At 32.5% G+C, this 72,089-nt stretch overlaps 4 protein-coding genes and 1 pseudogene across 4 annotated transcripts in view; 2 read left to right on the top strand and 3 right to left on the bottom strand.

The window, feature by feature from the left end:
- Window positions 1-2,272: 2,272 nt before the first annotated feature.
- Window positions 2,273-24,040, bottom strand: LOC139492965 (uncharacterized; annotated as a pseudogene).
- Window positions 24,041-28,327: 4,287 nt separating this feature from the next.
- LOC139492966 (uncharacterized) lies at window positions 28,328-28,768 on the bottom strand. The gene has a single exon (XM_071281113.1). It carries the CDS (start codon window positions 28,766-28,768, stop codon window positions 28,328-28,330), a length of 441 nt encoding a protein of 146 aa, XP_071137214.1.
- Window positions 28,769-29,289: 521 nt separating this feature from the next.
- LOC139492967 (KRAB-A domain-containing protein 2-like) lies at window positions 29,290-30,599 on the bottom strand. The gene is made up of 2 exons (XM_071281114.1): window positions 30,415-30,599; window positions 29,290-29,899 (listed from the first exon to the last, which is right to left on the bottom strand). The coding sequence occupies exons 1-2, from the start codon at window positions 30,597-30,599 to the stop codon at window positions 29,290-29,292; spliced, it is 795 nt and encodes a 264-aa protein (XP_071137215.1).
- Window positions 30,600-48,209: 17,610 nt separating this feature from the next.
- LOC139491882 (IgGFc-binding protein-like) lies at window positions 48,210-56,310 on the top strand. The gene is made up of 4 exons (XM_071279797.1): window positions 48,210-48,519; window positions 49,562-49,669; window positions 50,770-50,874; window positions 54,672-56,310. Exons 1-4 carry the CDS (start codon window positions 48,306-48,308, stop codon window positions 55,898-55,900), a joined length of 1,656 nt encoding a protein of 551 aa, XP_071135898.1. The 5' UTR covers window positions 48,210-48,305; the 3' UTR covers window positions 55,901-56,310.
- A 9,220-nt stretch (window positions 56,311-65,530) lies between these two features.
- Window positions 65,531-72,089, top strand: part of LOC139491884 (IgGFc-binding protein-like) — an 8,131-nt gene continuing 1,572 nt past the window's right edge. Inside the window, exons 1-3 of the mRNA XM_071279799.1 lie at window positions 65,531-65,813; window positions 66,406-66,513; window positions 67,324-67,428. Coding sequence (XP_071135900.1) covers window positions 65,600-65,813; window positions 66,406-66,513; window positions 67,324-67,428 — 427 coding nt within the window. The 5' untranslated portion in view covers window positions 65,531-65,599. The remainder of the gene's footprint in view (window positions 65,814-66,405; window positions 66,514-67,323; window positions 67,429-72,089) is intronic.

Genomic DNA, 72,089 nt, shown 5'->3' on the forward strand with positions numbered 1-72,089 from the left:
TAAATACTAGAATTTAATCAATATAAATATAAATGTGAACCGTGTGGATCTAACCATTTCCAGCTATTAAAGAATAAAAAAGACAAAATACGAAATTATTTTCATGAAATTTCGTTGATTCATCGTAGATCATGAAACAGATAGTCGTTTTACTAGAAGTGTCGTTTGTTTATGTAATATATACGTGTTTCTCGATTCTCGTTTTGTTTATATAGATTAGACCGTTGGTTTTCCCGTTTGAATGGTTTTACACTAGTAATTTTGGGGCCCTTTATAGCTTGTTGTTCGGTGTGAGCTAAGGCTCCGTGTTGAAGGCCGTACTTTAACCTATAATGGTTTACTTTTTAAATTGTTATTTGTATGGAGAGTTGTCTCATTGGCACTCACACCACATCTTCCTATATCTATAAGCTAGAGAATTGATAAGAAGTAGTGGATTCGAAAACGATAATCAACTCGCGACTACAGTCGCTCGTTGATTATCGTTTACGAATCCACTACTTCTTATCAATTCTCTACTACAGAATCTACCATGGATTTCAGTGGCCTACAAAACTTTGACCCTAGAAGTGTTGATCAGAGGGCAAATTACAACATGTAAAGAATTCAAGCTATAGCAAGATACCTTAAAAAGGTATACATGTTACTATGTTCTTTCGAATTTGGTATTAATGTGAACAAGACAAAATTACACACCTAAAAGCCTCACATGAAACATGCACACAGGAAGTGAATAAGATTGATTTAAACTGTGATAACTTGAAAGTACATTGAAGAGTAATTGACCAATTGAACAACAATGATGACAAAGGTTTTTATTGTAGATACACTACAATACAGTTCTGGTGATATTGATTTGATAGAAATATACACACGTGGACAATCAAATAATGATTTGTGGTTTGCAATGAGAAAAGGTATTATTACCACATCAAATTTTGAGAAAGTTTTAAATGCTGTTCAAAAGACCGCTGCCCCTTCACTTTTGAAACTGTTAATGGGGGAATACAGTAATGCTACTTCTAAAAAAGAAGATGTGGTATGATTGCCAATGAGACAACTATCCGCAAAAGACCAAAATGACGCAAACATTAACAATTATAGGTCACCGTACGGCCTTCAACAACGAGCAAAGCCCATACCGCATATAGTCAGCTATAAAAGGCCCCGATAAGACAATGTAAAACAATTCAAACGAGAAAACTAACGGCCTTATTTATGTAAAAAAATTCAGCTTCTTGAGAATGGGGTCGAAAAAAGGAAGAAACAGCTTTACACTTGTATACGAAAGTAAACAAAAAAGCACATCAAAAAGCTTGTATGCACAGAAAGGGATTACTGCTGTATGAGAACATGTCATACATTGGTTGTTCTGTAGATGACATAATCATATGCAAATGTAACACTTCAAAAGTTATTGAAGTGTAATGTCCGTATTCAGCACGCGTTGACAACCCAAAGGATGTGGCAGAAGATAAACTTTATAAGAATGATTATTACCATCAAATACAAGGACAAATTGGCATTTATGGACTTGACAAATATGATCTAGTGATTCACACTTCAAAAGGAATATGCGTGACAACTATAGACTTTTACCCGATTATTTTCAATAACATGTTCACAAAACTGGATAAATTTAATAGAGAACACTTGTTTATTCTTTAGTTTTCTATGTTGTGTCATGTTTACTATTGTTTTTCTGTTTGTCTTTTTCATTTTTAGCCATGGCGTTGTCAGTTTGTTTTAGATTTATGAGTTTGACTGTCCCTTTGGTATCTTTCGTCCCTTTTTTACTTCCAATGCTATCAGTATTTGGAGAACATGTGTCAACGAATAAATACAAAAACCCATCGCATTAGTCAAACCTGTACAATTGTTTTTATTAATTTATGTAGACTTACTCCTTATATAGTGATCAACTAGTGTTACACTGACTGTCTGTCCCACATTTTCCTTTCATTGCATTTTATGTCTTGGCAAGTCCAACATAGAACACAGCATGATTAATGATTTTGGATAACAGTATAACAAGAAGCCAATTAATGAACTCAAGTTATATTGAAGGATAAAGAGTTTTTTCTTCTAAAGACAACAGACTACATACATAAATGTATGTTGTTTACTTTTTTGTTGGGTTCTGTATCATTAGTATTGAAAAAAGTAGAAGTAGGTGATAAGACATAAAAATGTACTTCTTAGATAGTTGTCCCATTAGCAATCATACCATTTCTTTCTTTTATATAAAAAAGAAATCATTTAGATTAAACAATTAACATGATTGATTTATGCATTTGACAAGCTGTTCATCCAAGTTGCATAACATTGCACATACTTTTACTACCTCACTGTAGATGGGCTTCATATGTAAAGGAATTGTTCCTTGCAAAATTGCAAAATTTTTAACCTTCCAATGGCTCTCTCAACATGAATTCTTGCCCTTACTATTCTATGTGGTCTTAGTTGTTGTATTACTGCACATCTGTTCACCAAAAGAGAAAGGTGGTATATTTAGTGTTGCACCTCTTAAAGATAATTTACCCCTGATTAAGATACCTCTGTCTGTCATAATATCATCGCCAAATTGAATGTTATCTAAAATCCTGAATATTGAACATTTTTTTTGTCAGAAATACTGCCAGTAAAGAAATCTGATAGGAAACTAAAAGTACCACTTGGATTTATTCCAATCAGGCACATGAATGTGTTGTGATGCTTGTATTGTGAATAGGTTATTCGTTGTGCTGAAGGAAAGATTGGTCGTTGTGTAAATCTGTCAATGATACATCTGATTTTAGGGAAATACTTTTGGGAAGTTTATGTCTTATTTGCTCCATTGATGGCCATCTTATAAGAAAATTTAACTAATGGCTCACTTAGTTGATCCAGGTGTTAAATATTCTACTGACACTACTTTCTGACGTGCCAAAAATATTTCCAAGTGCCTTGGTATCGAAACCCCTTCGTAAACGTATAAGTGTGATTGCCAGTTCCTCTTTGATAGACAATATTCCGTTTGGTCCAGGCTTCGGTGTCTACAGAAATGCACAAAATATGTCACTATATATATATATTATGTATATATACTTACATCTTATAATATATGAAACGTGCAAAATCAATAAAATAAATCATGTCAGTTTGCTGTCTGTACAAATTTGATGATGACAAACAGAGTATGTTACAGTGACCTCAGTACGTTACTTTAACATTTTTTTCCTTAGATGACACGGCAAGCAAATAAGTGAACAGCAGCTTAACATGAAATACGTTGTATTCAGCATATCTCTCAAGATGATTGCAAAATCCTGGTTATAAGAAAAATAATTAAATGTCATGACTATTTTCCTTCAACTTGAACTAATTATAAAAACATTGAAAGATACGGTATCATAGATTAAAAGAGTATGGTGTCAATTAAAATATTTTTTAAAATACAATATAGATAAGTTACGATTCTCTATTCAATGAGACAACTCTGTCAGGAGACCAAATGAAGTATAGATTGGCTTAGCCTTATGTCAGTTACATGGCAATGTACGTAGAGCTGCAAAGTTGAAATAATATGACAGTTTTCATTGCATCTATAATACTTAAACAACGAGGTCCAATTTGTCAGCCGTCATTGGGTGAAAACGGCAAATCAAAGAATTCAACTTTATATATAGCTAATATAGGACAATGGTGTAGATTAAAAATTACACCACTCCAGACACTTTTGTTTTCCACCTAATTAATATTGCCAATAATTAACAAGTTCCGGATAAAAAATCTGGATTTAAAATGAGACATATAGGTACATGACGTAAAACAGTGAATCAAAGAATTCAACTTTATTTATAGCTAATATAGGACAATGCTGTTGATTTAAAAATACTCCATTTCAAGACCTTTTGTTTTCCAAATAATTAATATAACCAATAACTGATAAGTTCCAGGTCGACGGGTTCAAACAGAAAGTTTTGAAAGCAGAGAAAACTGTGTATCTTATAATCGTCATGAGTTTATCAGATGACAATACCAATACTAAAATAAGGCTTACGCATAGTTATATACTTTAATTCAGTCACGGACCCGCGAAATCACGGGTGTGTTCTAGTAAATGTATATTTGTGTGCATCTTTTTCCCTTCCTGTCCCATTTAGCATATTAAATGATGAATTTTAGTTAGAAGACCACACTTTTCCATGTACCTCTTTATATCATTCTCTTTCAAAATAAATTAATGCTTATTTTGAAGCATAGATATTGACCGTTCTTCTTTCCCTTTCATTTGTATTACCACTGTTCCAGTAAACCATTTTTCTAGCTGTGTCCTTTTGAAAACTATTTAACCATGTGAATATGGCTAATGACAATCCTGTAAAAAAATAAATGTGACGTAGGGGAAAAAAAACTTCTTTTGTAACTACCAGATTGTAAATGAATGTCTTGTTACAGCTGATTTTGTTTTATTACATTGATGAAAAATCTAAAACTTACTACCTTTGGTCTCTAGTGGATAGGGTTTACATCCATTTAAAAATATAAAAATATAGGTAATATGACTTATATTAACTGTTTCGTCCCTGCCAAGGGTACTCTTCAGGTGGTTTTATATATAAATGTACAAATAATTGGACATGCATATATGTTGGCTGCCACGACAGTTACCAATATTCACATTAAAATGTAATCCCATTCGGAATTCTGTTCTAAACTCATAATCCCAAAAGGGATTAATTTAGATGTTCTAGAAATTCATAGTACAGCGGTACACTAAACATCAATTAAAAGTGTGTTACAACTGCTGAAATAAACTTACACTCTGTCAATATCTAATGTCTATTATTTTTGTTCTAAACGTTTATTGTCATGAAAGATCAAGACTTAGTCAGTACTAGTAACTGTCAAGCAAGCTAAGTACGTCCAAACAATTGTACCTGTATAAAATTTGCACGTGTTGTCACTTTTGAATGTATCCTCCATGATGGAATGCCTCCTCAATTCTCCGCTTTCTTTAAAACAACCATCACTGTAAGGTGACATATCATCAAATGCGATCTCTGTCTGCACTGACACGCTGTTTGTCTGTATTTAACCTCTTTGTTCCACAGGCGTTGTAAAACTATGCACCTGCTGGAAATGAAGGGGAATAACATTCTTGAGTAGTTTTATATATTTCATATGTTTTACGTATCGTACATATTCTGTTTACTCACTTAGCTGTACTCGTGTCAGCGTACAATGTTGTTATAAGGAATATGAACACAAGGAATTGCACACACACACACATATATATATATATATATATATATATATATATATAAGAAGATGTGGTATAATTGCCAATACGTTTATTTTATTGTATACGATCACACAACTGTTCCACGGTAGAGGAGGCAGAGACATTTATCATAGATATGTTTGTCTAAAGCTAACAGCCTGCTATTCAGTGTTCATCAATGGTTGCTTTCGATCATTTAGTTTATGTATGTAAAAAGAAAAATGTTTTACATTTTGTTAAGTTTGAGCTACATGTTTATAGTTGATCTTAGCTTCTTGCATGCATGGTATTTTCTCCATAATTGTTGAAGGCCGTACGTTTACATATCCATAGTTGCGTATGTCTAGTATAATATTTGGTCTCCACTGGAAAGTTATCCGATAGGAATCAGAAATTTATTAGCATATATGTAAGACTCAGTTCGACGTCCGGTCTCTAATCGACGTCCGTTCCTCAAATCGACGTCCAAATCTGATGTCACAATAAAATATCCTTCCAAATTGATGATCTATTTTTTTGCTTCTTTAATCGGCGTCCAATTTTTAGCTTCTCTAATCAATGTCCGTTTTGGACACAGAATACAAAATTAACCAGAACCGACAGTAGCCGAAATCTTTAGACCTTAAAACAAATTATGTGTGATAGATAGGATTTTTAAAGATTTATAACATGCTAAACTAAATATGTAGACAGGTTGTGATATCATTTTTTTCTAATTTTAGAGATTACATGAAAAGGAGATGTGATATGACATGAATAATGTATAAAATCTACAATCTCATTTATTAAAAAAAAATCCGAAAAAACAAATATGACAGACATAAACCATCGAAAACCACTGCACTATAGGCCCATACAGAATATAACGGGGTTAAACATGTGTGTAAGCACTCAACCTACAACAGTTGTGTAACAGCACAACATAAAACTGTGCAAAATTCTTGCGTATATGTTTCACTCCAGGTGTATAACTCAGAAATTTGTTGTTAACTATTTTACAGAGTCCATATTATAATAATCTTAAAACAATATTGGACGTCAATTTGAGAATGTGACGTCAGATTTGGACGTCGATTTGAGAAACGGCCGTCGATTTGAGGAACGGACGTCGATTAGAGGCTGGACGTCAATCTGAGTCTAACATATATATCAGGAATACATAAAGAATACAGCAACTGAACGAAACTAAAAAATCAACATGTACAATACGTCACAAGCACTAGAATTTTTATCAATAATAATAAAACATGGGCAATGATGAAAATAGTGTCAATGTATTTAAAAAAGATATACATAGCCACAATTTTCCGACCATAGCCCATATTTTATTATTATTAATAGAACGTCCAGTGTTTTAGTTCGAGATTAGTCTGACGTCCAACGGCTGTTTTGTCAGACAAGCTGGATCGACCAGTGCCTGTGGTACGGTAATGAAATCTTTAAATATTAATGGTGTCGTATCATGTGTGTGTACATTTATGATAATTAACAGATTTTACTACTAAATAATGCAAGCATTGAAACATATTCACGCAGAACAGCTCAAATTGAATAAAAAGGAGTATGGATAATATTGTATATAAATAATAGTTATGTACTATCAGATACTTCAAAGTGTTCAGCTTCTATAGATTATAACTGCACATCACTGGTATGTAGTGAAGGAGATGTATTCTTGCTAGATATTACTACGAACTTTGTTGATATGGGTACCAATGGAAAAGAAAGAGGTATATGTGCTGGGACAGTAGCTCTTGACACGGGCTTAGATCTGGGGGTGTTGTTTGCGAAAAAGTGCTCTTCTGTTTGTGGGTTTCCTGCATGGTTTTACAGTACTGAAAGAACTTGTCGACAAGGCAGATACAGGTTATGGTTAGCCTGATGTTGGTCTTCCTTCTACAAAATGCTTACTGCACACTTACGAGTGTTCGTTGACGTCTTTCCGACAAAAGATATGATTTCAGCTTTCCAATTGTGAACTTTCCATTTCTAAGTAGAAACATTCCAGCAGCACCTGCATACGGGGTATATATCTCCCAAATGATACGATATTTCCGTGCTTGCATTTCCTATCATGATTTTCTTGATAGAGGGTTGCTGCTCACAAGGAAGCTATTAAACCAAGAGTTCCAAATGGTGAAGTTGAAATCATCTCTTCGTAAATTTTACGGACGCCATCACGAGTTGGTTGACCGTTATGGAATAACCGTTTCATAAATGATATCGTATATGTTCCTTACGTCGTAACTACAATCCCCTTCCCTTTCATGAATGTAACCTACGAATTAGACTATTTAACGGATTTGTTATCACATAAGCAACACGACAGGTGCCACATGTGGAGCAGGATCTGCTTACCCTTCCGGAGCACCTGAGATCACCCCTAGTTTTTTGGGGGGTTCGTGTTGTTTATTTCTTTTATTTTCTATGTTGTGTCATGTGTGCTGTTTTTTGTTTGTCTTTTACATTTTTAGCCATGGCGTTGTCAGTTTGTTTAAGATTTATGAGTTTGACTGTCCCTTTAATGTCTTTCGTCCCTCTTTAATGGCGAAGTCCTTCTTGGGAATGTGTCAAAGAAACAACAACCCGAACATGTAGCAAAAAACAGCACAAGACCACGTCTCATCATTACTTCTCAGATTGGACAAACTCATACACATACATACACCCGCTTATTTCAAAAACTCATAATGACCGTATAGAGAAGCTTGTAAGGGCACAATTGAGCAATATGAACACTATTAAAACTCATGTTACGGTAGAGGGAACGGACATTGGCAGACCAGTTACAATCTTGATAAAATTCTTTGATAAATCATATCATGACAAAACTGTAACCGAGCTATAACCGTCCAAAAAAAAAGAAAGTCCGCAGACGTTGTAAGGTAGATAATCCGTAGGGTAATTTTTTTTTTATAATATTCTTATTATGAAATGGATACTATTGAACGGATATGTTTTTTTTATCAATCTAATGGATAATTACTTAGTAGAACTTACAAATAAACGTGCAATGTACCGTTGTTGGTATGATTTTTTTTAAAGCTTAGGTATTCCATTTGACAATGTACAAACATCTATCTATAATTTAGAAAAAAAACCTTTAAGACAATGTACCTACATATATCTATGATTAAGTGAATAAAATTACAAAGTACAAACATATATCTATAATTTAGAAGAAAAAAAATAGATCATCATAGATACCAGGATTAAAATTTTATGTTTACGCCAGACGCGCGTTTCGTCTACAAAAAGACTCATCAGTGAAGCTCGAATCAAAAATGTTAAAAAGGTCGAACAAAGCACGAAGTTGAGTAGCATTGAGGGCAAATAATTCCTGATATTTTGGCCAAATACAGCTAAGGTAATCAATTCCTGAGGTAGAAAAGCCTTAGTATTTTAAAAAATTCAAGGTTTTGTTAAAAGATATATTATAATTATGAACATACCAATGATAACTCAAGTCAACACAGTAGTGCTGAATACTGGTCTGGTGATACCCTCGGGGAAGTGAAACTCCACCAGAAGTGGCATCGACCCAGTGGTGGTAAATAAACGCATCATAAACACCAGGATTGAAATTTTATGTTTACGCCAGATATCTATGATTTATTAAAAACATTACAGACAATGTACTGACCATGCTAACATTTATCTTACCTCCTATACATTTCTAGGAATGTGATTGGTTAAAAGCGTCCTCGTGGAAACCGTGTATATTTAATATTAGGTTAGTTTGGAGGCGGGGCTTATTTCATACACAGTAAATGGTGGAGTTACGTCCCTTAATATTCCATATAAGGTAATAAGGAGGCGGGGTTTATTTCATACACGGTTAGTAGAGGTGTTACGTCCCTTTAGAAAGACAAAACAGTACTGAGAAAACATCTTAAAGGTTTCAAGTGATGATAAGTGAAATAGATTAAAAAAACGCATTTAAATCTAACAAGTTGTCAGTGTTGGCATCTGTTTTTGTAGGATCAAAGGAAGTCGTTTCTTAATCATGTTAATGCTAACTGTATTGAAGACTTGCTCATATTGATATTTTCAAATTTTACACGTTAAGACAGTCGGTAAGATAAATTCATTACATAGTGTGATAGTGACGTAATACGGATTATATGTTTCCAGTAAATTCCATATGGGGATTCGAGCTTCGCTCTCACCCCATATGGAATTTACTGACCCTATATATACCGTTTTAGGTCACTAGCACACACACAATGTAACTAATAATATCTATGATTTAGTAAAAAACATTATAAACAATGTACTAACATATGTCTATGACTTAGTAAAAAACATTATAGACAATGTACTAACATATATATCTATAATTAAGTACTTAATATTACAGAGAACGTACAAACACATTTACAAATTGGTAAATACCAATACAGAGAATGTGCAAACATGTATCTACATATTGGTAAATAAAAATACAGAGAATATATAAACATATTTCTCTCATTTCCGATTTATCCATCTCCAAACGTGTTTGTAAATATAATTTTATTTAATAAACTTGAAGTTCGTTTGATCTCAGTTCTTCGTTAATCAAAATTTGATTATGACTTCAAACTTTCTTGGTTTCTTCTGAATTTCATACTGTGACGTCATGAAAAAAGGTGACCAAGCCTGATGACATCACATAGAAACAATACATCTTTTTGCAGGTGGTTCGAAAAGAATATCTAGAATTAAATGTGTCTGTATATTGTCTATAAATTATTAGAGAATCAGATTTCACCACTAAATATCATGCAATACGATATCTCTCCATTCTCTACAGTTGAAAAACATTAAAAATGGTCGGTGAGCCTCTCGTTTTAAATTTGAAAATTTTCAACGTGTGGTTGCCGATAATCCAAGAAAATGATTTTTGGTCTAACTATAGGAATATCTTTCTGATATCATATGCATTTACCAGATATATGCTTATGCTAATTCAAAATAAATGCTCTGCTAAGAGCGTATTTTTTTTTCTTATTTTATGTCTTAAGAAATTTAATCTGAAAAGCAAAAAGTTTTAGTAAAATTTTGTAATTTGAACATAAATTTATTTTATCTTGAATCAGACAAGCTGTTTTAGAGGCCAAATACAGGATTTATTATCAACACCAAATAAGTATCATTTGATTCAACAAATTCATTGTATTTTAACAGAAATATTTTCCACTAAAACAAATAGGAGCTAATATAAGGAGAAATATCGTAAATGTTGGAGATATCATATTGTAGGGGAATACACAGTGTGCTATATAGAAACTATTGCCATGTTTAAAAGATCGTGGCAATGATGCAATCAAACAATGCGAAACAGATTGTTTGAAATTTCAACTGGTGCAGAAATAATTCTCTTTGATATCTGAACTTTCACAATGCTAAAACAATTGTAAAAAAAACTTGAACTTTGATACTTACTAAATTCAAAAAACAAATAAACCTTTTACGTCTTGTTGTAATATCTCACAAAGTCTATTGAAATCAGTTTTGCAAAGAATTCCGCTCAAGCCAGTGCTGGGAGCCGTCTTAAACTTGCAGTGCAGACGGAGATGCGTGCTCTGTGTTGAAATCCTCACTGTCACTTTGAAATGAAAACAGCAATGAAAGCGCAGTTCCTTTGCTTTTTTGTGTTTATGTTTTGTTTAGCAAGTATTAATTTTGTTTCATTGATAAATAACCCATATTTTATCTATTCTTATCTATAGCAATCATACGATGGTACTTATAAACGCAGATGGCGTAAGTATATTTCTGTATGAATGATTATATTGAAATCAACAGTAATCTATAAAATTAAGGTATTGATTACAAATGATTTAGCGTAGACTAGACTTCTAACAAGTTTGCATTTGATGTTGTTGTAACCACAATATGTATGACTGACTGCGATAATAGAAATGAATTATGTTCTCTGTTTTGTGCCTCCGTCTATTTGTCGATCCCGGATCAGGTGTAAGTTTTGGTTGGTCGTAGTCAATAGAAAATGCATTCTAAATTTTGAAACTGATATTACTTGAAAAACAAACAGTATTATTTATTTACTCACATGAAACAAACCGGGATGCGGTATTCAGTACGTAGGTGAAACTGGGCGATATTTATCTAAACGCACGCAAGAACACCTGTATCGTTTTAAAAGACCCAATAAATTCAAAAGTATCATTTATCAACATCTTAAGAAGCACAGTCATCCTATTAAATATTTAACAGTTCAACCTTTAGAAGTAGTAAATAAGCAGCCTGGTGAATCTCAATCCAAGTTTGTACGATCTCGAAAAATAAATGAATTAAATTGGATTAAAAAATTACAGACAGTCTACCCTCTCGGTCTTAATGATAATATCATGGGAATTGGCAATATATCAAGAACCGATTCTGTTAACATTTTGGATATAGTTTCTAAAACTGTTCGTAAAAATCGTTCTCATGGACGCAGAAAAAATCGCAATCAAAGAAAATTTCGGACCAACCATACAAATATTTCGGACCTAATTTCCATTTCAAAAAACAACGGCAGACATTATCTGTTAACCAAGCTTTGTTCTTTACCTATAAATAAATTAAATAAAATTTTAGAGGATTGCAACACAATTTCATATTACAGTCCTAAGTATGAAATTGTCCAAATTATAATGGCATATTGTTATTCTAAACTGTTTCCAAAAATTGATCGCCCTGAAGATCATAAAAAACATTTTATTAAAATAAAGTATGTCAATAAAGGTTTTGATTTTGTAAATATTGCCGGTATTTTTAACGACCATTCTGTTAAAGACCAAATTCCTGGATATTTTGATAATACTGAACTCCCTCTCATTTGTTATATTTACAAGAAATCTACCCGAAAATATGTGTTTAATTATAGCCAATTGTGTAAAGATGTAAATATCACTGAAAATACACCTATGTCGTGTAATTGCAGTAATTCAGAATACACCTATGGACCAATTTCCCATGTTATAACAGGAGACCTTAACATCGTTCGCGACCGAGAGTTAAAATCATTCCTCAGTAAAGGACCTAAATATCGTCCCCCGTCAACTATTAACTGGAATGAGTGTCGTAATATCATCAACGACTCACTCCGCGCCTACTGTTTGAAATGGGTAAAACGGGAAAAAGCTGACAAAAAATCTTTGGACTCTTTTATTAATTCAATAATGAAGATAGTTGATATTCGAATACAACATTTTAAAGAACATTTTACCCTCAACAAAAACTATAAAAACCCTATTTCGCGTATCAAAAATAAACTAACAGAACTAGCCAAGGAATTTGTTTTTGTCCCGGCTGATAAAGCTGCTAATAATATCATTATTGTTTGACGTAAATTTTATATAGAGGTTCTGCAAAAGGAAATCACGAATTCACCAACATTCCAACTGACTTCATTTTCAGAAAACGACATCTGTAACAAACATAAACTTTTAGCTACTTCTTTACAAGCAGAACCAAACACAATGAAAGTCCCAACTATGTACTGGCTTCCGAAGCTGCACAAAAAACCTTACAAATATAGATTTATTTCATCTTCCAGCCATTGTTCAACTACTAAATTGTCTGTTTTACTTACTAGTACACTTGGTACAATAAAAAACCTGATAATAAATTGTTCAAATAAGGCCTTTGAAAATAGTGGAATTAATTACTTTTGGAGTGTCAAAAACTCGTTGGAAGTACTTGATAAATTGCATGCATATATTGGTGATTTTGAATCTGTTCAAAGTTTTGATTTTTCTACCCTATATACCACTTTGCCTCATATTCTTATTAAGAAAAAATTCACATCCCTAATTAACTGGGCATTTAAAAAGTCGGAATGCGAGTACATATGTTCAAACTCTTTTAGATCATTTTTTAGTAGCAATAAACAAAAGAACTATGTCAATTGGACATGCTTTGATACTATTTATGCACTTGAATTTTTACTTGATAACATTTTTGTTCGCTTTGGAGATTCCGTATATCGTCAAGTTATTGGAATTCCAATGGGGACTAACTGTGCACCACTTATTGCGGACCTGTTTTTGTATTGTTATGAGTTACAATTTATGACTAAAATTAGCAAAGACCCATCAAAACAACATTTGATACAAAAATTTAACAATACTTTTAGATATTTGGATGATATATTGGCTCTAAATAATGACGACTTCAGTATGTATACTAAAGAAATTTATCCTGTAGAACTTACTTTAAATAAAGCTAATGATAACAATGACCACTGCCCTTTCCTCGATCTTGATATCTATATCATAAACGGGAAGCTTAATACAAAAAATTATGATAAAAGAGATGATTTTTCATTTCCTATTGTTAATTATCCATTTTTAGATGGTGACGTTCCCTTGTCACCATCTTATGGTGTTTATATATCTCAACTTGTACGATTCGCTCGTGTATGTAACAATGTATTAGATTTTAGCGAGAGAAATTTATGTATTACTGAAAAATTATTACACCAGGGTTTTCGATATCACAAACTGGTCAAAACATTTACTAAATGTTATCACCGGTATAAGGAAATAATTCGTAAATATAACTCAACCTGCAGACATCTTATACGTTCAGGTATTTCACATCCAAAATTTTATGGAAATATTCTTTATAAAGCACAAAAATGTCAGTATTCTCCTCAGAAACTAACAAAACCTTTAAATAGACTTATTAAAAGGGGATATAGTTACGATACTGTTGTCAGGTCATTAAAGATTGCATATTTTGGATTTAACATTGATTCACTGATAGGGTCTTTGCATCGGAACTAAACACATTTATTTCTAAAAAAACAGTTGTTGGCATGACACGGGTTATGTTCTTCTCATATATTTTATGATAGTATGATACTAAACCCCTAACGGGAGGGATTGTACCTGATATTCATATGATGAAGACATAATCTTTCAATCAGTTTAATTGAGGTCTGGAGCTGGCATGTCAGTTAACTGCTAGTAGTCTGTTGTTATTTATGTATTATTGTCATTTTATTTATTTTCTTTTGTTACATCTTTTGACATCAGACTCGGACTTCTCTTGAACTGAATTTTAATGTGCGTATTGTTATTCTTTTACTTTTCTACATTGGCTAGAGGTATAGGGGGAGGGTTGAGATCTCATAAACATGTTTAACCCCGCCGCAATTTTGCGCCTGTCCCAAGTCAGGAGCCTCTGGCCTTTGTTAGTCTTGTATGATTTTAAATTTTAGTTTCTTGTGTATAATTCGGAGTTAAGTATGACGTCCATTATCACTGTACTATTATGCATATTTTAGGGGCCAGCTGAAGGACACCTACGGGTGCGGGAATTCTCGCTACATTGAAGACCCATTGGTTGCCTTCGGCTGTTGTTTGCTCTATGGTCGGGTGGTTGTCGCTTTGACATATTCACCATTTCCTTTCTCAATTTTATTGTAGAATTATTGTTTATAATGTAACATATTGTTGCATCCAGATTCCAGTTACACAGCTCACTTAGCATCAAACTGCCAAAGTTTTAAATGAAAACGTTCTTATGTTAGTGATTTTCGTTTTGATATTTTACAAAGAAATTTGGTCAAAACAATTTGAAACTAAGTACAAAATGTTAAGTGTTATGTAAAAGATTACAAATATTCAACAAATTTCAATGTTGACACTTAGTTCACGGTTCACTGAACATATCATAATGTCATGGGCTATTGTGTCTTAATGAACATATTCTAGTAGTTCTGTACAAATCTTAATTTGCCTGTAGATTTTTCTTTTTTGTTTGACCATTACTCTTGAAAATAATTGTGAATTTGAAATCGGACTTAGAAATATCAATTTTATCCGCATTTTACTTGCATTTTAAACTTATAATTTCGTGAGAAAGAAGAAGGATATATACAAACTTTACAGTAACTAAATGACACAAATAACTAAATGACATCTAGAGTGCAGCATACAGTCGGCTATATTCTAGACAATTGTCTATTGAATATTTCAAGTTTTACATTTCATTGAAACAAGAAAATTGTAAACAGGCACAATAAAGGATTAGCCGTCAACAGCAAACGGTCACACTGTCTATTTAAACAACGACAAGGATTTGTATGATAAAGATAAATTGGTTAAAGGGAAATACACATTGTGCGATACAGTGATTGACATCATGTTTTAAAGATCGTGTCAACTAACGCTATCAATCAACGGAAAACAGATTATTGAAATTATAATTGTTGCGGAAATAAATGTATTTGATTTCTGAACATTCACAATGTTAAATCAATTGTAGACGACAACATTTGAACTGATGAGTCTTTTGTAGATGAAACGCGCGTCTGGCGTCTATGATGAGTTTATTTAATACCTAATTAGTTCAAATACCCAATTGAAATCACATGATGGTCTAACAACATGATGGTACGAACATGTATACAAGGAAATACTTGAACTTTTATACGTGTTTACTTCAAATAACAAAAAATCACTCGACAAACAATCAATGTAACTTGATGGTACTAATAATATGATGGTTCTAACAACATGATGGTACTAATATGTATAAACGAATATATTATAGGCATATTTTTTTAAGAGTGACTAAAATGAAATACAACTATGATACAGAAAAGTAAGGTATTGAGTACAAATGTATTAAATTAAACTTCAAACCAAGTAAAAACCAAAATGTGTACTTGTTCTTTGGAATAACCAGGTGGTTGATATTGTTGTAACATCATTATATATATATATGTATATATATAATAATTATTTTCTGTGACTGTATCTTACATTAATTTGTAGGATCCTTTACTATAGATAATTTAGCTGATCTGTAACAATAACATCTTCATGCCTTATATATCATGTACTGTAGTACGCCGCTAGATTAAAACTGACGTGGAAAGGAAACACATGCCCACCGAAAGCTCTTTTATTTGAGAGCCCAGGTGGTCGTGTGGTCTAGCGGGACGGCTGCAGTGCAGGCGATTTGGTGTCACGATATCACAGTAGCATGGGTTCGAATCCCGGCGAGGGAAGAACCAAAAATTTGCGAAAGCAAATTTACAGATCTAACATTGTTGGGTTGATGTTTAGACGAGTTGTATATACATTATGTACACAGCCATGTATCACCATCATTGATGGCGATCCGATGGATACATCTGTTGTAGGGTTGTCACTGACTCAGACGTACTTATTAATATAATTATTTTCTGTGACTGTATCTTACATTAATTTGTAGGATCCTTTACTATAGATAATTTAGCTGATCTGTAACAATAACATCTTCATGCCTTATATATCATGTACTGTAGTACGCCGCTAGATTAAAACTGACGTGGAAAGGTAACACATGCCCACCGAAAGCTCTTTTATTTGAGAGCCCAGGTGGTCGTGTGGTCTAGCGGGACGGCTGCAGTGCAGGCGATTTGGTGTCACGATATCACAGTAGCATGGGTTCGAATCCCGGCGAGGGAAGAACCAAAAATTTGCGAAAGCAAATTTACAGATCTAACATTGTTGGGTTGATGTTTAGACGAGTTGTATATACATTATGTACACAGCCATGTATCACCATCATTGATGGCGATCCGATGGATACATCTGTTGTAGGGTTGTCACTGACTCAGACGTACTTATTAATATAATTATTTTCTGTGACTGTATCTTACATTAATTTGTAGGATCCTTTACTATAGATAATTTAGCTGATCTGTAACAATAACATCTTCATGCCTTATATATCATGTACTGTAGTACGCCGCTAGATTAAAACTGACGTGGAAAGGTAACACATGCCCACCGAAAGCTCTTTTATTTGAGAGCCCAGGTGGTCGTGTGGTCTAGCGGGACGGCTGCAGTGCAGGCGATTTGGTGTCATGATATCACAGTAGCATGGGTTCGAATCCCGGATAGGGAAGAACCAAAAATTTGCGAAAGCAAATTTACAGATCTAACATTGTTGGGTTGATGTTTAGACGAGTTGTATATACATTATGTACACAGCCATGTATCACCATCATTGATGGCGATTCGATGGATACATCTGTTGTAGGGTTGTCACTGACTCAGACGTACTTATTAATATAATTATTTTCTGTGACTGTATCTTACATTAATTTGTAGGATCCTTTACTATAGATAATTTAGCTGATCTGTAACAATAACATCTTCATGCCTTATATATCATGTACTGTAGTACGCCGCTAGATTAAAACTGACGTGGAAAGGTAACACATGCCCACCGAAAGCTCTTTTATTTGAGAGCCCAGGTGGTCGTGTGGTCTAGCGGGACGGCTGCAGTGCAGGCGATTTGGTGTCACGATATCACAGTAGCATGGGTTCGAATCCCGGCGAGGGAAGAACCAAAAATTTGCGAAAGCAAATTTACAGATCTAACATTGTTGGGTTGATGTTTAGACGAGTTGTATATATATATATATACATATATATAAAACTAGTCTAAACATCAACCCAACAATGTTGGATCTGTAAATTTGCTTTCGTAAATTGTTTGTTCTTCCCTCGCCGGGATTCGAACCCATGCTACTGAGATATCGTGACACCCAATCGCCTGCACTGTAGCCGTCCCTCTAGACCACACGACCACCTGGGCTTAATAAAAATGGCCGGGTGTTACCTTTCCACGTCAGTTTTAATCTAACGTCGTACTACAGTACATGATATATAAGGCATGGAGATATTACTTTTACAGATCAGCTAAATTATCTATAGTAAAGGATCCTACAAACTAATTTAAGACACAATCACAGAAAATAAATATATATATATATTTCGTTTGGGCTTTTATTATATTTGCCCATCGGGTTTATATGATCCGTTCATCCTATTTCGACTTTTTCAAAATTCAAGAGTCTATCCTAAATTGAGCTAAATTATATGGCCTTCCAAATACCGTTTCGATTCCTAACATCACTAAAGAGACATAAATTGTCGAAATCCGGATATTGTGTAAAAATTTTTTGCACCTCATGTTTGCGGTATACAATCTTTTCCGCAAGTTTTTTGTTTTCTGTTTGGTAATAAATTATTATAAGATCCATATTGTTACATCTGGTGATCCGTTTATTTGACAATCGCCAATGGCAGTCAGCAGGGTTTAAGAACATCAGTTGTTCGACTTGCTATTCAAATGCGTTTTGTTAAAATATACTTTTTCACTTGTTTGGTCCTTTGGAAAATGTTGTTTGTGCTGTATTTAGACCCCTCTACCAAGGAAATTGATGCGGAAATAAATGTTTTTGATTTCTGAACATTCACAATGTTAATAGGTATCAAAGCTACCCGGATTATAATTTAGTACGCCAGACGCGCGTTTCATCTGCAGAAGACTCACCAATGACGCTCATATCAAAATATTTATAAAGCCAAACAAGAACAAAGTTGAAGAGCAATGAGGATCCAAAATTACAAAATGGTGTGCCAAATACGGCTACGGTAATCTATTTCTGGGATGAGAAAATCCTTAGTTTTTTCGAAAAATTCAAAGTTTTGTAAACAGGAAATTTATAGAAATGACCATATTATTGATATTTATGTCAACTCCGAAATGTTGACTACTGGGCTGGTGATACCCTCGGGGACGAAACGCCCACCAGCAGTTGCATCGATCCAGTGGTGTTAATATTTATCAAAGGTACCAGGATTATAATTTAGTACACCAGACGCGCGTTTCATCTGCATAAGACTCATCAGTGACGCTCATATCAAAATATTTATAAAGCCAAACAAGTATAAAGTTAGAGAGCAATGAGGATCCAAAATTACAAAAAGGTGTGCCAAATACGCCTAAGGTAATCTATTCCTAAGATAAGAAAATCCTTAGTTTTTCAAAAATTCAAAGTTTTGTAAACAGGAAATTTATAAAAATGGCCACATTATTGATATTAATGTCAACTCCGAAATGTTGACTACTGGCTTGGTGATACCCTCGGGGACAAAACGTCCACCAGCAGTGGCATCGACCAAGTGTTGTAAATATTTATCAACGGTACCAGGATTATAATTTAGTATTCCAGACGCGCGTTTCATCTGCATAAGACTCATCAGTGACGCTCATATCAAAATATTTATTCAGCCAACCAAGTACAAAGTTGAAGAGCAATGAGGATCCAAAATTACAAAAAGGTGTGCCAAATACGGCTAGTGTAATCTATTCCTGGGATAAGAAAATCCTTAGTTTTTCGAAAAATTCAAAGTTTTGTAAACAGGAAATTTATAAAAATGACCACATTATTGATATTTATGTCATCACCGAAATGTTGACTAGTGGCCTCGTGATATTCTCGGGGACGAAACGTCCACCAGCAGTGGCATCAACCCAGTGGTGTAAATAGTTATCAAAGGTACCAGGATTAAAATTTAGTACGCAAGACGCGCGTTACATCTGCATAAGACTCATCAGTGACGCTCATATATCAAAATATTTATAAAGCCAAACAAGTACAAAGATGAAGAGCAATGAGGATACAAAATTAAAAAAAGGTGTGCCAAATACGGCTAGGGTAATCTATTCCTGGGATAAGAAAATCCTAAGTTTTTTCGAAAAATTCAAAGTTTTGTAAACAGGAAAGGACAAGGTATGATAAGGGGCATTTTTGGCCCCCTCTTCAAATGACTTCATATTCAATCCATGGTTACAAAAATGTTGTCTATGCAAAGTGACTTAAAAACATGTTGAACATTTTGTGTTAATTTGATTATTTGGTTGCCTAGCATCGAGTTTTATAAAATGAACTATAATATCCATCTTCAATGCAATTGCCTTAGGAAAAAGACTTCTAAATCTATTAAAATGAAAGGTAATGTGTTACCAAACTATCATTTTAAGAAGTTCTAAATAGCAACCTAGCAACCAAAATGTTGCCTAATGACCACACAAAAGGACTTTTGTATCCGATGTTAGCAATAAAAAAATGAAAATTTCTAAATATTTTCATACAATTCATTAAAGTCTGCTCCTATATTTATATATTTAGAAACCATGTTTGCATTATAGAACAATTCGATTTTGTATCTACATTGTTTATGACCCGTCAGATCAACGAGTTTTCCTTAGCAACGCATAGTTAGTTTTAAGTTAACAGTTGAAAAACATTTCAAAATTTAATTTTATTAATGAATAATTGAATAACAGTCACTTTAAAGGCACATTCAGAATTTATAGGAGGCATTAGTCCTTATTGTATTACATGTATTATTAGTAATAAATATGAATTAGAGAACATCAAAAACAGGCATCATAAATTACAACATAAAATTAAATAAAGGAACTGTCGTGATTTTAGTTGGATGAAGCGTTGGTGTATTTACTAGATATTGATTTTAAATAAGTGTTTAGATACAGATATTATAATTGCATTAACTGTTTCAAGCGTAAGAGTTGAATTTGTTTTGATAATATTTTATTATTTTATCTCTAAGATTTCCATTCCATGATGTTTGCCTGTATGATGAGAAATGTTTAGAGAAACGTACTGAAACACGTCTTCTATCTAATGATATTTACTGCTTTTTTCGTTTTTAAAAGCTTCCGGGAAGAAATAAAAAGTTACTCTGAAAAGCAAAACACACATCTGTGACAAACACACCAGTAAACGATTTATTCGGATAAATCTGTGTCATTTTCATAGCAACTCATTACAAAATATTCATTTGTTTTTTTCTTGAAATACAGAAGAATTCTTTAACAGCATATGTATCACAATTGAACATTTGTTTTCAAACAGGATCAAATTCCAACTGAAATTATAGAAATAACGGTGATGTACAATTTTCATTTAAGACCACATCTAGTCAATGTCTTTAGGCATTTTTTATTTTTTTTCAAAAATGTTTTCATATTCGTTTTCATTTGTTTCCCCGCTTTCCTTATCTGTGATTATGTATGATCGAAGGTTAAAAGTTATAAATTTTTAAATGGGCCTATATTTTTCAAACTGTTTTTGGAAATTACTAGTGTACTTTTGTTGACATCATTTCGTTATAGTCAAGGTTCTTATGAGTTGATTTGATTTCCTGTGTTTTAACGCCACTTTTATGTTTAATGTTATATTTGTAATTCTCATCGGATTTTGTCAAATGTGTTGACGTCTTTTCTATTATATTTATGTGTTATGGAAACAAAAATTAATCACCGCCGTCATTTATTAGATTTAATTTTGGTCAACATAATCTGTACGATAATTTACGTTTGAAGTTGGATTCATAACAAACTGCACATATATATATATTATAGATAATTGCTATTAATAAGTATTGCAATATGCATTGTGTTTAAATGCAATAACAGTATTTAGTTCTAGTTTAATCTTTAATCAATCCTAATTCTATCTTACTTTTGAGATATAGTTTTTCATATGTGACGTAATTTTTCTGCTGTTTCAAAAATTTCATATATTCAAATGCGACGTAATGTTTAATGCCTTTTCACCATCGTATGTGACGTCAATTTTAATGCCTTTTCACCATCGTATATGACGTCATTTTCATAATTTACTGCGTTGAGGCCTGGACTGAGTCGGGTGTGTCTATTTTGTGTTGGTCATTCATTATGTATTCGTGTTTTTTTTTATGTAATGAGTTAATACTTCAGTTTCATTGTGTATATCTGTTATATTCATTTGATAAAATTTACTGTTTGCAATAGCATTAATTGTTCTAAATAATAAAGATGTTCTTATCCCAAGCATAAAAACTTAGACGTATTTGACACAACCTTTTTCAACTTTTGATCTTCAGTGATGTACAACTTTGTACTTTTTTCTCTTTCGATCTTTTATATCTGGGCGTCACTGGTGAGTCTTGTGTGGACGAGGCGCGTTTTTGGCGTATTAAATTTTAAACCTGGTGCTTTTTGTTATTCATTAATCATGTGTTTCCTTGTCTAATACGTTTTCCTATTTATTTGTATTGTATTGTAATATTATGTTGTCATTTCTATGTTATTTTTAACATTGCCATTAAAGTGCGAGGTTTGGCATGCGACAAAACCAGGTTCAACCCACCATTTTTCCTTTAAAAATGTCCTGTACCAAGTCAGGAATATGGCCATTGTTATATTATAGTTCGTTTCTGTAAGTGTTACAATTTAACGTTGCGTCGTTTGTTTTCTCTTATTTTTGAGTGTAAATTGACATTGCGATAAGACGTGTCACGGTACTTGTCTATCACAAATTCATGTATTTGGTTTTGATGTTATATTTGTTATTCTCGTGGGATTTTGTCTGATGCTTGGTCCGTTTCTGTGTGTGTTAGTTACATTGTAGTGTTGTGTCGTTGTTCTCCTCTTATATTTATGCGTTTCCCTCAGTTTTAGTTTGTTACCCCGATTTTGTTTTTGTCCATGGATTTATGAGTTTGAACAGCGGTATACTACTGTTGCCTTTATTTATGCACCGCTTTTGGGCTATTTCGTGGCGGCCAGTTGTTATTGCTGGAGGAAGCCGGAATGCATGGAGATATAATTAAGCCGACCTTCGATAGGAAAACTGACAATCCAAGTCGATTAAGATTGAAGTCGAGTGCAACCGTCCAAGCGGGAATCGAACGCACTACCTCAAAGTTGACTTGAGATAGATATATTTAATGTTAATTGGGTTTCAGACAGGGCAATGTATGATGTAGCTTCTTACAAAGTCAGGAATATGACAGTTGTTATCAATTCGTTTAATGTGTTTGAGCTTTGGATTTTGCCATTTGATTCGGGACTTTCCATTTTGAATTCTCCTTGGAGTTCAGTATTTTTTGTAATTTTACTTCACAGCATGATGTTGTTCATTCTATGAACGTCATTCAAATGCATTTATTGACATCTTGAAAGATACATTTGTTTTAATTCACGATCAATCCCTCTATAATAGAGGCGAAAGATACCTATTGTACAATCTCAAAAATAGAAAATAAAATGACGACGCGATGGCACCGAAAAAAAAAGAAAAAAAAAAGGACCACGAGACAAACAAAACAGTTCACAAAACACAACATAGATAACTGAAGATTGCTTCGAGGGGAAAAGCAGTCGGGCTTATACTCCTAATGCGCTTGAAAGTGAGGACCCCACTTAACCAAAATAGAAATGAAAAACGATATACCATCAAATTTGACATGATGCTATTTTTAGTTGGTGACTCATCTTAACTATTTATGCAGATTAGAAAAAATAAATTGGAGTTAAAGTTTTTGTACGTAACTGAATTTCTAGACAATTTAACTGTGTGAAAATAAGGGATTATCACTAGTTGAAGTTGCATCAAGTAAGACCAGATGTCAAGAGTTCAATATCACTTCCTACCTCGAAAATATTACATGGTGTGTGAAAATGATTCAGCTTTGAAACGAGCCATCAAAATTATGGGAAATCAATAGCACATCTTCATACTGCACCTAGATCCTGCTCAACATGTATCATCCGTCGTGTTGCTCATGTAAGTACTAACCCATAGATAAATCTCAATCGGTAGGTCATATTTGTGAAATAAAGAACTGGATTTTTGTTACGACCCTTGGAACATATCCGTTGTTTACTGTGTAAAAAGATCTTTCATAACTGTCAACGAACTCGTCTGCAATATTGCCGATGGGGTAGTTTACATTTTCCACTTTGAACGTTTGGTTATATATTTTCCTTGTTAGCAGCAAATCACTATAAAGGGAATCATGATAGAATGTGCAAACCCAGGAATATCGTATGAATTGGAAGATATATAGTCCAATCAAAACTTACTTCTCTCACAGTCCCGTTCGTACTAACTATTACCTGACCAGCAACAGCTTCCATCGTATCATTTATCATATTTCAGCATCATTTCTAAAAACTAACAACTTTTGAGTTTTTGAAATACTAAGGCTTTTCTACCCCAGGAATAGATTACCTTAGCTGTATTTGGCAAAACTTTTAGGAATTTCGGTCCGCAATGCTCTTCAACTTCAGACTTTATTTGGCCTTTTAAACTCTTTTGGAACGAGCGTCACCGATGAGTCTTTTTTAGACGAAACGCGCGTCTGGCGTAGATACAAAAGTTAACCCTGGTTTCTATAATGAGTTTATTTACCACCACTTGGTCGATGCCACTGCTGGCGGAGTTTTAATTCCCCACAGGTATCACCAGCCCAGTATTCAGCACTTCTGTGCTGACATGATATATCATTGATATGGTCATATTTATAAACTTGCTGTTTACAAAACTTTTTGATTTGTGAAATACTAAGACTTTTCCAAGTCGATTAAGATTGAAGTCGAGTGCACCCGTCCAAGCGGGAATCGAACGCACTACCTCAAAGTTGACTTGCCAGTGATAATAGTAGTAACTACTTAGACCACTGGGCCATCGAAGCCCCCAGAGTTCTTATGAAAACAGTACATACATATAAAAAAAAATGTGTGGTTTGTATGCAGTTTGTTATGAGATAGATATATTTAATGTTAATTGGAATTTATTTTATTTTATGTTTAGAAACGTCAATCAAACCTTTTAAAATGTCTTTCCATTGTAGATCACGTGACAGTTTAGATAATTTGGATATTACCCAATCGGTAACATATTTTAGAAAAGTATCGGATTTATAGAAAAAGTCTTTTCGCAATTGGCCAAAACAAAATTCAGAAAGACAAAAAACAATATTCAGAAAACTCATAAGTCACACTTAAAACTAATTAAGGGTCAACTTAGATGCACAGAAAGGATACGCAGTTCGTGCTTCATTATAACGACGTGTTAGGGTAAAGTCAGACCAGACGATATCTGTCAATGGCATATCAAAATGTTGTACATCCTTAAATGGTTACCAGATTGTTTAATTACGGAAGTTTATTATTATTGTTGTGCAAATGAACAGGAAGAAATGTTTGTGACAAAGCATTTCACTGATAACTACATCTAAAAGCAAACTAAATATTATTGTTATATACATATACACATTCATGGATCTAAAATCTCTCGATACCTGTATCTTGGCATTGCACAAGGTCATGTTTTTCTCTGACTGTTTATGATGTCTTTACACTTAATCCATTGGATGTTGGATGTATACTGATTGATAATTTAGTCTAAGATGCATACTTTTATTGATTAGTTGTTAGTGGCTTTGAACAATCTGTCAGTAACTGCAAGTTTTCTCAGATCTGTAATTTTTGTCTTTTTTTTTGGAGATATACAAATACCCGTCCACGTCCACTCTGTGTAGCATTTGAATTTGTATCCATCTGATGAGTTAATATAAAAAAAAAGATGTGGTATGATTGCCAATGATACAACTGTCCACAAGAGACCAAAATGACACAGACAATAATAACTATATGTCACCGTACGGCCTTCAACAATGAGCAAAGCCCATACCGCATAGTCAGCTATAAAAGGCCCCGATAAGACAATGTAAAACAATTCAAATGAGAAAACTAACGGCCTTTATATAAAAAAATGAAAGACAAACAAATATGTAACACATAAACAAACGACGAACAACGAATTACAGGCTCCTGACTTGGGACAGGCACATACATAAATAATGTGGCGGGGTTAAACATGTTAAGCCTTTTTCAACTGAGTTTTATAGTTCGTTTTTACGTTGCACTGTTACACCATTGACCCAGGGTAGGGGGAGAGTTGGGATCCCGCTAATATGTTGAACTCCGCCACATTATGTTTGTATGTGCCTGTCCCAAGACAGGAGCCTGTCATTCCGTGGTTTGTTTATGTGTTACATAAATTTTTTTCGTTATTTTTTTGTACATAAATTAGGCTGTTAGTTTTCTAGTTTGGATGGTTTTACATTGTCATTTTGGTGCTTTCAATAGCTGACTATGATATGTGGGCTTTGGTCAATGTTGAAGTCCGTACTGTGAGCTATAGTTGTTAATTTCTGTGTCATTTGGTCTCTGGTGGAGAATTGTCTCATCGGTAATCATATCCCATCTTCTTTTTTATATCTTTTACAGTTTGTAAATTGTGAGTTTCATTTCAAAATTTGTTTGCAGTATTTTGCATTCGATTTCTACGTTTTATTCATGGTAAAGAATATCAATAAAACTGATCAGTTCATTGAACGCACTCTAGAGAAACTGTAAGATATTCATACATTCATTAGTACAAAATCGTTGATATTTCATACGTAATTTTATAGCTATGTTCCGTTAACTGTACCATATCATTTTGTTGAAACTCACGGCAAAAACCTCACAGGACGAAATCGGGTGCATTTTTATACAAAAACATAGGTTGAGAATAAGAACAATCCTGATTCTATTTATTACATAAATTACTCAATTATTTTTTTTTTCTCTCAGAAAGAGAAAAATTTAAACTACATTAGAAAGGTACACTACAACTCCCTTTAAAACGTCCCATTTGAACCTTTAATAAGTTATCATAACTAAAGATCAGGGTAAAAACATATGTTAAAGATGCAATTATTTTAATATTGCACGAAATGATTTATATTTGCTCTAAGCATTTTTTTGATAAAATACTGATCTTCCAAATGGTATTGTTGCATGCAACTGTACACCAGAGAAGGACTTTGCGATCCAGTGGTCCTTTAGGTACGTGTAATTCTGCGGTCGATATCTTTAATTTATTTTTGTTTTATTGAATTCATTTGTTACATTTTACAAACGAAAGTGAACCAACGCCTGGTGAATCGGTAGTACGTATACCGTAGATCTGTTTTGACGATATTTTTAATGCTTTTTGTTTAATTAAACTATTTGGTGATGTTTAATCCATACTACTGACATTTACCCATAAGACACTGAATATTTCTTCAGCTCAGTAGTCAGTGCTACGGTACTGAAAGGAATTCATAATAAATCTCTCTTTAAATCTCCGTTGGTCAATTTTACAATTATCACGAAACTGAGGTCCCAAATCTCAAATAAAGTCGATCAAAGATAAATTTTGCTTAGTTTCTTAAGTAATGTTAATCATCTATCTAATGTGTTTTGGAATCGATTCATGGCAGTTCAAGGCAAATTTATATCAAGAAATGCGAAAGCATAAAATGTATGATGTGTTATTTTTATTTTGGTGATTAATACATCCCACTATGACAAAAAAATACTTTTCCTTTTTCCCCGTTTAAGCCAAACTTTTTTTTATAAAAACATTTGAAGTGGACACTATTAAAGCATATACAGATAAAAATAGTCGCGAACGTACAATAAGGAAATATAAACTGAGTGGTGACAAAACATCATAGAAAATCAGCGTTGGCAAATACTCTGCTCAATTAACTAAAGGTTTCAGTTTACATCTTTATAAATCTAATTGTAAGTTATAATTTTCTTTTTCTTTTATAATTTATATTTGATTGACAAGCTTTTGAATATTAGAAAGTATAGAGCACATTGTAAATACTTTTGTTATATTTTGTTTGCAACAAATTGCCTCACATTTCTTAATTTTGACATTTCCTTACACTTTCCTTTTGTACTATACTTGATATTATCAAGGCAGTATTGTTTTCATGCTTCATTTTGATAAAGTCTATTGGGAAATTTCCAAAGGTTATTTAGAAGACTTATTTGACATTTCAGCCAATAAAAAACACGGAATTGAATACTGATTAAAGCTTGTATTTTGAATTGTCGTTTACACTTTATGCCGTAGTCCCGAATTGTTTGAATGTTGTAAACCCAACACTGACTATAAATATGCGTCGTTTTAATTCAATAATGTTTATAATCGACTTAAAACTAAGAAAAATATTTGAGACTATCACATAAAGTTGCGACTTTTAGAATAGTTTGGTTATTTAAATGATTTGTCGCATATATGTTACAGGGAATTTGTAAAATCAGGGATTTTGTAAAATCACTGGACTAATTAGTGATTTTGTAAAATCACTAACAGTTTCAGTGGTTTTGTAAAATCCCTGAAATTGTTAGGGATTTTATAAAATCACTGAAAATAGAGCTAGGGATTTTGTAAAATCCCTGATTACAAGTTTAACTAATATAAAAAATAGACTTATGATTTTGAAATGTATTTGTTTAATAAATACTTTGTGCTAAAACTAGTGTATAATTATAATGTCTTAATGGCATATAAACAGATATTTAGACCACAATTTACTTATTTTTGCATGACAAGTTTGGGTGACATCTACTGTTACATAACTGTCCTGCTTTTCTACATGCACACCTATTTTGTTCACATCTATTCTTTCCAGAACATCCACACTTTAAAAATCCTTGTCCATCGCAAATGGAAGACAGTTTAACAGCTTGGCGAAAAGATATAAAGTTTTCAATTGAAACAGCTGATGGACTCAAAAACAAGGAATCAGTGGGTTCAAACTGGTTTCTTGTGTATGACCCTAACAGAATACCATGCTTTATAGCAAGACGATAGCCTTTCTCTGACTTTCCATGGACAATAGCCATTATATTTCGGGGATCACCTTTTCCACGATCAACGACTGGGATAGGAATAACCACATTACATCCAATGTCTACTTCTTCTAAAACTCTATTAGACCGACTTAACATACGCTTGGCTAGTTTTACCATTGACTCGGAAGCGTTTGCACGTTATTTTTCAATGACCGTTTCTGTATCACACAGAAAGCAAATTACTTTTGACAGAAAGTCATCTGTTATGATAGATTTTCCACATAAAGCATGTACAGTTTTGTTACAAGAAGAACAAGCAGTTGCATTCAATGCAGTTGCTTCACATACAACACACATGTCAGTTTTTGGTTCAGTAGGTTGTGGCTCAGAAATCTCCATTTGTTCATCATCAGTTGTGCATATGTTTTCGTCATCAGTATTTATATTGAGCTCCATGTTTGCTAAATCTGACAAATGTTCTTCGCTGTCAATTTTAGCTATAAGTTCATCAGGGAGTGAGGATGATGTTAGCCCAACTCTTGCGTCTACCCAAACATAGCTTTGTAAGGAGCTCTGTTTATGCCTGAATGATGACTTCTGTTTTTCTCAAATTGTACAAATTTGACACCGACAGGCCAGTCTTTACAACTGTTATCTCGCATCCATGTGATAACCATATCCTTGACATCAGCATTAGCTCACTCAACGCTGCCCTGACTCTGTGGGTGTCGAGGTTTACCATGAACAATTTTGCATTCAGGCCATAAGTTTTTCAGCTCACTAATGATGTTTGCAGTGAATTCGGCACCATTATCACTTTGAAGGATGTTTGGAGCACCAAAAAGAAGGAAGATATCAAGTATTTGCATTGCTACTTCGTAAGCACGCTTTGATGTAAGAGGGCGTAAAATTACAAATTTTGTTAAATGATCTTGGTATAGCATTAAAAATCTATAGTCATTGTATTTGAATGATTGCATGTCTATCAAATCAACCTGTCCTCGGGAATTGAACTCTTTGCTTATAATAGGCTTGGCAACAACGCCTTTGCTAGCAGATCTACGTTTTTTAAGTTGGCATTCCTCGCAAAGTTCCTTGTAAAGTTCTAAAGCTTCGTATGAAACGTTTGCATACTTTCTATTTGCCTCCTTTACCATTTTGTCCCTACCACCATGACCTATTGATATGTGAATTTTCTGTACTATGCTGTACATGTCTTCAAGACATACATAATATTTTACATCTTCATCTGATGAATTCCGTTTTTTAACGATTTTTTTCACATCTCCACATTGAAGAACTTCATACCTACATTAAACAAAATATTTACTTTACTTTTATTTGGATTAAAAGAGATGAGAAAGTTTAGAAATTTGTTTAAAAACTGTATCACTTTGTGATAGAATACATGCATTTGAGATATGACCAAAGTTGTCGCGTGTGTTTCGTCATCAATATTTATATTGAGCTCCATGTTTGCTAAAAATCTCTCTTTTTTAATATCATTTTGTGAAAAGAAATGTGTTTTTTGTAGGCAGCAAATTAATTATACAACTTACACTTATTTGCTTTTTATATATCAATTTTCATGTCACAATAAGATTCTCTAGCCCGATATGCATGACTGTAATATTTGCCACTGGATCAAATAACCAACCCCACTCAATTTCTTATCCTTTAAACGTATGTGTTTTTCTTCTCTTATGACAGCAAGCAACCTAGTATTTTGTTTTTATATTTGATTATGAAAAATGAAATAATTGGTTTTATTTCACAGTAATTACCAATGATTACAGAAAAAACTATAACAAACTGTAACTTACTTTCTAACAAGGTAGTAATAAGAGCTTGTTTTGTCGGCTTTCTGTGGCTCTGTGACAATAAGTTCCAAAATTTCATCATATTTTTCCCGGTTCCATATGTTGCACTTTAATTTTCCCTCAATTATTTGAAGTAACTTTTGTGTATATGTTTGCTCTTGATTTAAAGACATCTGTGCCTGAGCCATTTTTCTACAGTATGTTAGTTGTTTAGTGCATTAAAACTGCTCACTTGGTATTAAAATAAATAATGCTTTAGGCTTTTTTCACAAAAATTTTCAATCAATAAGAATGATTCTATTTTTACATATTCCCTGTAAAAAAGATCTTAATTATTTCAGGGATTTTGTAAAATCACTGGTCAAAATCAGGGATTTTATAAAATCACTAATGAGTTCAGTTATTTAACAAATTCCCTGAAATTTCAGTGATTTTACAAAATCCCTAATTTTACAAATTCCCTGTAACATATACACTGATTACCAGTCTTTGATTATTAATGTTATGATATCAAAGAATGTATCCTATTTCGGAACCATTATAAGACCATTGACATTGTGTATAGGGAAAACAGTACTATTTATTCTGCCATAGGCGACAATACTAACATTTTCTAATTTTACCACTTTTTATAATAAAAACCTGGATAAAACAGTTATATGTGTTGTTAGTACTTTATTACTCTATTTAAAAAATTGAAGCCAAATAGTATCATGACCAATTTCCAGCGGAGCTTGTTTGTTTTATCCATGCCCACCGTCATTTTGCAGCAAATTTATAAAATTTTGAAATCCTTTTGGAATAATTCTCTAGAAAATATTTCAATAGGCTTTAAAATTTATATTGTAAATATAAACACTGCAGTTATTCATAGATAAATAAAAATATATATTGTACCCTTACATCCAATCACGGCGCTCCTAAGTTGACTTCCTTCACCTGTCTTGGGTACACAAAAGGCCAACCTAATGCTGGGAAAATGTAATAGTACCGTTTTCCCTATACCACATTGTTATCCCGATCAAAGTAGTGTTGTCAACGATTAACCAGTTAACTGGTTTATCGTCGGAAGGATTGAATAATGAATACCAAAATCGACATAATGATATCTGGACTTTTTGCAATTTTAAATAGATTTGGTATACATGTGTATTGAAATCATTAATACATTTTGTTAAATTTTTAATTGATCGTCGTGGTAATCAATTAGATATAAACTTCCAAACTTCATAATAGATCAGCAACATTGGATTATTAAACATCTTCCCTCTGAATGCTGAAAGCCAAGTCTTATTATGCCCGAGGATAAACTTCAATTTATCGTATCATAGAAACTTTCATTTGTAAGGTACTTTAGATAAGTTCTTTAAACAATAAATAAACTACTGGTTAACTGATACAACGTTCGAAAGATTATCCGATTAACCGGTTAGAAAAAACTGTTAGATTTGAAATTATCTGATGATATGTGTTGTGCAGATTGACAAATTGCCATCCTTTCAAAAAAGTTAGTTCTAGCTTGTATTTCTCCTGTCGACAATCGTTACAACAGGAGTGTATATGCAATTTGGTTCTTTGTTATGCCCAACCTACGATAGTGCAGGGGCATTATGTTTTCTGGTCTGTTCGTACGCTCGTCCGTCCGTCCGTTCGTCCGTCTGTCCCGCTTCATGTTTAAGTTTTTGGTCAAGGTAGTTTTTGATGATGTTAAAGTCCAATCAACTTGAAACTTCGTATACATGTTCCCTATGATATGATCTATCAAATTTAAATGCCAAACTTAGATATTTGACCCCAATTTCACGGTCCACTGAACATAGAAAATGATAATTCGAGTGAGACATCCGTGTACTATGGACACATTCTTGTTTTATTACTGTTTTAGGAATTTTAACTATTCAAAGAGTATCTTATATGAATAGACTGAAGTGAAACATTTGAATCATCGCATAAGAGTCGGACATAAATTAACTGAAGTGAATTATTCTATTAATAAGTTTATTTACTTGACATGACTTGACTGAAGTAAAGATTTTTTATCACTGGTAAAAGTATCAAACATGAATTGACCACCGTGAAAAATTTGAATCACTGGTATATCTGACACGAATTGACTTAAAGTTCTTATCACATGTATAAGAATCGGACATACATTGAATAAAGTGAATAATTATTATCTACAGTGGTATAAGTATATGATATTGATTTACTTAGGAAAATAACAAATAAAGTATGCATCAGTGGGACGAAATGAACGTATGCCAATGATTTACCGGTTTGATTCACAATGGAGAAAGCGTCACAGTTGATGTATACTTCTCTGACTTTTCTTCAGTATGTACTTGAAAAATAGTTAAATCAGTTATTTTTTAATTATTATGTCTCATTAAGAAAACTGAAGAAATCTTGTAGTCACCTTCGGTTACAAATTTTGAGATGGTTTTTAGACGTGTATACAAATATTCCTTTTGATTCCTTGTCCGAATAAGGTTATACTTTGGACATTTTAAGTTTGATTCTCTCTTCAATATTTGTTTGACATTTTGGATATTTAAATAGTTTAGCTTCGAGCATAACTGAAGGAACATACATTGTCGAAATGTTCATCTCTTGATTTTCATTTTGGTTATGTGCCTTGTCTGAAGAGTGTCTATAGCGATTTGGTTTTTCTTTGACATATTGATTTGTGTTTATAGTGATTAAGATTTAAACACAATGTTGATTGTTGTAGCCATATTTTAGGTATTTTTACCTATTAAGTATGTTTGTTTTGTTCACGCAATTTTGCCAATATAATGGAATTGTATGCGACTGTCAAACAAGTGAGAGGTCAATCTAGATATAAATCCAGGAATATGACAGTTGTTTTACATTCGTTTGATTTGTTTGAGCTTTTGATTTTGCCGTTTGATAAGGATCGATAAGGGATTTTCCGATTTGAATTTTCCTTGGAATTTGTTTATATTTGTTATTTTTCCTTTAACGTTAATACCTCAAAATTATGCTTTTTTATTTTTCTCTCATATATATTTTCTTGTTTTAAATTGTTTGAATGGATTACAATCCAAATCATGTAGTACCTCAATTTAGTATATTCCATGTATGAATTTCGTGAACATCTTTTAGACATATACTTTTGCATAATATCTTAATGATGTGTTTGAAATTTTAGTCTTAGTTTGCCAATACAACAGACTTTTCAACAACTGTCATACAAGTTGTAAGTTTAACTGGACATAAATTCACCATTTATTTGAGAAATGCCTGACCTATATTTAGAATATGACTGTTTTTTTTTCTTTCTATTGTTTGGTAGATTAAGGCTTTTTTTTTGGTCAGTATTCTCGGACTTTCTCTTTTTCTACTATATTTTTTTAAAATATGTAAATGAACATTTTTTGACATCCATATGTCTGTAAACTAATATAAATATTGAAGAAACTTGATGTAAAGTATGCAATGCATGTTCAAAAGCCAATATAGCTGCCTACAAACTAGTGTATGCTGACAACCTATTTTGTGAGCAATAATTCTAACTTGGGCATTAAGCAAAATGATATAAAACATATTACTAAGAGACCTCCCTTCATATCTACAAGTTACAGGAGTAATAGAGGGGTCGTATTAAAGATACAAATCATTCAGGTTATATAACATGCATGTTACATATACCGACATATTCGATTTGTACGGTATCGTTTTGAAAAAAAACGGATATTGTGCAAATATAGATACATTTGATTTTCCAAAAAAATCGGCAATCTGTCTACATCCGAATTCATTGCTTCTTGGACTGCATCATTATTAATTTTTAGCTGTACGAGTTTTCCAAGAAAGACAGAACCACTTGCAAATTCGTTGAAGTTGCATTCTCAACAGATCTTCACTTCACTTCAGCTTGATGTACATATTGAATATAACTTACTGTTATAAGTGGTCCCTTTGTTATTGATACATTTTCTACGTTCTTGGGATAACATTAACGAGAATCACGTCTAGTGTCTTGTCAGAAGCTAGAACTGCGTACCCTATCGGAGCACTTACGTTATTACCAGTTTAACGAAGTCAGTTTTCAGTCATTTAATTTTTATATACCCTTTTACTCTAATAATGTTTTTGGTTCTTGGTTTATCTCTTTCGTTTATCTACGCTTCGGGTTCTACTTTAATCTAGCTTCCTCCGCATATGTTATGCGCCTGTTCCAATTCCGTTATATGTTGGTGATTGGTATATTCATTTCTCGGAAGAATTTTTCTTTTACAATATTATGCTGCGACATTTGATTTGATATTTTTTGGGGTCCGATCAGATCACGCTTCTTGGACATGATTTCCAGACTGCATTGACGCGGTAGCTCTGAATGTCTGTTGTATGGTTTACTTTGTGTGTTTTTATGCTTTATTTTTGTCGTGGTCATTACCCGTGCCTGGCTTGAATCTCATTTTCTTAAATAATTAATAGAGGACTCAAATTATTCCCTTTATTAATTCATGACTGTCTGGATGGGGTCCCTCAATTCTCTAATTTTTAAATTTATAAGAATTTTTTTTCTCGTATTTTTCTCTCTTCTTTATTTTGTCCCTCTATATTTCCCTATTTTCTCAACCCATGATTCTGTAGTATTGTTCCATTTATGTCTGTTAATTCCATCCAACCAAAAGAAGAAAAATATCGTTGTGGTAAATACATGTAGTAGTAAACAAAAAAAAAAGCTCTACAATTCAATTACTGTAAACATTATACACTACTTTGAACTGACCACTGACATCCTACCTGTCTTGTTGCTGTTAACTGTATACGATTGTTGAAAAGGATCTAATAAAGAAAGTAACACTTGGTATCTTAAAGCACAATTAAAACGTTATGTTTTAGATGTAAAATATTTTCTTTTGTTAATAAAAACTCTAAAATGCTAATAAATTTGATGTTATTTAGAATGTGTCTTTTTCTTTTAACTTCTATTGATTATTTTCAAAATCTTGAATATAAATATCATACTTTAGTTCTTTTAGACAATATTCAGTAATTATATTTCATACATCAGAAGTACTTTTATACAGTTTTTAATTTTTTCAGGTGTATTATGGATAAGATATACAATATAATTTTCTTAATCGCACACACTGTTTATGGAGGCACCGTCAATGAGTGCCCTACCTTATGTAGCTGCTGGGACACGAATGTTTATTGCCACACTAGATCTCGCACGACAGTCCCATCTTATATACCAAACTCAACAATTTTATTGTGAGTATTTGATTTGTTTACATATATTTTGTTGGAACTTTCTACAAAAGATACTTATATGGATTGTGATTTTATTGTATTTTTAACTAGACATAGTTTGTGATGCCTTCGATTTGTCACTTACAAAATCAGGCTGTTTGAATATTGTAGTTGGACTGAATGGATGACTAATGATTGTCTGCATTATGGCGGCAATGTGGAGATTTCTCATAATATTTCATTTGACAAGATACTTAAATGGAGCAGAGAAGACCACATTATTTTCAGATTTAAATTACACATTTTAAAAAAGGGAAAATTGGAACTTTACGTCCTGGACTAGTTATCCATATTTATGATTATAATTAGTAGTAATATAAAAGAATAAGTTGAAATTGTTAAATTATATCTTTTCAACGGAACCTATTTGTTGAGGTTGTCTTTTGTTTCTTCTAAAAGGTAAAACTATTTCAGGAAACATTACTATCCAGTATGGTATATATGTTAAGATTTATAGGATTGCTAGGAACACTTAGCTTAACTTTACTGGAATTTCTTAACATGTTTGCAAGAATATCTTTTCAACTTCATACTGTTTCCACGCGTTCAATCTTACGTTATCTTGTTGCCACTTGTTATTGACATGGTTGAATAAGGGTATCAACCGTTGATGTCAGTTGATCCCCTTTAAAGTCTACGAACATAAGGATCGACCTACTGTTATTCAATACGGCTAATAAGATAAAAAAAAAGAGAGAATCAAAATCATTATTAAACTAGTCTTTTGCACAAAGTGACTCTTTATTTTAGATATAGTATAAAGCTAGGGTTTGTTCATGGCGAAACTAGGTTGTAATGCAATTGAAGGAATATGGGCCAGGTATAGGATATGTTCATGTTTGGGTTTAGGTTCTGTCATCTTGGTAAAAGAGGGGCGAAAGATACCAGAGGGACAGTCAAATGTAAAAACAGGACAATTTAATTGTCAAAAAAAGTTCTATCAAACCTCATATGCGGATATATTTAAGTACGGAATTTGTACGCGATAGACTGATGGAGTATAATAACAACAAAATTGTCCAAATATAACCATAAACACAATATTCATTTTATAAGGTTTTCTTAATACGAGGAAGGAAAATGTTTAAATAAATACTACTACACCACAGAATTAAATAGGAGACTCAAGACAACTCGTTTTACAAAGTACGATTCATGCGATAAGAAAAAAAGGTTCCTATGAACAACTAAGATAACTGAATTGGAATTTGTTTCAATCAATATTGTAGCCAGATTCCTTTTGTGACTAGATACAGGGTTGCATGTCTATGTAGAAATCTTAACTTATCTAATTTCTAATTTATATAAATAACAATTTAAACATATTATTCTTAAACTGCAAAAGTTAATGTAAAAAAAGAAGAGAAAACTACATTTCTAGAGTGAAAAATATAAATGAGACATCTTGTTCATTCAGGAGTAGAATATTATTGATAAAAACAAATATGGATTTAAAAATGTAACTAAAGAAACGATATGCAGTAGTTTGTGAAATTCACTATCAAGAGGGGTTTCTGAAAGAATAAATTTGTAAGACATAATATTGAAGAAAAACTACTAAATTTGTTGTCGCATAAACAAAGGTGCCAACATTTTCCATTTTGTTAGTATTTATACTATTGCATTAACATTCTATTCTTTTTGTCCTTAAGGATGAACCATTTTACAAAAAATGAGAGCTATTTATGTCTCCGGTTATTAATATATATTTTCATAACAATAGAAAGAAACAATCTTTTTAGCTCACCTGGCCCAAAGGGCCAAGTGAGCTTTTCCCATCACTTGGCGTCCGGCGTCCGTCGTCGTCGTCCGTCGTCGTTAACTTTTACAAAAATCTTCTCCTCTGAAACTACTGGGCCAAATTTAACCAAACTTGGCCACAATCATCATTGGGGTATCTTGTTTAAAAAATGTGTGGCGTGACCCGGCCAACCAACCAAGATGGCCGCCATGGCTAAAAATAGAACATAGGGGTAAAATGCAGTTTTTGGCTTATAACTCAAAAACCAAAGCATTTAGAGCAAATCTGACAGGGGTAAAATTGTTTATCAGGTCAAGATCTATTTGCCTTGAAATTTTCAGATGAATCGGACAACTCGTTGTTATGTTGCTGCCCCTGAATTGGTAATTTTAAGGACATTTTGCTGTTTTTGGTTATTATCTTGAATATTATTATAGATAGAGATAAACTGTAAATAGCAATAATGTTCAGCAAAGTAAGATTTACAAAAATAAGTCGCATGACCAAATGGTCAGTTGACCCTTTTAGGAGTTATTGCCCTTTTTAGTAAATTTTTAACCATTTTTCGTAAATCTTAGTTATCTTTTAGAAAAATCTTCTCCACTGAAACTACTGGGCCAAATTTAACCAAACTTGGCCACAATCATCATTGGGGTATCTAGTTTAAAAAATGTTTGGCGTGACCCGGCCAACCAACCAAAATGGCAGCCATGGCTAAAAAAAGAACATAGTGGTAAAATGCAGTTTTTGGCTTATAACTCAAAAACCAAAGCGTTTAGAGCAAATCTGACCCAAGTAAATTTGTTTATCAGGACAAGATCTATCTGCCCTGAAATTTTCAGATGAATCAGACAACCCCTTGTTAGGTTGCTGCCCCTGAATTGGTAATTTTAAGGAAATTTTGCTGTTTTTAGTTATTATCTTGAATATTATTATAGATAGAGATAAATTGTAAATATCAATAATGTTCAGCAAAGTAAGATTTACAAATAAGTCAAATGACCAAAATGGTCAGTTGACCCCTTTAGGAGTTATTGCCCTTTATAGTCAATTTTTAACCATTTTTCGTAAATCTTAGTTATCTTTTAGAAAAATCTTCTCCTCTGAAACTACTAGGCCAAATTAAAACAAACTTGGCCACAATCATCATTGGGGTATCTAGTTTAAAAATGTTTGGCTTGACTCGGCCAACCAACCAAGATGGCTGCCATGGCTAAAAATAGAACATAGGGGTAAAATGCTGTTTTTGGCTTATAACTCAAAAACCAAAGCATTTAGAGCAAATTTGACAGGAGATGAAATTGTTTATTAGGTGAAGATCTGTCTGCCCTAAAATTTTAAGATGAATCGGATAATTGATTGTTAGGTTGCTGCCCCTGAATTGATAATTTTAAGGAAATTTTGCCGTTTTTTTGTTATTATTTTGAATATTATATAGTTAGAGATAAACTGTAAACAGCAATAATGTACAACAAAGTAAGACCTAAAAATAAGTTAACGTGACCAAAATTGTCAATTGACCCCCTAAGGAGATATTGCCCTTTATAGTCAATTTTTAACAATTTTCACTAGCATTTTCACTGAAACGACTAAGCCAAGTTCATTAAAGATAATGACAATTTTAAGCAGCAAGAATGTTTAGTAAAGTAAGATCTACAAACACATCACCATCACCAAAACACAATTTTGTCATGTGTCCTTTGTTTAATATTCACATACACCAAGGTGAGCGACACAGGCTCTTTAGAGCCATTTAGTTTTAAAATATTCTAGTTCTGACCTCATAATTGAGAACAGTTATACCTTAGGATGGATTGTTAGATATAAAAGTGAAAAATATTAAGCTTAGAATTGCAAAAAATGTTGTCTCATAAAACAAAAGTCGGAATATATTCCATTTTTATAAAATGTAATACATCGGCATAAGAATTTTGTTCTTTTTGTCCATCAGGACGAACAGTTTTACACAAGTTGAGATATGTAGGTCTACAGTTACTAATATTTATATCGATAACAATAAAAAGTGACAATATAGTTTTTTTTAATATATTCTAGTTCTGGCCTCATAATTGAGAACTTGTATACCTTAGGATTGGTTGTTAGATATATAAGAGAATAAATTGATTAAAAATAAATTCAAGTTGCAAAAAGCGCCAATATTTTCTATTTTGTTAGACTATTATACAATGGCACTTTAAATTCTGTTCTGTTTTCCTTAAGGATGAATAGCTTTACACAAATTGTCAAAAACAATATTTCTTTCTGAGTACAATAATACATCAGGATGAATTGTTCGACTTAAAATTGAAGACATTTAGATTTAAATTTTCATTTTTTTGTCACATAAAAAAAGTAGGGCTAATAGTTTCCATTATATTAAAATATTATACAATGGCCTTAACATTCTTTTCTTTTTGTCCATAAGGACGAATAGTTTTAGACAAGTTAAGAGTCCCATAAGTATATGGTTACCGTTATGTGTTACATTAGGATTAATTGCAGTGGCTTATGCTTAATTAATCATTTTACCATATGTGTTGGTTGACTTCATCATGATAACGCTCGATGATAAAATATTAAATCTGATCTTTACTGCTACTTGCCTTTAATAGAAAAATCATAATAAAAAATAGAATAACATTACAAATACATCTACGTACATATAACCAGTAGCCTCCTGTCTATTCCATGTTGTTTGTATTGATTATGCGAATATATTGCAAGGTTTGGGGCTTCTAAGGTACTTGCAAGTAACTCGATTCTACAAAAGAAAATACCATGTGCTGACGATGTTCTGTAACATTGCTTACATTATATAATTTTTGTTATATGTTATATGTTTGTGTTAAGGTATATCTTTAATGATTTGATTGATCCTTTAATAAACAATGTACAATTTTCATACAAAGAGTTATTCTAATCAAGTTGAGTAGACATAAAGTGTGTTGTTAATTATAATTTAAAAGAAAAAAAAAAGAACTTTGAGTCTATAGCATTCTAGTGATAAGATATTTTAAGTACATTTTTTTTTGTAATTTGATTTTGGAAAAGAAAGGTACACGGCGCTTGTTTATGACTAGATGCATTACTGTATCAGGGATGACTATACAAAGGATTCTATTGAAATTGACACCAGCATCCCTGAGAGGAATTATGCCCTTAACAGTCACAGTTAACATTTTCAAAACAACATTTTCTGATGTGTCATGGTCAAGTGTTGACTGGATTCAAAGTTAATATAAATCAATAATCGACAAATATCGATAATTAAGATAAAATAAAAAAAAATCCATTTCAATGGTAGCTGTTAATATGCAAGAATTTAGCAAAAGTGTTTTTTAGGAACTGATGCCTGATGCGGACAAATATTTTTTTCTGGTAATATTGGAGACAGATTTGTTTAAAAGCAAAACAAAAACTGTTTCGCCAATTGGAATAAATAAAGGTTTTAATGTGCTTCACGGGACAATTCGTGGAGCTAAATTGAAGAATGAGGACACATTTTCGTAATGCATGCCAACACCTGTATTGACCCATAAATATCTAGCTGTTGTAAAATATTTCAATTAAAAGAGTAAAAGATTAATGAAGTGCAAAATTACATTCTAAAAATGTCCTTTCTAGGTATTTGAACAGGAATAAAATTACCCGGATAGATGAACACTCATTCCATGGACTATCGGTTCTTACACAATTGTAAGTATAAAGATACATGTACATGTCGACACGTGCTGCTGGTTTGCGTTTGCACTGTATCATGAAAATCTGTTATCAGTTTGTTCATGTGAATGTATATTTCGTGAAAGTTGATATATAAAGCAATATAGGTTATCTTTTTAAAAGGCGAATTTCGTACAAATTGCAGACATTCATGTTACATTCATTTTTTAAGACATTCACTTTGGAACATTACATTTGTACGTAAAACATAAAACATTTTGTATTCATAAAGATGTACAATGTGATGAAGCATTCAACCATGTACTTTGTTAATGATACTTATTTCTGATACGCTTAGCACACTAAACGTTTCTGTGTCTCACTACACTAGCGACATATTATTAGAGACCTAATCATTTATATATTTAATTAATCATCGTCTTATCTGCATGTTTTGATGTTTGCTTAATTTATGACCTGATTGTGAATAAACATGAATTGTGACTCATGCATAACAAGAGACGCTTACCATTTACATTAACTTTTCTGTTGGCATCTTTGCCATGATTTATGTATATAAATTAAAATCACAAAAATACCGAACTCGGAGGAAAATTCCCTAATCAAATGGCAAAATCAAAGCTCAAACACATCAAATGGATAACAACTGTCATATTCCTGACTTGGTACAGGCTCTTTCTAATGTAGAAAATGATGGATGACACCTGGTGTTAACGCTAGCTAAAACTCTCAATTGTATGACAGTTGCATAAAATTCCTTTATATTGAGAATGGTGTGTGAACAAAACAAACATACACAATAGGTTAAAATGTCAAAATAGGGGTACAACAGTCAACATTGTTTTCTAATCTTCACAAAAAAAATAAAAAATTACACAATAACACAATGACGGGATGTATAAATACTCAGCCGTTTCAAATGAATATCACCAAATATAGACTAAACAGTGAAAGTAATTTTCTAAGAAACAAATATAAGAATACTTACATATAACACGTTGTTTGAATTTTGTAAGTTAGTTGTATTGTATATCGATGGTGTATATCGTCACCGTTTTGACTGCACGAGGACACAAAACTATTATAATTACTTATTGAAGGCACAAGGCTGACATTTGATACGCCAGACGCGCGTTTCGTCTACATAAGACTAATCAGTGACACTCAGATCAAAATTCTTAGAAAGCAAATCAAGTATAAAGTTAGAGAGCACTGAAGACCCAAAATTTCAAAACGTTGTGTCACATACGGCTAAAGTAATCTTTGTCTGGAATAAGAAAATCCTCACTATTTCTAATAATTCATATTTTTGCAAACAGTAAATTTATATAAATGACCATATAAATGATATTTACCGAAGTGCTGACTACTGGGCTGGTGATAACCTCGTTGACGACACGTCCACCAGCAGTGGCATCACCCAGTGGTGTAAATAATTATCAAAGGTACCGGGCTTATTATTTGATACTCCATTCTCGCGTTTCGTCAACATAAGACGCATTAGTGACGCTCAGATAAAACAGTTAGAAAGCCGCACAACTTTAAAGTTGAGGAACATTGAGGACCCAACATTCCAAAAAGTTATGCCAATTATTACTAGCCTAATCAAAATTGATACAAAACAAGGGAAGATGTTGTGCAATGTACTTTAAATGCGTTAAGTATTAAGGGGTTCCTAAGAACAGCTTAAACAAATCGCCGAAATGAAAATGTTAAAAAAACAATTTCCTAGCATCTATAGGTTCTTTTATATGACTCGTTTAACGTGCGATTCATAGTGCTCATTGCTTAGTTGTATAAATTGTTTTATATACTGTCGTTTGCCTATGTATGGTGGTTAGTTTTTGCCATGGAATTGTCAGTTTGTTCTCCAATCATGATTTTGATATATCTTAAGCATCTTTTCCCTCTTTTTGCAATTTTCTTACATATGAATATTTATTTTCTTTTGTATTTATAAAGTGCATAGAATAAAGGAGTAGGTCCGGTAAGGGCCGATTTTGGCCTCAAATTTCAGGTTTATCTAACGATAGATTTTGGACACTTTTTAAACACTTAAAAGTGTCTATATCAATTGATTCAATAAGTTTATGTGAAAGATTTTAACTGATTTAGTCATTGAACCTACTCCTTTTAGAAAAAACGAAGAATAAGGATATTAAAAGTATATTGAATAAATAAGACTACTTAATACTTTTGAATTGTGATTTGGTTATGTCAATTTTACCTTTAGCAATTTAAGCTGGAGAAGGCTAGAGATGATGATATTTTTAGAAGAAATCTGAATATGTTTACATATGATATTCCTATTAACATTATTAAAAAGAACAAAATATATAAGGAGACAATCAAAGAGAGTAAACGTGCATATAAAATACAAAGCTAAAAAAAGAAATGTCGGTATAGGACGATTCGAAAGGTTACTGGATTTAAAAAAAATGAATGCATCATGTTTAAAGTGATGATAAGTCTTTACTTTTTTGTCAAAAATTATAGACTTTCTTAAGAAACTAAATTGAGCGTACAATGAACATTTTCTGAAACAGTATTATTGTGTCTTTTTTATGATTAAATTGTATATTCATTTTTATTATATAGGTTTTTTAAAATACTGTACAAGACAAACTATTGCAAAAATGTATACTGAAGTCAATTGGGCAAGTTATACTGGTTTTCAACTTCAAGCTGTTTGAATGTCTTAATCTGATAACTTCAAGCTCCTTATTTTGCAGGAACCTGAGCTACAATCAAATACAAATGCTAAAGGGAACTCTTTTTAAAGATTTGACAGCACTTACACGATTGTAAGTAACATGGCTCTACACAGAAAGGACTTATGCATGACGTGTGAACGTTTAAAGAATAAAATGTACCATTTGAAAGAAAAAACCCACTTTAAACCGATGAAATTGAACTAATTATATAAATTACGGTATATGAATTGTGGGAATTCAGATATATTAGAATTAAACATGTTACTCTTTACGATGAGTTAGTTAATCGGAGCTGGTACGTAAAACAACTGTTTAAAATTATGACTAAACATTCCCTTCAGTGCGATACAACTATCAATCTAGCGCTTATATCTTCCACATGACTTTCATTTACATTGTCCTTTTTATATCTATCAACAAAATTCCAACAGTCAAATATACAATATACAAATATAAATATCGACATACTTTGATAAATTTTTGAGGTTTAACAAATTCATCGTGAATTTAAATTCAAAACTGTTTCTTTAAAACTTTTACACAGAACTTTGATGGGAAAGTTGTCGTTAGCAACTTCTAAGGGAAAAAGGACAAATAAATTTTAAAGTATTCTTTTTTCAAAGAATATAACAAAAAAACTATTTTACAAAATATTACATATGTTTTAAGGTAAGTCTTATGATTAATACGACTAATGTAGGTAAATGTAACGATTTCCTCAGTCGAAATCGAGAAAATAAATAAGGTTTCACATTGACGATCAGATGGTTCCAATCGAAGTATGATTACGCTGCTAATTATATAGCTGTAGTTGACTATGATTACTTAGATGTTTGTTTTCATACTCGATGTCATCATCAAATGTACGAAAACTGTCTGAAGACAATATTTTCAGATGTTAAAGAAGGCCTTCAACATGTTAATCTTCTTACAACATATATATAAATAATTTTATTCACATCTAAATAAAGACTAAATATAGTATTATATTAAAAAAGGTCTTTCCTTTTTTTCTTTATTGAAAGCCTTCTTAGTTCAAAAATAAATGGTTGCTAAGGAATTTTATGTTCATAATAAGTGGTTGCTAAGGACAAAAATCATTCATAAGGATAAAAACATTACTACCAGTATTAAACATGTCATATGTACTATTCATAGTCTTTAAATTTAAAAAAAGTAAGTGATTGCTTAGGACTTATATGTCGTTGCTAGGGACAAAAATGTTATTTGCAGTATTAAAAATATCGCGTTTGATACAGGTCTACATTTGGATTGTAATTCAATATTTGACAGATAATAAGTTTCTATCCGAATAACTGTAGTCAAAGAACTAAGAATTTGTTATAGGATTCATTTTTATATTACTCATAGCTTTCTAAATTCAAAAGTATATGGTTGCTAAGGTGTTTTATGTCATTGCTAGGGACTTTGAGCTCTGACCTTGACCTAAAGTTTTAGATCTTATCATGCTGAACATTTTTGCAATTCAAAGTTTCTTTCTATCTCTAACCTCTTTTAAGTTATAAGAATAAAATCATCATTTCGGACCCGAAAAACAGTTTTGGTGCCCTAGGTCCATAATATTTAGTCAATAGTTTTCATCCAACTGCCAAATATAGATCTCGCCAAGACACACATTTTATCCGTTACATTTTATCAGCCATCTGTTATGGTTATTTAGTAAATTTGATAACAAGCTAAGGTCAAAATCTAGGTCATGACCTTGATCTTTCACCTTAGGTCAAATTTGGAAAGACCTAATAATCAGAAGAAATACAGTAAGGTCTTTCCTTATAGAAAAGGAAAGACTTTAATTCTCTCTCTGTGTGGTCGCCAACTATTTTTTAATTGACTTTGTTTTTTTCTCTCATGAATATGACAAACGGAAAATAGAACTAAAAAGGAAGTTTCAAAAATGATATTTTTCAGGAACCTCGACAACAATCTAATTTCATCACTAGATTCAAATTTATTTCGTGGTTTGTCATCTCTGGAAACGTTGTAAGTACCTTACTGTTACATCAAAAAAGTATTTGCAACCAGGGGTTTCTATATATATGCCAAGTGTACTATAAAGCACTTTTCTTTTTAATAATTTTTGCATGTTAAACTATATTTTTGTGAAAGTAGTAGTATATTTTTCTATCTATCTTTTTGAATATCGTAAAAATTTAGGACTTTTTTTAATTAAAACGTTTAACATGATACTGTGTTTATTTTGTAGCCCTACCCTTCTTTATTGTATAGGTACACCAATTTAATTTTGAATCCATATTGAGTCATACAAAAATGGGTTTAAATTAACCTCCAAACTATCCATGATTCTGTAATGAGGAGTACCCAAATTACATCCATGCTTAAATTCACATCGTTAAAAGTCTAATAACCGAGCTTTTGTTTAATTTCTTCAAATATTTTGAACAATTGGATATTAGTCCATGCTTACTCTTCATATTTTACGAAATGGATACTTATAATATATTGTATTTGCTAATTTTAAAAAGATGACGTTTTGATGACGTACGGTCGCATGGTGACGTTTTCGTACATTTTGCTTTTTTCAGTAAACAGTCCATCTGTTGATAAATACTGTGAACGTTTTGTGTATATCTAAATATGTTTACCTATGTTGAAAGACGCGCATAGTATCAAATCATAAAAATACAAATTGTTTAGTCTCTAGGAAATCTTGTAAGATTTCCGTTACTTTTTTTTCTAAATAGGTGCAATTTGGGTACCCTTACGTTATGTTATTAAAGGTAGTATTGGGACATTTATAGCATGCATCGTAAACAGTTAGGTAAACTCAGACTCTGGGGCCAGGAGGTGGCATAATTTGTAACACAACACACATCAGGATATGTCATGTGTTAAAAAGTTAACCTAACCATGTGATGCAAATAAAGACCCCTCAAATTGGTTCACAAAAGGTGGGGCACTTCCTTCCTATGATATTAAATATATACAATGTGAAAAGCCATGCTGCTGGAATAGGTCGGGAAAACTGTCAGAAATATAAAATTCCATAACATCTTTCTTGATGTTGTCTGTTGTGTTTATACTATCAACCAATTTTTCACTTTTAATGGACACATTGAAGAGGGGGGTAGGACGTAAAAGTATTGAAATTGCCGTCATCCCCTTAAAACAACTAGAATCAAATGGTCGACTGCTCCTTCTTCAGGTTGTCTGACATAACCATAGGCGGATCACCCCCTTTTCTTTGTGGGAAAAATTGTGGTTGATTATGTAGGGAATCATTGAAGCACGACTGGAGTGCCTCCCTCTTCGCCTAGGTCAGTCAGCCCCCCTTTTATGAAAAGTTCTGGATCCTCCACTGATAACAAATGGAAAAAATGTCTGATTGTCACCTATCAATTAAATGTTGACATACGTTTCAGTGAAATTACCTGCATGTAAACTGGAGGCTCTGTCTGAAAGTGAAAATTCCACCCGATTTCAAGTCGATCTCGACTATCACCACCAATCATGCGGTCTATTTTGAGTAAAATCTTGACTGTTTATTCGTCTGTTTCAAATTTGTTTTACTCACAGTTGGTCAGTCAACTTCATTCCACTTCCAGCCATGCTTTCCATGTTGCTCAACGCCGGGGTTTACAATTCATCGAAAAGGGCGCTAAATTAAAATGAGGCACTTTGACGAGGTAAGCAAAGAGAGACAACTCCTGCGTAACGAAGACGACGCTTCAGCGATAAAAAAATATTTGCTTATCTCAAAATTGATTCATAACATTTAATGTAAAAAATCAATACTATACAATTTGTTAGAATAGTTTGAGACCGTGTTTAAACTCATCTGACAACCATTGAGAGAGAATTGTAACAATTTCGGTGCTGACGGTAACTGGTCCTCGGCATCTTCAAAGCTCGTACGAAATCGGACGCCGTAAAAAGTAAATTTCTGAGAAATTTAGTTAATTTTAAATACCGACCAATTGGAATTTTAAAGTATTTTTGGTAACCACTTTCCTTGTCAAAGGATAGATTTAAATGTTCTCACGTTAAGAAGATAAATGAAATATACTGACAAAAATGACGGTAACTGGTCCTCGACCAGTATAGAGCATGGCATGAAAGAATGATTTCTTAAAAAGGTTTTTTTTCGCTGAGACAATGTTTGGAAAAAATGAAGACAGATATAACAAAAAATCCTACTGCTGCAATTTAATAGAAGTAAGAAATCTTATGAATGTAAACATCAAAGAGTTCATAACTTCAAAATATTGCTTGAATAAACAGCTTTTCTGACATTTAAATCATAACAATACACCGTAACCATGACAAGTTAACGAGTTCACCATATTTTCATCCAATTTTACGAATGATTGTCACGTGGTCATTTGTTTCCGTATAATACTTCCTCATGTGTTTTATAAATTAATAGGATCATCAACACTATTAGTCACTAACTAGTTTATTTTAAGTGGTGTTACATTAGTAAGTAAATAAAGATGGCTGAAATACAAATGCAGGATTACGAAGAAATAAGAAGAGAGAATGATGACCATAAATACGACGATTTAAAGATCGACGAGAAAACAGTCAAAATAGACCACGTGTTTGTTCCTTCATGGAAGAAATGGATTAAAACGAACTGTCTGACACTAACCATATATATGGTGTCAACTGGATTTGTACTGACTGTTATTTATTTTACTGTTATAGGTAGGACAGAAATAAAAGCATTTTCATTCTCGAGCATGTTTCTCTGTGTTTTTGCAGAATGAAAAATACCGTAAAGACTTAATCGCTAATTCAATGTTCTTCAACTTTGTACTTGTTTGGCTTCATAACTATTTTGATCTGTACTTCACTGGTGAGTCTTATTTAGACGAAAAGCACGTCTGGCGTATTAAATTATAATCCTGGTACCTTTGATGACTGTTCAATCACTATTCTTAGTCAACAAATGGTGATCTTCTAATATTTTCATATAGATAAGGGAATTGTTTACAGCAATGAAGTTACATTTGAATGACACTCGGTGGATGAATTTTCATGAGAGGGTGAAATATTCACTTTTAAAAAATTGTTACATAATTATAATATATATTTTTATATGTATTTCACAATTCATTTATTGACTGACTTCTAGAAATAGCAATACTATTCTCTTACGGTTGTGATATGATATCTATGTCTGGCATTGATAGATATTACTTGTATTACACTGTATCCATAATAACTACAACTATCACACATTACTTGACATAATTATAAAAAAAAGTAAATGTATTCACTACACTTATCAGATTGATGAACGGCAGGAAATTAATTTAGAGACGGCATTGATTAATTTGCAATGAGTTTGACTGTTCCTCTGGTATCTTTCGCCCCCGTTCTTTTACAACATTTGCTAAAACAGCAGTGCACACAGCTGGATTCATATAATTTAAAGCAAAAACTATTAAATAGCTTACTATACGGCTTGTGCTTTGTTCATTATTGAAAGCTGTTCAGTGACACCGAAGCTGTTTACACCACTGGTGGGAAGTTTAATTCGTGAAATGAAACAACATCTTCTCAAACAGAACTTAAATATTGTTTGTCATCTTAAAAAAATTAATCTAGAAAAAAACCAATGATTTTATATGGTATCTAAATTTATTTCAAGGTATCACTACTATTATTTTTTCCTCTGAATGAAAATCTAAGCTATATTAATTTGTCGTGGCTTGCAATTTAAGGTTTTTGTTTTTTAATTTAGCTCAGCTAAGACAGAAATTATTGGATATTGATATGAGATTGACAGCAATTGAAAACAAAAATGGGACGAAACTGCGGGAGAGCGAAAACAGAGAGAGTACCGACTTAGGTATATATGAATCAACACAATGAACAAATACATCTAATGTCTTTGTTTCTTACGTCTATCTTATCGAGCTCTGTTTTCATATTTAGGAGGAAAGATCGGCAAACCTCTCAAAATGATTATTCCTATACCCACATAAAGGTGAAGAATGAATTAAAACGTACGATTGTTCATTTGTGAGTTTTTGAGTGTCGGAAAAGGTAAAAAGTGTATTTTATAAATACCTGCAATTATCTTGTCCTTTTCTCCCCCTAAATACATTTACACCATACACACTGCATTTTTCTTTATATTCCATGTCTGAGGGGGTCATTTCATCAATTGATCTTAAAAAAATTAAAAAGATTGAATTTAGAAAAATTTTGCTGAGCGCAGACTGATACGACCGCAGAGGTCGAACTCTGAACATTCTGAAATTCTAAATTTATTTGAATTTCGTAAAAACATAAAACTATTACAAATCAATATATACAAGGCTGTAAACCAAACTGAATATGCAATATCCCCATCATGTATGAGTGTAAGGGTTCATTGGTATCCTTTGTTGATGAATGTTTATTGGTCTATTTAGATAGTTAATTAATTTATATGTGTTTTTCTCGGTAATGTCTTGTTTGTTAGATGACTTAGTCAGGTATTTGAGACAGTCTTATACGTTCATAGTTTATATGCTCCAACTGGTTTAAATACAGTCTTGTACAAGGAAAAGAAATTTCTGAAAAACAATAGATACAGTATTACCTTACGTCGAAAACTGCTTTAACAAGTGTATGGAGATAAATGACTAGGCTTATTCCTTCACAAGTTCTACTTGAAGAAGACATGTTATGATCAAAGATTGATTGATTAGTTATTGAACGTCAAGTATCTTCAATAGGAGAAGAAATCAGCAATAAAACAACAGTCTGTGCAACCATTTTGTTTGTAATTTATCTAAATGAAAATATGTTTTTTATTCCCCTCGTTTAGAGAAACGTAATTTATCTTTAATACGTGTTCATATCAATTTTATATCACATTTACACGTACATTCATGATATTAACACATTTGTACTTGTGCATTTTAGTTCAATACTTTTAAAAGATGATTTAATTTATTCCAGATACTCATATAACGTGTTACAATGGTGGAATCTCTAAACAAAATAATAATGAATACATATGCGTCTGTACAAAGGGATTCCTCGGTAAACAATGTGGATATTCTGGTAAGGTATTAAATATATAAACAAAATTAGTTCGGTGGGCCCGAAGCCCAAGTCTGGGTTTACTTTTTATTTGTGTACTAATTCTATTGGATCAGGAACGTTTAGACAACAAAAAGGATTGTTGAATCAGTATATCTATATATACTCTAGTTGTCAGAATCATTTTCAAGTCAGGACACATTAACACATATGATGTCCTCAAATACTTGAGTTTGAATACGCCTGAAGAAAAATTATTGTTTAACAATTAACATTTTTAACGCGGTAGTAAGACTTAAAATTGTACTGTTAAATTATAAAGTGAATTACACAAATAACTAGCGGCTTTTTGGCAGGTTTAGGTATCAATTCTTGTGCAATCATAATTATCGTTTAGTAAGGAGTTATGTCAAGTTCATGAATAGTGCGGTTCTCTGACTTGTTAGTAAGAGAAAGAAACCCTTGGTTGTGTATAGGTTTTATAAACCGTTTTTATGGCCACGCAACGAAGTTGTCGGTGTCATATAGTTTTACCCTTGTCCGTCATTCTGTCTTTCTGTCATTCTCTCACTCCGTGATTCCACAACAAACCATTATACGGAGTTTTGTCTAAACGCCTACAGATCAAGTTTAAGTTTCGTTCCGCTCCGCTTATTTATACCAATATTAAGGGTTTCCAACTTTGAAAATTGTTGAAAATCTCAGTTATACGGACTTTTTCTTTATACGACTCTAGATTTTGAGCTGATTTTTTTTATATGTGAGACTACCATCATGTTTGTGTCCACATGTGTAATTGAAATTGCAGATTTTTCAACTTTTTGAGACGGGGTCATTCGTGTCGCTTTGACACATCTAGTCTTAATTTACAGTACTGTCGTTTATACACCGTGGTTAGGAATTTAATTTGCTAGATTTACAAACGGTTTGTTTAAATACAACATGATCATGAAGGCATTAGTTGTAACATTGTAGACTAGATAATTCGGTTATCCAGGGAGTTTATATGTTGTAAACAAGCTGAAGTTATCATATATAAATTAGTAGGTTTACAATTGGATTTTTCGATCATTGAGATTAAATAAAACAAATCCTAAAAGCTGAGTTAAGTTGCAGTCATATAGAAAACAAATTTGAATTGATAGAAGGAGGGCTACACGTAAAATCTTGTGGCGATGCAAACCTCTAGTTTCCCTTCAAAAGCTTAATATGACATTATAAGGTTTTGGGATACGGGTGGCATAACCCGTTTGGTTCTTTACTGCCAAATTTAATTTTCTCAAGCAAAATAGTCTTGATGAGGTTATGAGTCTTATATTTGCCATCTTTGAAATGCCATAACGCTATTTAGGGAAATAAGTTGGAGTCCCAAAATTTATGTGAATTTCAAGATGTTTAGTTAGGTAGGTTCAACGTATGTTATTTAAACACTTATGTGTGATTCTTTATTAGCCAAAAACATAATACATGCATTGTGCAGAGATAATTAACATCCTTGAAATTATTGAAAAGGTTCGAAACCGGTGTTCTCATGTAACGTTGTAGTTGTTTGATAAGTTCTGAATGCATAACATAATAGAGTTTATCCTTTCAGATTAAGTGCCCAGCTCAGGGTTATCTGGCTTAACCTTAAAGCATTTTTCAGCATAAGCATGAACGTAATCCATTGAGTTTGCCTTTAAGTTGATGGGCTAGGGAAAATGAAATTCCCGGTGGTTATTTTTAGCAATTATTCTAGTTGATCATTATGTACGATGAATAAGTCCCAAAACAGAACATAACTAGGAAGACTATATAAAAGAGGGATGAAAGATACCAGAGGGACATTCAAAGACAAAGTGACAACGCCATTGCTACAAAAGAAAAAAAACCCAAACAGACAAACAAACAAACATTAGTAAACAAAACAACAACGAAGAAAAAATAAGACTAAGCAACACGAACCCCAACAACAATAAGGGGTGATCTCAGGATAAAAATCGGAACAATGAACAACAGCACTTGGGAAGATTGAAAACGACGTTCTGTTTGGTAAAGGTTTAGGTTGTTATGGGTTCGTGTTGATTATTCTTAGTTTTCTATGTTGTGTCATGTGTACTATTATTTGTCTGTTTGTCCTTTTCATATTTAGCCATGGCGTTGTAAGTTTATTTTTCATTTATGAGTTTGACTGTCCCTCTGGTATCTTTCGTCCCTCTTTTATACCCTCTTGAGGTTTAGAACTAGGATGCAATTAGTTTGATGACGGTTCACGAAACGACAAGAGATTTTTTTTAAATTTAAAAGGTCATGTATTTGTTCTGTACAAATTGTTTACAAATAAAGGTAACAGTAGTATACAGATGTTCAAAAATCGATAGAAACAAAAAAATCCGGGTCACAAACCAGAACCGAGGGAAACGCATTAAATATAAGAGGAGAATGACGTCACAACATTAAAATGAAACACACACAGAAACGAACTATAATATAACACTTGCCATATGCCTGAATTGGTACAGGACATTTTTTAAAAGAAAACAATGGTGGGTTGAACCTAGTTTTGTAGCATGGCAAACCTCCCGCTTTAATGTCCATGTTATATATAACATTTAAATGACAACACAACATTACAGGACTACAATACAAATAAATAGCAGAACATATTTGACAAAGAAACACACGAATAAGAGCTAACAAAAGGCACCAATTTTAAACTTTAATTCGTCAGAAGTGCGTTTTATTGCAAAATTGGGGTAAAGATGTCACATATTTTCCCAGAATTTTGGCCAAAAATAGAATTTCAAACCTCTAGAGGTTTTTCTGAAATTGTTTAAATATATCTATCACGAATTCAAAAAAAAATCATTTGTCTCTCGTCCATTTTTGTTTTATAAAACTGTGATAAAAAGCGTATAAAAAAAGTGTTTTTAAATATTCAGTACGGTGACATATAATTGTTAATTTCTATGTCATTTGGTGCCCTGTTGAGAGTTGTCTCATTGGCAATTATATCACATCTTCTTATTTATACTACAATACACCGGAGATCATCCCAGGTTTTATTGGGTTTCGTGTTGCTAAGTTTTTCGTTTTCTATGTTGTGTTATGTGTACTGCTGTTTGTCTTCTCGTCCGCTTCGTTTTTCGTTTTGGCTGGGTCGGTTCGTTTTTGACCTTTGAGTGTGATTGTTCTTTTGATATCTTTTGTTTCCCTTTTAAAACTTTATCCCTCCTTGCAAAAGTACCAACACGTACTGTTCATAGAAGGGTTTGTTTACAGTTTAAAATAAATAGTGACAATTAATTCTTGAAGAAGCAAAGTTATGAGAGTTCATCAGATCTGCACACATTTTTATAATGTCCTTAGGAAATCATGCACTAAACAACACATCAAAATAAGGTTATATGCGTATCCAGGCACGATTTATACGTGCCTGTTCGGGTTGCAGTCTGCGATAATATTTGTATCTGATGTGCTTTTGTTATATTCACGCTGATAGCTATCAAATTGAGAATGGAAATGAGGACCGTAAAAGGGATACAACAACTCGACCATAGAGCAGACAACATCCTATGTGTAGTATTATCGAATAAATGTCATATGAGTTTTACTCATTGTCACCAGTTCTTGTTCAAATCCTTTTCGTTGATGGATGGTAGACAATGTACTCCAACCCCAGTTATTGGAAGTATAATTGATTTATTTTATTATTAAATTCAAAAGATACTTTTAAAACTCGAGTATGAATTATGTAAAACCAAAATTCTTAGTTTTCTCTGGAAGCACTTTTTGCGAATATTTGTTACATAGTGTATTAACTTATATATTTTATACAGGTGGAAAAGACACAAGTTTCTTGGTAATTTTTCAAGAAAGACTTTCTTGTTGTCCGACAACGCCGAAAATTTTGGTAGCATCAGAAAATACAACACGTCTTTCAGTTCGTTATTTCAACGAGAACAAAATTCATACTATCACTATGGACAAAAGTAATACAGAATATAATCTGAGTAAAAGTGTTCTACCGTCTGATGGAATACATGTGGCTGGAGTAGAACTTCACTCAGATGAAGGAATAAATGTTTACGGATTTTTCCTCGGAGCCGGAGTCTCAGGGGGATATTCATCAATGCCTACGAGATTTGCCACTACCAAATACATTATACCAACTCTACCTGTATTTTATAGGTATAAAAATATGCTAGCACTTACACCAGTTTATCATAATACAGTTGTCAGTATATATTTGAACTTGAAAAGTGGTTCTATAACATATGACAACAAGCAGTATAGTAACAACGATACGATAAGAATAATGGTAAACAAGTATGACACATTTCAGTTATCAACTACATCAGACCTATCAGGAACATTGGTAACATCATCAAAACCAGTAATTGTTGTCAGTGGTAATCAGTGTAATATTGCAGTACCATACAATATGTATCTTGGTGGCTGTAATCCATTTATAGAATCAGTTTTACCCACTGATCAACTAGATAATATGTTTATAACTCCGTATATATCGACACGTTTGAATATCACTGTACGCATACAGGCAGTAAATAGTACTAATCTAACTATTAAAACTGGTAAAAAGACAATATCAAAAACACTTAACGCAAGAGATTTCTTTGATTTTTATTACAACACGATCTCTTTTATTTCATCATCTGAAGACATACTTGTCACGTCATATCCACACGGGTTAAGTGAAGGCACAGGAGATCCTTTTATGATGATGATTCCGGGTGTAAATCAATACCTTTATGAATATGACTTCGTAGTACCAACAGGGTTTGACAGCTACATAAGCATAATGGTGCAGAGCGATGCTACTGATGGGCTTTTCCTGGATGGAAATTCTTTAAAAAGTCAAAGTAGTGTTTTTAGCATTTCTGAAGGAATGAACAATTTTAGCACTTTCAGTCTGCCTATATCGACAGGGCTCCATCGCATAGAACATAAAAAGAAAGTACGGTTTGGTTTATGGATTTACGGCAATGGAGATCCTCGGGATGGTTACGGTTACCCCGCTGGAATGGCTTATAAAGCTTACAATTAAGTAAACTAATATTTTCCATAAACGAAATTGTGTTGTTGAGTTATAATTAAACATAACATAATGATTACCTTATTTCTCTACCTTGTCGCCGCGATATAGCCTTGTGCTAATGCGGCGTAAAGCAACCAACAATCAATCAAATTATTTCTCTACCTTTTTATTGTCACTATTTGATTTGTTTTGTTAATGATTTAACACCTCGAAGTCCTCTTTTTTTTCTCAATTATCAAATTTTCAGCACAGAACTGTATCTTAAAAATACACAACGGACCCATAGTGCACTATCAATAAAAATTATGTTATTCATTACAGCGCCATTATTTATATCAAAATCAGTTTTTTTTTAATAATTGTATCTGGCAAAATACGTTTTAATATATATATTTTAAAAAATAAAATAAAAAACGAAATGTCATATCCATTAACTTCAAATCTCCAAAATTTGTTTAGGATTTTTTTTTATACCTCAGACCATTGCCAAGCTTCAAGCAAGTGAACATAAAAAAGAAAAACCTCACAATTTTGCCTTATTTAATGTATAAACGTAAATGAAGCAAAGAACAACTATAAAACTACACATCAATCTGAAATAATGATAAAACCAAATGTTTGTGTTTGTGCATAGTACTCAATGGTCGATTAAATGTTAACCGACAAAAAACGGAAGAAGCAGAAGAAAAAACCCTATGAAACTAAGTCTAATTGAATCTATCAAGAAACACTTGTCATGAGTATTTTTGTTTGGTAACAACATAGGATCTTAGTTTTGTGAACCAACCAAGCTTATTTTATCGTCGAAGTCCCGTCTCAAGATCAAGGAAGTTAGGCTCCTTGGATAAATATTTATGAAATTCCTTGAGCAATATTTTTGTGCTACGTTCTTAATAAATTAGTGACAGAAGAACACCCCTAGTCTTTGGTGGGGTTCGTGTTGTTTATTCTTTAGTTTTCTATGTCGTGACATGTGTACTATTGTTTGTCTGTTTGTCTTTTTCATTTTTAGCCATGGCGTTGTCAGTTTATTTTAGATTTCTGAGTTTGACTGTTCCTTTGGTATCTTTCGTCACTCTCTTACACCTGTAGATCACTTGAAAGACTGTTTGTGCCGATTTAGAACATGCCATATTGCTCAGGAAGAGACTTTCGTTTTCTGAAGACGAAATGGACTATCAGAAGCTTGAAATATTGTAAGTCGACATGTTATAAAGATATAACCTGTCTATCAATGAAGATTGTTCGGGAATATTAAGAGCTTGGAGATATTGAAAAGACAGAGACATATGCCTATGGTTGATATTTCTATAATTTATGATTAAGGGTTAAGGGAAAGAAGAATACGCTTATGTGTCTTGTAGCGTTTAGTTTCGGGCAAAAGTTTACCATGTCATTAAGATTCATCGAAAGAAACGAAGAATTCTGATAACGTTGTTTTATTACTTATAGCGTGAATGGAGTCTTTATATCTTTAAAGAAATAGAATCTGAATCTATTTTTAAACATCAATCATTTTTAACAATACGTTAACACTCGAACTTGAACTAGTGTAGCCGAATTTTTTTTTTTAGCAATGAGTGTTTTCAATGGTCATGACTTTTTGAAAATATACACTACAAGTACAGATGAAAATCTATGCTAGCCTGATTTGAGATCAATATTGATCTTTTACTTATTTTTTTCGGTCAGATGAAAGCTGATAATTCTTAAAGATCTACTATAATTCGCTGTTTTGTGAAATTTTTGTTTTTAGTTTTCAGAGTTTGTAAATAAGTTTTACCCTGTACTATATTTTGAACATTAGCCTGTATATAAGATATAGAAACTTTAAATGTTATCTCCGAAACCAGAGTAATCAATCGAAATTTATAACTTGGCCATTTTTTTAAAAGAATTTTTTGTGTTACAGTCCTTGCAATAAGTTTACAACTCCTTCCCTTATACAAATAACTTTACTATAGTATATAGTAACTCATATTTTCTCATATTTTCTCATATTTTCTATGCATTTCATTTGCACATATCTGCTCTTTCGTTTATTGATGTTAACTTAAGACAAGTGATTTGGAATGATTCGCCTTCTCTTTTAAACAGAAAAAAAGGGGGAAGATTTAATTAGTTTTAAGACTCTATTAAATGGGATGTTTTCCTCACAATTTCTGATTTATACTATAGATACACATATCTTAATCCGTTATTATCATAGTAAACATAATAGTACTTTTTTATTAGTATAATTTCCAAATGATGTGGGAGAATTTGAGGGTCGAAGCATTGTTGGAAATTTACATTGCACTTTCTGTCCTCTATTATTGTTATTCGAAAGCAGAGATTACTGTTATTCGAAAGCAGAGAGTACTTTATCTATAACGATAGTTATTTCGTTTGCCAGTAAAGTATTTTGTACATAGCAGTTGATTGTTTTGATGAGATACATCGACAAATTAGACTGTTCATTGACACAACTGTGGCGGGTAATAAGACAACGCAGTCCGTTCGGTCTTCACCAATTACAAACATCTGAAGGTCCCGGCATGACATATAGTAATCTTTTTATACTTAAGCGAGTACAAAATAAAATGAACATTACATAGAGCTATCAACGACAACAACTGAATTTCTGACACTTGCGAAGATGGTGATGTCAAACATTTCTCAAAGCATATAACATTATCTTGATATGTACAAGTTGTGTAACATCTATAAAAAACTATAAAATTTTTTTTAGGTTAAAAACAGACACGACTAATTTGATCATAGCAGATAGCAACTAACAAAAAGCACCGATCAAAAAGAATATTACATATATTCATATATAGTTCAAATCTTACTACAATACACACATACATCGTGTTAAATTAGACTTAACTACGAAACTGTACCCTTTCAATGGTAGTAAAGTTTGATATTATAAACAACCTAAGAGAAGCATGATTGTTCGCTATCCGAAAATTCAAACATTAAAATCATAAAGTCCAATTAGTGTTCATACCTGTATAACATCACATATTTAGTCATCTTTAACTTGTTAAAAAATAGAACAACATTAATCAGTTGGGATTGGTTGACTCTTGCGTCTTATATAAAACAGACTCAACATATTGGTTCTGATTTCATTGTTGAATATTTTATTCAGGCAGATATCAAAATCAGGTACGGTTACGGAAAACAGATTATGCATTTTTGCAAAATAAGTATAACCAATTTACTATGGCTACCGCTGACGATCTTAAAATTCATTCAAATGTCTTTGTTTAATACAAAAACAAATATAAGACTGTGACAATTGGACGATGATAAATAATCTGTTGAAAAATTGTTTATTCGTTTGGATAATGCAGTCTCATTTTATTTTTTGAAGTCATACCAACTTTCAGAATCTTAGTTAATTAAAACAAAGAGTTGAATAAACACTTTTCAAAATACCAGTGTGAAAATATTCAGTGAAAAGTTTGATATGAAAACATCTGATTCTTGTATACAAACATCAAACTCTTCCCTATTTAAATTGAATCTTATTGTCAGGTTTGTCAACGACGTCATCCGGGTTATCGAGAACATAAGCTATTGATGAGTATTGTCGTGTAAAAGGGAAGTTAGTTGATCGAGCTTGCTGCTTTTAAGTCATTTGTATACGTACATATCATTGAAATAATATTTTTGTCTCTTGCTTAAATTGTGATTATAACATAATTTAGTATGTTTAGCTAAACAGTTTAGTAAGCATCAAATGTATATAATATCTCAGTCAAACTCAGTTCCTTAATCTTCCTCACAATCGTATCTGATGCAAAAGTCCGTATTGTTGTACCTAAATGTACATTTAACTTTAAAAAGCCATAAAACAGGTGTAAAAGAGGGACGAAAGATACCAAAGGGACAGTCAAACTCATTAATCTAAAACAAACTGACAACGCCATGGCTAAAAATAAAAAAGACAAACAGACAAACAATAGTGCACATGACACAACATAGAAAACTAAAGAATAAACAACACGAACCCTACCAAAAACTAGGGTTGATCTCAGGTGTTCCGTAAATTATCCTAATAACCAACTTTGCAATTTTCACCTTTTCAAATAACGGGTTCCAGTTTTTTCTATAGTTTTAATGTATATCAGCCCGATCAGTAATTTTACCCGAAAACACCCTGATCTGCACTCATCGTTTACGTCATGTTAATTTTCGGTGTCCTTGTAACAGACAACTGCACATCAAAATATAAAAAAACAAGAACTTAGCTTAATTGACTTTTTTGTGCATTGCAGTTGCTAATATTCTACTTTGGTCATTCAGCTCATTTTTTTTTATCAACATCAGAGTGCAAAATCCGAATCAAGCAGATGTCTTTATCATTCACCAATACAGAGATCTGTATTATCGACTTACTCAACGGCATATTCGAACAAGTAAAATTATTTTTTAATTATTTCTAAGTAAATTTGATAAAAATAGAATACGTTTCTATTAGGACTGTAGATTTTTCCCTATTACTTGAAGTCAAGTGTTTTGTGAAGTCAAGTTGTTTGTGAGGTCAAGTGTTTTGTACTTCCTTTAAACGTGATGTTTCGACACTATTTTGATTTATACTAAAGATACATAGATCTCTATTCATCACCGATTGAAGATAACAAAAGCTAGAGTATATTTTTGCGTCAGTAAATTTATTTAATGATTCAAATTTTGAATTTATTTCTATCAATCAACATGATGAAAGAGCAAATATTGATAAAACTATCAAAATTCATTGATCGTACCTTTTTGGAAATTTACAATACATACCAATTCCTCCTTTCAATTTATTCAAACGTAGTAAGTGAGTAATCTATAACAATGCTAATGGTGAGTGCTAGTCAAGTCAATATATTGCAAATAACAATAATACCTTCTATTTACAAACACATTCCAATCGTTCTAGTTCTCTCATCAATAAAGATTCAATAAAACAAAAACAAAAAACCAAAATAAAAAACCAGTTAGTTCAGTGAATAAAACTGCTGTTTTGTAAAATGAATTAATTTCTTTCTATAAGGTAGTTTTGTGGTTTTTTTTTTATGTTAACCTAATTACAGAATCTTTGACAAATCAATACAAAATAATTGAACATTTCTAAGCCAATAGCAAAATAGGGGAAGCAAGAAACACCATAATTTCTACCAATACAAAAATAGTAGGACAAGTATATAATATTCTGAACAGATATCTAATCAGTTCAAATTTTATGCTATCTTAATTTAATATTACTTTCAAAATTGTTCAGGGCATTATTCGGTTTGTCCAGAATCCAGGTCATTGATCTACACGTGTTAATAGAAAGAAAGTTCGTTGATTAGGAATGCTACTTGTCCATTGAGAGTAATATGTAAAAATGTGATTGAAATTATGAATTTTCTCTTGTTCACATTGTTTTTGATATAAGTATTTAGTTCATCCATTTATTTGAGTTTGCGATGTCCTTGTTACAGACAGATTAACGTTGGAATATTTAAAAACCTTGCTTATAAAAATGACTTGACTTTTTAAACTTATAATTTGTGTGAATTGCTTTTGCTAATATACAACTCTTTTGATTTAGTTTAACCTCTCGTATATTGCTCAACATCAAAATGCTTAATCCGAAAAGGATGTCGTCCGTATATATAAATCTATCTAAAAGAAGATGTGTATATATGAAAAAGAAGATGTGGTATTATTACCAATGAGACAACTCTTCATAAGAGACCAAATGACACATAATTAACAGTTATAGGTCACGGTACAGCCTTCCACAATGCATCGAGCCCATACCGCATAGTCAGCTATAAAAAGCACCGAAATAACGAAAAACAAATATGATATACAGCAACCAACGACGACCACCGAATTACAGACTCCTATCTTTAAACATGAACGTACATACAGAATTTGGCGCGGTTAACTATGCAAGCGGGATTCCAACCCTTCCCAAACCTGAGACAGTGGTATGATTGCCAATCACAGGCCAATTAACGTACAAAATACGATGCCTTTATGATTCACCAATACAGAAAATTGACCTATATATATTAACTTACTCCACTTCATCGTTTATTCTTAGGAAAATAAGTTTACATCATACATTATCATAATTTAATTGTTCTAAGTAAACTTGATACAAATAAACATTAGTTTCAGGACTGTGAATTATCTTCCTTGTAAACTAAATAAACTTTTTATCAGTAACTGCCCATCTCTATTTTCCATGTTTATCAATTGTTCTTACTTCCTTTAAACGGGATTTTGTCCCCGTCACATTTGATTTTTACAAAAGATACTCATGTCTATATCCGATTTATCATAGTTTGCTAGTCAAATAGATAGCGTTCAAATAAAATTTATACATTTTAAATACTTACAAGTTGAAAATATCTTTCTAGAGTTATCATCAAAAAGATTTAGGTAGTCTTAATCCTTAAAAATGAGATAGGAATGCTTTACTCGAGCGCATGAAAAAACCCCAAGTAAAAGCAATACATTTTGTAATATTTGGAGACTATTCCGAACCTTGCCATGAGTTTCTCCTTACTGATACTCTTCAACACTTTGAAACTAAATCAAGTCAGGTCCAAGTACATAATTTTATAATTTGAAACCGTTTATAACACAGACTAATTGCTGCACGAACACCCATCGGTAACCTGCGGCTGTTATCTGCTCTTAGGTCGGTTTACTGTCTCTTTGACATATTTCATTTTCAATGTTTATCGAAGTGCAGAGACGTGTCAGACTGTCTATCGGAGACACAACATAGACGATATTGCTGACAATGGATGTTGATGTATATGATCGATTTAATGAACTATTTTGAAAACAACTTGGACCGTCTATTGACGCAAATCCGACGTCAATATCAAACAATGCAGTCTTTTTCGGCCTTCAACAACAAGACAAACCTCAATAATTGAAACAAATCAAGAGGATTTTTCCTGCTGAAACCAAATTGCAGTAATCAATGACAACTACTGAACAATATGCGATTATTCATAGGGCGGAGTTATAATTTAACAGAAAGCATAGCCTCCTCATGACATGTTACAGTGTTAAACAAACTTGCCAAATCACCTATACATGGGAAGACGAATATGATCGATATAGAACACAAGAGCAATTAACGGAAAGACAAACGTAAAAACACCGATCAAACAGAAAAGCAGTAACTGGATTAAACAGTTAAAAGCTTCGTGATGGCGTCCGTAATATTTACAAATTGATGATTACAATTTCACTATTTGGATTTAAAATGAAAAGGTAACAATTGGGAAGCTGAAACCATCTCTTTTGTTCTTAAAGATTTGTTTGCAACCGACCTCCATAGTCGTTTTCTAGACATAAGTCCTAAATAACAGACAGGAGGTTAATGAAATTTTTACCCCGTTGTACATGATATGTAAATGTGAATACAATTATTGTTGAAGTTTTTGTTCATCAATTTGGAGTACAAATAGTCATTGTTACATTTTCTGTATATGCATCAGTCACTTTGCATTCAATAAAAACGTATAAATAAAGGCAACAGTAGTATACCGCTGTTTAAAACTCATAAATCCATGGACAAAAAAACAAAATCGGGGTAACAAACTAAAACGGAGGGAAACGCATTAAATATAAGAGGAGAACAACGACACAACATTATGATGTAACGCACACAGACACGGACTAAGCATTTTACAAAATCCTATGAAAATAACAAATATAACATCAAAACCAAATGCATGAATTTGGGATAGATAAGTACCGTGACACGTCTTAGAGTAATGTGAATTAGTATAAAATGGCCTTTGCTGACATGTTAACTGTTGGTTTGAAAAAATTATAGCCGAGTACTTTGGTGGTGTAATGGAAAACAACTATTATGCATTTTTGCAAATCAAATCAGATGCTGTCAAAAGCCATAGCTGCCACCCACAGTTATAAAAGTATTTCAGCAAATCAATTCAAATTAAAGTAAAATTAACATTTACATGGATATGAAAATTGTGTCATGCTCCTTTTTTCTATGTGGTTTACCGTTTTGTTGTTATATGTTAAATAATATTCAATTGTTATCAAAAATTTGTTTGAAAATTGACATAAATTTTACGACTATTTTAATTGTTCAGTTTTAGTACAATAACCAATGACATTCATTACAAATATATAAATCTAAAATACTTAAAAGTTAATTCTTTCCTTATAGAAATCGTAATATAATGTGTGAATTTCACAATAAAATATCATACGGCGACATATGTCATCAATAAATAACATATGAAACCTTATTGCTTAATCGTTACTATCTATTACTCCAGAACATATTTATGCGAGAAATATACTTACCTTTATTTTGGCATTGCATGGTCATGTTTTACTCTCATCTTTTCATTTAATCAATTGGATGCTGGATGTTTACTGATTGATCTTTTAATCTTTTAATCCTTGATACTTGTTTTCTTTTAAAAGGGCCTCGGTGGCCGAGTGGTCTAGTCTAAGTAGTTACTATTGTAATCATCAACCAGACAACACTGAGTTGTAAGTTCGGGTGCACTCGACTCCAATCTCAATTAACTAGGATTGTCAGGTTTCCTATCAAAGGTCGGTGGGTTTCACCGTGCACTCCGGCTTCCTCCACCAATAAAATCTGGCCACCACGATTAACCCAAAAGCGGAGCTTAAAAGTTGCGTTAAAACACCAAAGTCAAATCTCTTAAAAGTTATTAATGTCTTTGAACTCCGATGGTACCGCCACGTTCCTCGGTTACGACATGGACTGAGTGCTCACGAATTTGTTAAACCCCGCCACATTATCTATGTGTCTGTCCAATGTTATTTGTCGTTGGTATGTGTCTGTCATACATATGTATTTTGTTTCGAAAATTGTTTTGTTTCAGATTATACCGTTGGTTTTCTAAATTAAATTGTTTCAGTTGTTTCATGTTGAGGACTGTTATATATACGGTATGTTTTTTTTTTTCAATGCGGTAGACCGTACGGTTGTCTATTTAAGCAAACATTTTATTTTAACTTGGGTTGATATTTTTCCCATTGGCAGTAAATATCACATCTCCCATTTTTGTTAAGGTTTCTTTTATTCTAGCGCCTGGCGTATTGAATTATAATCCTTGTAGAAATATAGAACAATCCATGTTAAACTGCTGTAATTTACGCAATCGTTGTCTGATTTCTATTTTGTTATACTGTACAATTATTTTTTATAAGTTGTATCAAATACATCAACACCCTGTTATCAACAAATAACAAATTTCCAACAGTTGCTCTAATCTAACAAATGCTTAAAAATCACTTGACATACTGGGTGCCATTTTTCAACAGAGGTATCACAGATAGAAATCTGAAGGGTTTTGTCGCTGAGTCAATAAATGTAAAAAATAAAGGCAGATATGAAAAAAAAATCTTATTTTATAGTAGTTACAAGTCTTATGAATATAAACATCCTAGAGTTCATAACTTCAAACTATTGCTTGAATTAACTGCTTTGCTGACAACATTTAAAAATCATAACAATTAACATTAACTATGACAAGTTAAAGAATTCAGCATATTTTTATCCAATTTAACGAATGATTGTCACGTGGTCATTTGCTTCCGTATAATACTTCCTCATGTGTTTTATAAATTAATAGGATCATCAACACTAGTAGTCACTAAGGAGTTTATTTTAAGTGGTGTTACATTCGTAAGTAAATAAAGATGGCTGAAATACAAATGCAGGATTACGAAGAAATCAGAAGAGAGAATGATGACCATAAATATGACGATTTACAGATCGACGAGAAAAAAGTCAAAATAGACCACGTGTTAGTTCCTTCATGGAAAAAATGGATTAAAACGAACTGTCTGGCACTAACCATATATATGGTGTCAACTGGATTCATACTGACTGTTATCTATTTTACTGTTATAGGTAGGATTGAAATAAATAGCATTTTCATTCTCGAGCATGTTTCTCTATGTTTTTGAAGAATGAACAATACCTTAAAGACCTAATCGCTAATTCAATGTTCTACAACTTTGTACTTGTTTGGCTTTATAACTATTTTGATCTGTACTTCACTGATGAGTCTTGTTTAGACGAAACGCACATCTGGCGTACTAAATTATAATCCTGGTACCTTTGATGACTGTGTTCAATCCCTATTCTTTGTCAACAAATGGTGATCTTCTTATATTTTCATATAAGTAAGGGAATTGTTACAGCAATGAAGTTACATTAGCTTACAATACAGCTTGTGTTTTGTTCATTATGGAAAGCTGTTCAGTAACACCGAAGCTGTTTACATCACTGGTGGGAAATTTTATTCGTGAAATCAAACAACATCTTCTCAAACAGAACTTAAATATTGTTTGTCATCTTAAAGCAATTAATTTAGAAAAAAACCAATGATTTTATATGCTATCTACATTAAGGTATCACTACTATTATTTTAACCTTTGAATGAAAATCCAAGCTATATTTGTCGTGGCTTGCAATTTAAGGTTTTTGTTTTTTAATTTAGCTCAGCTAGGACAGAAATTATTGGATATTGATATGAGATTGACAGCAATTGAAAGGCAAAATGGGACGAAACTGCGAGAGAGCGAAAACAGAGAGAGTACCGACCTAGGTATATATGAATCAACACAATGAACAAATACATCTAATGTCTTTGTTTCTTACGTCTATCTTATCGAGCTCTGTTTTCATTTTTAGGAGGAAAGATAGGCAAACCTCTCAAAATGATTATTCCTATACCCACATAAAGGTGAAGAATGAATTAAAACGTACGATTGTTCATTTGTGAGTTTTGGAGTGTCGGAATAGGTAAAAGTGTACTTTATAAATACCTCCACTTATCTTGTCCTTTTCTCCCCCGTAAATACATTTACACCATACACACTGCATTTGTCTTTATATTCCATGTCTGTGGGGATCATTTCATCAATTGATCTAAAAAACTTAAAAAGATTGAATTTAGAAAAATAAAATGTTTTGCTGAGTGCAGCCTTTTACGACCACAGAGGTCGAACTCTGAACTGGAATTCTACATTTATTTGAATTTTGTAAAACATAAAACTTTTACAAATCTATATATGCAAGGCTGTTAACCAAACTGAATATGCAAAATCCCCATCATGTATGAGTGTAAGGGTTCATTGGTATCCTTTGGTGATGAATGTTTATTGGTCTATTTAGATAATTAATTAATCTATATGTGTTTTCTCTGTAATGTCTTGTTGGTTAGATGACTTAGTCGGGTATTTGAGACAGTCTTATACGTTCTTAGTGTATATGCCCCAATTGGTTTAAATACAGTCTTGTACAAGGAAACGAAATTTCTGAAAAACAATAGATAAGTATTACCTTACGTCGAAAACACATTTGTATTTGTGCATTTTAGTTCAATACTTTTAAAAAATGATTTAATTTATTCCAGATACTCATACAACGTGTTACAATGGTGGAATCTCTGAAAAAACTAATAATGAATACATATGCGTCTGTGCAAAGGGATTCCTCGGTAAACAATGTGGATATTCAGGTAAGGTATTAAATATATAAACAAAATTAGTTCGGTTGGCCCGAAGCCCATGTCTGGGTTTACTTTTTATTTGTATACTAACTCTACTGGATCAGGAACATTCAGACAACAAAAAGGATTATTGGATGAGTATATCTATATATACTCTAGTTGTCAGAATAATTTTCAACTCAGGACACATTAACACATATGATGTCCTCAAATACTTGAGTTTGAATATGTCTGAAGAAAAATTATTGTTTAACAACTTATGAATACGCATTTTTAACGCTGTAGTAAGACTTAAAATTGTACTGTTAGATTATAAAGTCTATTACACAAATAACTAGCGGCTTTTCGGCAGGTTTAGGTATCTATTCTTGTGTAATCATAATTATCGTTAAGTAAGGAGTTATGTCGTTAATGAATAGTGCGGTTCTCTGACTTGTTAGTAAGAGAAAGAAACCCTTGGTTGTGTATAGGTTTTATAAACCGTTTTTATGGCAACGCAACGAAGTTGTCGGTGTCATATAGTTTTACCCTTGTCCGTCATTCTGTCTTTCTGTCATTCCGTCACTCCGTGATTCCACAACAAACCATTATACGGAGTTTTTTTCTAAACGCCTACAGATTAAGTTAAAGTTTCGTTCCGCTCCGCTTATTTATACCAATATTAAGAGTTTCCAACTTTGAAAATTGTTGAAAATCCCAGTTATACGGACTTTTTTTACGCCTCCAGATTTTGAGCTGATTTTTTTTAAATGTGAGACTACCTTCATGTTTGTGTCCACATGTGTAATTGAAATTGCAGATTTTTCAACTTTTTGAGACGGGGTCATATATGTTGCTTTGACACATCTATTCTTAATGTATAGTACTGTCGTTTATACACCGTGGTTAGGAATTTAATTTGCTAGATTTACAAACGGTTTGTTTAAATACAACATGATAATGAAGGCATTAGTTGTAACATTGTAGAATAGATAATTCGGTTATCCAGGGAGTTTATATGTTGTAAACATGGCTGAAGTTATCATATATAAATTAGTAGGTTTACAATTGGATTTTTTGATCATTGAGATTAAATAAAACAAATCCAAAAAGTGTAGTTAATTTGCAGTCATATAGAAGGAGGGCTACACTATTTAGGGATATAAGTTGGAGTCCCAAATTTTATTGTGAATTTCAAGATTTTTAGGTAGGTTCAAAGTATGTTATTTACATTTAAAACACTTATGTGTGATTCTTTATTAGCCAAAAAGATAATATATTCATTATGCAGAGATATATAAAAAACAGAACATAACTAGAAAAACTATATAAAAGAGGGATGAAAGATACCAGAGGGACATTCAAACTGTAAGATCAAAGAAGAAGTGATAACGCCATTGCTACAAAAGAAAAAAAAACCAAACAGACAAACAAACAAACATTAGTAAACAAAAAGAATCGAAGAAGGAATAAGACTGAGCAACACGAACCCCAACAACAATGAGGGGTGATCTCAGGATAAAAATCGGAACAATGAACAACAGCATTTTGGAAGATTGAAAACGACGTTCTGTATTGTAACGGTTTAGGTTGTTATGGGTTCGTGTTGTTTATTCTTTAGTTTTTTATATTGTGTCATGTGTACTATTGTTTGTCTGTTTGTCCTTTTTATTTTTAGCCAAGGTGTTGTCAGTTTATTTTTGATTTATGAGATTGACTGTCCCTCTGGTATCTCTCGTCCCTCTTTTATACCCTCTTGAGGTTTAGAACTAGGATGCAATTAGTTTGATGACGGTTCACAAAACGACAAGAGATTTCGTTTTAATTTAAAAGATCATGTATTTCTTCTGCACAAATTGTTTACAGATAAAGGTAACAGTAGTATACAGATGTGCAAAACTCAAAAATCGATAGAAACAAAGAAATCCGGGTCACAAACCAGAACCGAGGGAAACGCATTAAATATAAAAGGAAAATGACGATACAACATTAAAATGTAACACATACAGAAACGAACCAAGCATTAAACAGAATCTGATTAGAATACCAAATATAACTTCGAAACTGGATATAATGAATTGGGGATAGAAAAGTACCATGACACGTCTTATAATAATTTGAATTCACACTCAAATATAAGAGGAAACAAACGACACAAAGTAAACACAACGTTAAAATGTAACACATACAGAAACGAACTATAATGTAACACTTGCCATATGCCTGACGTGGTACAGGACATTTTTTAAAAGAAAACAATGGTGAGTTGAACCTGGTTTTGTAGCATGTCAAACCTCCTGCTTTAATGTCCATGTTAATACAACATTTAAATGACAACACAACATTACAGGACTACAATACAAATAAATAGGAGAACATATTTGACAAAGAAACACACGAATATGAGCTAACAATAGGCACCAAGTTTAAATTTTAATACGTCAGAAGTGCGTTTTATTGCAAAAATAGAGTAAAAATGTCACATATTTTCCCAGAAATTTGGCCAAAAATAAAATTTCAATCCCCTAGAGGATATCTTTTCTGAAATTGTTTACATATATCTATCACGAATTAAAATTAAAAGCATTTGTCTCTCGTCCATTTTTGTTTTATAAAACTGCGTCAAAAAGCGTATGAAAAAACAGTGTTTTTAAATATTCGACCATACGGTGACATATAATTGTTAATTTCTATGTCATTTGGTGTCCTGTTGAGAGTTGTCTCATTGGCAATTATACCACATCTTCTTATTTTTATACTACAATTTCTGGACAGGCGGAAAATACGGACAGTCAAACAAAAATAGCCCATTAAACAAGTAAAAGATGATATTGATGTTCTTAAAAACTAACTCTGAAGGTTAAAGTATTCATCAGCTGTCTTCGAATGAATTTTGATCCTTACTTACTTTCCTATTTGACAAATCCTTTGGACCAAAATGCAGGATCTACTTTCCTTCCGAAACACCGGAGATCATCCCAGGTTTTATTGGGTTTCGTGTTGCTAAGTTTTTCGTTTTGTATGTTGTGCTATGTGTACTGCTGTTTGTCTTCTCGTCCTCTCCGTTTTTCGTTTTGGCTGTGTCGGTTTGTTTTTTACCTTTGAGTTCGATTGTTCTTTTTATATCTTTTGTTTCTCTTTTAAAACTTTATCCCTCCTTGCAAAAGTACCAACACGTACTATTCATGGAAGGGTTTAAGTACAGTTAAAAATAAATAGTGACAATAAATTTTTGAAGAAGCAAAGTTATGAGAGTTCATCAGAGCTTCACACATTTTTATAGAATCCTGTAGCAGTCATGAATACTCGTATATGGCCGAGTAGAGATTGAAAAGTGGTCGAATGTGGTCGCATATAGATCGTGTATGGTCGAGTTGGTCTGGGACGAAAAAAATAAGAGAAGTCGCTGTGATCATAAAGTGATCTTTTAAAGATCGAAATGATCGAGTAATGATCGATAAGCTATTTGTATTCCGACCAAACTCGATCTCTGCACGATCCTTTTCCGATCAAATCGACCGCTACTCGACAAATTCTTGAGTGACAGGCTTCTCGATCCTTACTCGAATGTTTTTGACATGTCAAAAACTCTCGGGTAGAAAGTCAGATCGATGAAAACCAAGGTAGATCACCCCGAATATTCTTGTCGATTGAGACAGACCAGTCTCCCGATCGCTTAATTTGTCTTAATCAAGATTGATCGAGTTGGTCTGATCGACAATGTTAACCTAGCTTTAAAGTTTTTGAACATGTTTTGTATGTTTTCGTTTTCTCGAAAATAAAAAGCACATCAATTCCGTAGGAATGAGCTGTCTTTAATTCTTGACGCCAGAAAATTGTGCAATGAGTTATTCTTCATTATTCAAGAAATAAAATACTTCATACGAACTAGTCATTGGTCACCTTATCTATGTAGCTATTTCAGAATACATAACGTAATACATGGTAATTATTTTTTTTTTTGGATATTTGGTTATACACGCAACTTATTTGCTATTTGAAACCATGCTTTTGTTATTTTGTTAAGTAAAACAAAGTCAATTTGATAAACAAAGTATGGTTTTTGGCTGAGAGTCACTTGCCTGCTAGCTAGTGTATTTATACTGTCATTGTTAAACTTTGATGATTTCATTATATTATGGATTTGTGCCTACTCTCTAATTCTAATGGGTAATCGATCCCTTTGTGTCCTTTCCTTTTTTCTAATCACTATACAATGACAAATGTTTAATGAAAATCATATGAATTATAAAAGTCGTGTCTCCCCAATTTCGTTGAATAAAGAATACATGTTTGATTTCCATTTATTACAAATTTACTTCTGTTAATGTCCCCATGCCAAAGACAAATCGTGTAATATAAAACTGTCCTGTCTGCACTTTCACAATGTTTAACTTTCCCAAATGGTATTGAAATGTGTAATCACACGAGATAATATGCAATCATCAATCAATCATATGAAGTGTCTAGTTTTACATTGTATATAATTTCCTTTTAGAAAATCATGCACTAAACAACACATCAAAATAAGGTAATATGTTTATCCAGGCACGATTTATATGTGCCTGTTCGGGTTGCAGTCTCCGATAATATTTGTATCTGATGTGCTTTTGTAATATTCACGGTGATAGCTATCAAATTGAGAATGGAAATGAGGACTGTAAAAGGGATACAACAACTCGACCATAGAG

The sequence above is a fragment of the Mytilus edulis genome, chromosome 10 (assembly GCF_963676685.1).
Source record: "Mytilus edulis chromosome 10, xbMytEdul2.2, whole genome shotgun sequence".
Classification (NCBI taxonomy): domain Eukaryota; kingdom Metazoa; phylum Mollusca; class Bivalvia; order Mytilida; family Mytilidae; genus Mytilus; species Mytilus edulis.

What these genes read in the sequence shown, in the direction of transcription:
- LOC139492966 (XM_071281113.1), bottom strand. Translation starts at nt 28,768, where the DNA reads ATGGTAAAACTAGCCAAGCGTATGTTAAGTCGGTCTAATAGAGTTTTA.
- LOC139492967 (XM_071281114.1), bottom strand. Translation starts at nt 30,599, where the DNA reads ATGGCTCAGGCACAGATGTCTTTAAATCAAGAGCAAACATATACACAA. An exon ending in TATTACTACCTTGTTAGAAA is followed by an intron (nt 29,900 to 30,414) that starts GTAAGTTACAGT and finishes TGTTTAATGTAG; the next exon opens with GTATGAAGTTCTTCAATGTG.
- LOC139491882 (XM_071279797.1), top strand. Translation starts at nt 48,306, where the DNA reads ATGGCTGAAATACAAATGCAGGATTACGAAGAAATAAGAAGAGAGAAT. An exon ending in CAGAGAGAGTACCGACTTAG is followed by an intron (nt 49,670 to 50,769) that starts GTATATATGAAT and finishes AATTTATTCCAG; the next exon opens with ATACTCATATAACGTGTTAC. An exon ending in TAAACAATGTGGATATTCTG is followed by an intron (nt 50,875 to 54,671) that starts GTAAGGTATTAA and finishes TATTTTATACAG; the next exon opens with GTGGAAAAGACACAAGTTTC.